The sequence below is a fragment of the Phycodurus eques genome, chromosome 16 (genome assembly GCF_024500275.1).
Source record: "Phycodurus eques isolate BA_2022a chromosome 16, UOR_Pequ_1.1, whole genome shotgun sequence".
Lineage (NCBI taxonomy): Eukaryota > Metazoa > Chordata > Actinopteri > Syngnathiformes > Syngnathidae > Phycodurus > Phycodurus eques.
The window spans coordinates 10,564,227-10,627,601 of record NC_084540.1 but is presented as its reverse complement, the minus strand read 5'-3'; the positions used below and the strand labels follow the sequence as shown (position 1 = coordinate 10,627,601).

General features: G+C 42.3%; 4 protein-coding genes across 9 annotated transcripts; 2 read left to right on the top strand and 2 right to left on the bottom strand.

Moving 5' to 3' along the window:
• Nucleotides 1–2,979: 2,979 nt before the first annotated feature.
• On the bottom strand, nt 2,980–20,299 carry gga1 (golgi-associated, gamma adaptin ear containing, ARF binding protein 1). The gene is made up of 17 exons (XM_061700661.1): nt 20,217–20,299; nt 15,485–15,569; nt 15,179–15,254; nt 13,423–13,521; nt 13,200–13,323; nt 12,759–12,859; nt 12,566–12,646; nt 12,301–12,438; nt 12,138–12,219; nt 6,124–6,237; nt 5,896–6,048; nt 5,731–5,795; nt 5,450–5,637; nt 4,699–4,922; nt 4,456–4,625; nt 4,264–4,374; nt 2,980–4,052 (listed from the first exon to the last, which is right to left on the bottom strand). The coding sequence occupies exons 1-17, from the start codon at nt 20,257–20,259 to the stop codon at nt 3,942–3,944; spliced, it is 1,965 nt and encodes a 654-aa protein (XP_061556645.1). The 5' UTR covers nt 20,260–20,299; the 3' UTR covers nt 2,980–3,941.
• A 1,587-nt stretch (nt 20,300–21,886) lies between these two features.
• On the top strand, nt 21,887–36,698 carry LOC133414865 (MICAL-like protein 1). Of its 4 annotated transcripts, XM_061700547.1 has the most exons (16): nt 22,303–22,387; nt 22,507–22,595; nt 22,748–22,796; nt 24,737–24,878; nt 25,793–25,839; nt 25,916–26,058; nt 26,181–26,710; nt 29,173–29,233; nt 29,442–29,871; nt 30,036–30,158; nt 30,273–30,399; nt 30,493–30,583; nt 30,696–30,769; nt 30,895–31,009; nt 31,091–31,137; nt 31,271–36,698. In XM_061700547.1, exons 2-16 carry the CDS (start codon nt 22,516–22,518, stop codon nt 31,375–31,377), a joined length of 2,166 nt encoding a protein of 721 aa, XP_061556531.1. In that variant the 5' UTR covers nt 22,303–22,387; nt 22,507–22,515; the 3' UTR covers nt 31,378–36,698. The 4 variants fall into 4 exon arrangements, with proteins under 4 accessions (XP_061556529.1, XP_061556528.1, XP_061556530.1 ...); XM_061700545.1 differs by lacking the exon at nt 22,507–22,595 and having other exon boundaries at nt 21,887–22,387; nt 29,445–29,871; XM_061700544.1 differs by lacking the exon at nt 22,507–22,595 and having other exon boundaries at nt 21,887–22,387.
• A 3,379-nt stretch (nt 36,699–40,077) lies between these two features.
• polr2f (RNA polymerase II, I and III subunit F) lies at nt 40,078–44,603 on the top strand. The gene is made up of 5 exons (XM_061701354.1): nt 40,078–40,243; nt 40,405–40,474; nt 40,572–40,702; nt 43,050–43,121; nt 44,249–44,603. Exons 1-5 carry the CDS (start codon nt 40,224–40,226, stop codon nt 44,337–44,339), a joined length of 384 nt encoding a protein of 127 aa, XP_061557338.1. The 5' UTR covers nt 40,078–40,223; the 3' UTR covers nt 44,340–44,603.
• Nucleotides 44,604–49,894: 5,291 nt separating this feature from the next.
• Nucleotides 49,895–57,508, bottom strand: LOC133414331 (transcription factor SOX-10-like). Of its 3 annotated transcripts, XM_061699603.1 has the most exons (5): nt 57,400–57,508; nt 53,772–54,569; nt 52,566–52,855; nt 52,278–52,463; nt 49,895–52,190 (listed from the first exon to the last, which is right to left on the bottom strand). In XM_061699603.1, the coding sequence occupies exons 2-5, from the start codon at nt 54,200–54,202 to the stop codon at nt 51,682–51,684; spliced, it is 1,416 nt and encodes a 471-aa protein (XP_061555587.1). In that variant the 5' UTR covers nt 54,203–54,569; nt 57,400–57,508; the 3' UTR covers nt 49,895–51,681. The 3 variants fall into 3 exon arrangements, with proteins under 3 accessions (XP_061555587.1, XP_061555586.1, XP_061555588.1); XM_061699602.1 differs by having other exon boundaries at nt 49,895–52,463; XM_061699604.1 differs by having other exon boundaries at nt 49,895–52,463; nt 52,707–52,855.
• Nucleotides 57,509–63,375: the final 5,867 nt, after the last annotated feature.

The following is a 63,375-nucleotide window of genomic DNA, read 5'->3' as shown; positions in this document are numbered from 1 at the left end:
GGCTCATCAACTTTATTCCTCCAGAGTTCCCACAACTCTGCACATCACCCTTGTTCTTAAAAATGGGCACCAGCACACTTTTCCTCCATTCCTCAGGCATCTTCTCACGCGCTAGAATTCTATTGAACAAGCTGGTCAAAAATTCCACAGCCACCTCTCCTAGATGCTTCCATACCTCCACAGGAATGTCATCAGGACCGACTGCCTTTCCATTTGTCATCCTCTTTAATGCCTTTCTTGCCTCACCCTTACTAATCATTGCCACTTCCTGGTCCACCACACTTGACTCTTCGATTCTCCCATATCTCTCATTTTCCTCATTCATCAACTCCTCAAAGTATTCTTTCCATCTATCTAGCACACTAATGGCACCAGTCAACATATTTCCATCTCTATCCTTAATCACCCTAACCTGCTGCACATCCTTCCCATCTCTATCCCTCTGTCTGGCCAGCCTGTATCGATCCTTTTCTCCTTCTTTAGTGTCCAACCTGCCATACATGTCATCATATGCCTCGTTTGGCCTTTGCCACCTCTACCTTTGCCCTGTGTCGCATCTCAATGTCTTCCTTTCGCCTCTCCTCAGTCCTCTCAGTGTCCCACTTCTTAGCTAACCTTTTTCCTTGTATGATTTCCTGTACTGTGAGGTTCCACCACCAAGTCTCCTCTTCTCCTTTCTTGCCAGAAGATACACCAAGTACTCTCCCGCCTTCCTCTCTGATCACCTTGGCTGCAGTGGTCCAGTCTTCTGGAAGCTCCTCCCGTCCACCGAGAGCCTGTCTCACCTCTTCCCGAAAAGTCATTTTACACACCACCATCCTATGCTGTCTAGCCACACTCTCCCCTACCACTACCTTACAGTCGGTAACCTCCTTCAGATTACATCGTCTGCACAAAATGTAATCCACCTGCGTGCTTCTACCTCCACTCTTGTAGGTCACCCTATGTTCCTGCCTCTTCTGGAAAAAAGTGTTCACTACAGCCATTTGCATCCTTTTTGCAAAGTCTACCACCATCTGTCCCTCCCAAGTTCCTTTCCTGGATACCGTACTTACCAATCACTTCATCACCCCTATTTCCTTCGCCACTAATCACATTATACATAACACCCTCAATTTCAGGTTTCAGCCTCATCACTCAATCTGATACTCTTTTCACCTCCAAGACATTCTTAGCCAAATCTTCTTTTAAAATAACCCCGACTCCATTTCTCTTCCCATCTACACCATGGTCAAATAATTTAAACCCTGCCCCTAAACTTCTAGCCTTACTGCCTTTCCACCTGGTCTCCTGGACACACAATATATCAACCTTTCTCCTAATCATCATGTCAACCAACTCCCGAGATTTTCCTGTCATAGTCCCAACATTCAAAGTCCCCACATTCAGTTCTAGGCTCAGTTCTTTCCTCTTCTCTTTCTGCCAAAGAACCCGCTTTCCACCAGGGAGAGTAGAAGAGGCAAGTGTGGTGGACCAGGAAGTGGCAATGATTAGAAAGGGGGAAGTTAGGCATTAAAGAGGATGAAAAATGGAAAGGCAGTTGGTCCTGATGACATTCCTGTGGAGAAAAGTGTGCTAGTGCCCATTTTTAAGAACAAGGGTGATGTGCAGAGTTGTGGGAACTCTGGAGGAATAAAGTTGATGAGCCACACAATGAAGTTATGGGAAAGAGTAGTGGAGGCTGCCAGGCAAGAGAGCTAGAGGAATATTCAATGTCTTAGAACATTTCTACAGGAGGTATTTATTTTCACAGAAATGTAGTGTGAACATGGCACACCAATTTGTATTAGTGTGCTCCTGAAACTTGGCAGCGTTTGGCCTTCACAAGTGCATCAATGTCATTTAAGTGTTGTCAGTGCACCCTCCGGTGGACAAAATTAGCAACAAAATGTACTTTATTGAAAAATAGCAGTGAATGTGGTTCATCCCGAGCCGGATTGGACCACCTGATGGGCCGGTTCTGGGCCGCAGGCCATATGTTAGACACCAGCGAAAAAGTCTCATGGGTCAACAGCAGGTATTTTGGATGATTGTAGTGATATCTATTATATTTATTTATTTATATATATGTGTATTGAACGTCATAAAAAACAACAAGCCGTTTCAAAGCACATACGATGTCGTGGAATGAGCAGCAAGTCGAATATGCCTCGATATGCCGAGATGAGCAGGAGCGGTGAGACAGCGGGTGAGGCACTCTGAGCCAGCGTGAGACAGAAGTGACGTGTCTTATGCCGCGAGGAACCGAGACCTTATGCCAGACCCACAAAATGAGCTAGAACTTGCTGCACTTCACGAAAACTAAGCAGGTAGAATATTTACCTTATTTAACTTTGTATTTGATGTCACTCCAGCGACCCAACTATTTGTATACAATTAAAATATACAATTTTCCCAATTGTCACCATTAAATGAGGGTGAAAAGGTCCAGCCTGTTATTTGTATACAATTAAAATATACAATTTTCCCAATTGTCACCATTAAATGAGAGGTGAAAAGGTCCAGCCTGTTAATTATATAGTACATGATTTAACTAAAAGGCAGCAGGATGGCTCACAGTTCTGAAGGCCCGGATTCAAATCCAGCCTCCCCGTGCCTGCATGGGTTTTCTCCGGGTACTCCGGTTTCCTACACATCCCCAAACCTTGCATGGTAGGTTAAGTTAAGATTCTAAATTGCCCGTCGGTGTGAATGTGAGTGCGAACGATTGTATGTATGGTTGTCTGTTTCTATGTGCCCTGCAATAGGCTGGCGACCAGTTCTGGGTGTACCCCGCCTCTCGCCCAGTAAGCGGAGATAGCTATCCAGCACGCCCCCGACCCCAGTGAGGATAAGCAGTACGGAAAATGAATGGTGGATGATTTAACTAATGTAAAGCGGTTATAAAGTAACTTAAGTTGTAATAAACTAAACGTACAAGAGCAAACACAACCAATGACCCAATATTAACTTACTAGTCACTTAGAACTTGCAATAATAAAATAAAAAACAGTAAATGGCTGGTATCATGTCATACATAACAACAGAGTGAAGAGCACAAACTTAGGACTACTATCTTTAAATTAGTCCCCACCTCCACCAAAACTTTTATTACCCCTTCATTCATATCTTAGCACTGTTTATGCTTTTGCAAGGTCAAATGTACATTGGTATTTACAAATCAGTTGCACTAGAAGGGAGCAGAGAACGTAGAGCTCAAATGAAGATGTTTGAGCTGGACACCAAGCTCCAAATTCACAATTTGATTAGCAAACCATTTCATGCATTATCAATTTAACTTTGCTCATGTAATGGTGAAATATCAAGAGCTATGGTTTGTCACAATTGAACTGAGATCCTACTAAAACCCCATGAATGTATATTAAAATATAATGATACACTGCACTTTCTGAACTAAATGATGTATTACAGAACAAAAAGCTAAAAGCTAAACAGAACTGAGAAAGAGGCACATATGGCAGAAAATACACAACAATGTCACAGTACTTTTTTTTTCATTACACAAAAAAAGGAAAGTCTCTATTAACATGAGACAATGATTCGGCAGTTTTGGTTTGACAAACTATGAAGAGGTAACGTTATGTCCTTTCTGTGTTGGCGTGTCATGATGGCAGAGCATGCAGAGGTGAAGGACAAATCTACAGTCAAACATTGTGCTCAAGGCCAACGACCTGAAGCACATACGCACATGCAATCGTGGATGTCAGTTCTTCATTTGTAGCACAGTCTTTAAAAGAACGAGAAAAAGACAGGCGGTGTTTAGAAGCAGTCAGCAAAAGCAAAGCACACACACACACACACACACACGCGCGCACGCACACATGCGGAGCATGAGCAGGAGGCAAAGGTGGAAAAAAAAAAATGTACAAAAATCAGAGCAGGTATAGAGTGTTACTGCAGAGAGTTTGGTGGACAAGAGTCTGTCAGGTTGGATTTCGACGCTATAGGTTCCCCCACGTGTCTGGAGCAGGCCAGTTTTCAAGAGTGCCACTCTCACTGTGCTCCTGCTCACCCAAGGTGAAGCTCAATCTGTACTGCAGCTCAACCTTCTCCTAGAACACACACAAACACAAGAAGGTGTTAAGGACGGTCCAGACTCAAGAGTCCACTTAAGACACAAAGCTTAGACTCAAGAGGTCCCTAATAGGCAGAGAAGTCACACTGCAGCGGGTCCTCGTTTTATGACGAAGCTCTGTTCCTATGGCGACCTTTCTGGTAGCTTTCCTGGTCAATTTTGTAATAATGACACACCAAGAGGCCTACCTTGCCTGGGTTCGCCAGCAGCATGATCTGTGTGATAGCAGCGGTGGGAAGGATGGGATTGAACGCTGGGAGATCTGTTCCAGATGGCGGCTGCAACTTTACCGCCATTGACTGCAGGCGATATGTCGAAAGAATGCGTCATCAACTCATCACCCAAAAAATTTTTTTAAATAAAAACATATTCTTGCTGACCTTATGAGCAGAGATGTGCAAGTTCATGTTTGTGACGGGCACGGGAGCAGAGGACAGCATGGAGATGATCACCACCCGCACGTCAGGGCGTAATGGAGGCGGGTCGCGAGCGAAGTGGCAGAGAACCCGCAGGCTGTGTCCGTCAAAGACAGTCACTGGTAACAGACTGCCTGGAAGGCGAATCAATGTTATGACAGCGGGAGAGGAGCTTGAATGAATGTTACGAAATTAAAGTCTACTTACTGGGTTTAATGGATTCTAGAGGTACAAAAACATCAGCCAGTGAGTCCTCAACAGACGCAGTCTGTGTGTGCGCCGGATCAAATTTAGGGCCAAGGCTGGGGGCCCTTGAGTGGAGGTGTAGTGCGGGGCGCTCCGAGGTGAAGACCGGGATGGGGTTCGGGGTAATATTAGACCCCGACTTGTTCTGTAGATCTCTCAGAGTTGGTTTGACCTGCTGTTTGTCCCTACATGCAGACACAAAGACTGATTGACATTTGTAATGGACTCGGTAATATTAGTCATTTTTTCAGAGACGAAAAAGAATACGCCCACAAGTATAATTTTATTATCTGTGTACATGTGTTGCTCTACCGGTTGCAGCTCATTTTCCAATTTCGCATGGATGAGTTGAGCCTAAAATGTAATTCTGAAAAATCTCTTCATTTTTTTTTGCTTTTATGTTGGAATAAATAACTGTGTTTAGTGACTTTCCCGACCGATCTAGCGACCAGTTTAAAACAATCCGTGCCATGTACACATCATGTTGAGTGTTTCATTGGTCCAAATCAAGGTCGGGAGGAGTAATTGGTTTAGTATGTTTGTTCGAGTTATTGGCGTGCCAGTCCTAATATGTAGCTACAGACTTTTTCTCAATGATACATGACAACTAATCATTTATTGTAAATTATTCTACGGACCCACAAGCTACGGCTCACAGACCCCAGCTTGAGAACCACTATTTTAAAGCAAAGAACCTCCAGAAGACCTGTACCATTTGACGTGTTGGCCTTCGGGAGGGAGCGACTGCTGCAGCAGCGTCTTTCCCAGTAAGTCGAGTTCATCCAGGACCGAACCTCTGGGATCAGAGGCGGGAGCAACGGGGTGCGATTGGGAGGGAGGTTCCGGACTCAGGAGGAGACTGGGTGCTGCTTGGATGTCTGCATCGATGCTGTCAGACGACTTGAAGGAGAAATTGAGATGATACAACTATTTACAAGAAAATCATACAAATGCATCAATCACAGGATTGTTCCATGAACCCCAGGCACACACCTGGAAGGAGTCCCAGGCCGTGGAGTCCCCGGCAGGGTTAGAGGTGTGTGTTCCTTCACTTAAACCTGTGTGGGACAATACCGCAAAATGACTACTTCATCTCAACGCCCTGAAGTATTTTATGTTTAAAATCGACACCCTAAGCATCATCAGGGCTACGGTTACCAAGCGACATGAGCTCATCATCGAGTAGCGATATGCCAGTCTCCTGCGAGGTTGCATTGAGGCTGTCGGTGGGAGTAGGGAGTTCCGGGAAGGAGGGGGGCGACTGGGGTGATGTGTCCAACCCAGACAGATCCAGCAGTGCTGTCCCCACTCCTGGGTTAAAATGTCACTTTAGAATAACACGTGAAATGAATGTGTTCACTGATCACGTAGCGAGGCTTCACCAACCTGTCTGTTTTTGTGCGTTTAATGCATTGTTGCTGTTCACTATCTCCCCTTTCACCTGCTGTTTGTACAAATTGATGACATGGGTCAGGCTGTCATTGGCCTGCAGGATCTCCGCTGTGGAAAGCAAAAGAGAAGATGCTCTTTATTGTCATCACTGTGCTGATAACTGACAGTAACGGCTTTGTGGCTGATGTTGTTAGGTCCAGAATAGGCGCTGTCCTGCGGCGTTTCTTTAGACCAATTTCTCCAAGTTCCTGGTAGTCGTTTCTAGCATCACATCAATGACAAAACCTTTACAGACAACTTCTGTTTATGAAGTCCTACTCTGTAGCTCCTGTTCAACTATATGTTTGTGCAAAATACAGCATATCATGTGATCAACTAATCACAGGAAAGCAACTTGAGACAGTTAGACATGCAGATGACAATCAACACAATTTGCTGATATTGTTGATATCCACGCTTATCCAGGAATTACTGATCCATTTAGCTGTAGTTACGAGGGGCAGTCAAACAGTAATGTGCCCAATTTAATTTAGCCTACTAATAATTGTTTTTCTTTCCCTGAAATTTTCATGGTTTGTACTTTACTTTTTTGAAGGGTTTTTTTTTTAAAGTTATGTTTAAGACTTATCTTCCTGTCAGCCATTTTGGAAATTGGGTCATTGTTGGATGATCGTCAGAAGCAGAGAGCTGTGATTGCCTTTCTTGCTTTGTAAGTGGAACCACCACTATACATTTTCAAAAGGTTGCAAAATGTGTCTAGGAAAGCTGCAATAGGCTACATACAGCAGATAGTCAAAAAGTGGGTGCCCAACAATATGCAAAACAATGAAGGCATTTCCAAAATGGCTGACATAAAGAGGACAGACTTAAAACTTTTTTTCTTCGAAATAAACCTTCAAACCTTCGACCAGTTCAGGGTGTACCCCGCCTCTCGCCCGAAGATGGCTGGGATAGGCTCCAGTATGCCCGCGACCCTTGTGAGGATAAAGCGGTACAGAAGATGGATGGATGGATGGACCCTGAAAATTTCCCAACATTTTTTTATTAGTAGGTTAAATTAAATTGGGCTCATTACTTTTAGACTGCCCCTCGTATTTTATTTTTACACAAAATCATTGGACGTTTTCAGAAAGAACTAGACTGATTCATGCCTAAAAACTGAAAAGACAAGTTGAACCTTGAAAAGGTAGCAGAAGATTCCTCTGTACTACGTTTATTCTTACAATTTACACAGAAAACCAAATAACAAAAGCAGACATTAGAATACTGGAAAAATGTTGCCTGTTCTGATGAGTCTTAATCCTATTTGGTTTTGAGGGTAGAGTCAAATTGGCACCAGATCTTTTAAATCCTTTCATCCCATTAGCAACTATTTCATTGCAGACAGAGTTCCCCGCTATAAAATGGCATCCCACAGTTGAGGTAAAAAATAAATATAAGCAGACAATTATCAAAACACGCACTTATACAGTGGCACTATAATTCAGCTCATCACAATCAAAGCTTTTTAAGCGATTGGTGTTTTTTTTTTTTTTTTTTTTTTTTTTTAAATAGTATACAGGCCAGTCCGACAGTTGCCCGCCTTCAGTGTAGCACCTTGTTGTGCCGGGCAGCACTGAGGTCTGAGAACAGCTTAATTGCACACCCGCGACCCTAGGGAGGATAAGCGGAACGGAAGATGAATGAATGAATGAATGAATGAAAGGACAACACCTTCAGTGTAATACAGTAGCATGTTTAGCTGTTTTAATATTGATTGTTCCCACGCCACAAAGAGAATACATGCCTGTTAGTATTGTTGTATGCTGTTAGTATGTGCTGGTGCTACGTGTGTGTGTGTGTGTGTGTGTATATATATAAAGTAACAGGTGAATATAATTACTGTAACATCTACGCTAATTTCCGTTAGCCCATCAATAGCTTTTCGCATTATCGGCATTATTTGCATTATTTGCATTATGTTAGGATTAATCTAGCCTTTTATTAGACTAAAACAATAGTTGGTTGAACATTTTGGTGTTTAAATATAAAATGTTTAATTCTCTTTTGCTTTATGTCAGCTTTACAGTAAACTGGGAGTGACAGCTTGAAGAAAGTACACATTGCCTCTTACTTGGGAGAACTGTGCGACCAAGAAATCATGAATACTTTAAAAAGTATGTTTTAATAAGTTTAAATGTGTTTAAAAGTGTCTTTTACCAAGTTTAAATGTATCTAGCAGCAGTTCTCCCTGGAATTTACTGGGAGCAAAGCCAAAAGATATGAGACAACATCTAAAAGGGAGGACACAACACCAGCAGATTACCGAGGAATCCGGCTGACCTGCGTTGCGGGCTGCTTCAACCCTGAGTGAGCGGCCGTGGACGGGGTCGCTACAGCGAAGGGCAAGAAAAAAGGACGCGAGTCAATGCAAAACATTGACATCAGACTTACAAATAGATTTGAGCCACTTTTACAAGACCCTGGCCAAGAATGCTCATCCCATACATACAAGAAAAAAAATGGCACCCCAAACATTAATAGTTGGTGATGGAGCTGTCAAGGATGTGAAACGTTTTTGCGGTGAGAAGATCACCAAAGTCCTGGAGATCACTAATCAGCACCCAACTGTGAAATATGTCTTTATACACCTGGATGTTCTCAAGCAGAAATCAGAGGTACTGAAGCGAGATTTCGTTGATTTCCTAACAAAAGTGCAATGTTTGGATGCTGAGGTTTTATATTAGTGGATCTCTCCCACTTGTACGATTTGGAGATGAACGTTTCTCTAGGCTCAGTCAATTAAATAAGTGGCTCAAAGAAGTATGTACGGCACTATCCGTGAGTTTCAGTGACAATTTCTGCATTTCTTGGGAGTGCAGACATCTTTACAAGTCAGACGGTTTCTGTCTAAACAGACAAGGCGTTAGGTTATTGGCTGCCAACGTTTTTTTACGGTGTACATCATTCAGCGGCCCAAAAAGAAAATATTGGCCTTGGTCACACGGCCAAAGGACAAGGACAAAAAGATGCAGTTGTTCCCAAACAATCGGAGGAACAGGAGATAAGGCGACACGAGGCGCAGACGGATACATCAGCGTCATCCAAACAATCGGAGGAGCGAATGACATGAGATGAGCCAACACGTTAATCTCCCACACCCCTCCCTGCCCCATTGGAGCAAAGCCCAACGCAAAGTTCACTCTCTACTAGCCTAAATTCTCTGCTAGGTGTGACGGACACGATGAAACGATTGTCAATATTGGAATCCAACGCACGCCAAGCCAAGATCATCCTCCCATCCCCTCTCGCCTGAAACCACCGTCCACTAAGATGCGAAGGGCCCCTCCTCCACCCATGAAGAACCTTATCTGCAAATCTGACTGATATCTGCGGGGTCTTTTCCAGAATAAGTCAGACCCCTATGGAGATCAAGCATTTTTGATCCCTGTAATAACAAGGGACAGAAAGTTGGTCAAATAAATATGGCACAAAAAAGATAGAACTACGAACTTAGTGAGGATAAAATGTGACTCTATCAAACCATTGTCTCCAGTTATCTCTGCGAGACGAGCTCTTTTCAATATCAGGTCACTGGGTAATAAATCAATGTTGATTAATGACATGATTACAACCTATGATCTGGACATTTTGTTACTAAATGAAACATGGTTAACAGAAAGTAGCTGTAATTCCATTTTAAATGAGGCAACACCAGCAAATTTTAATTTTATGAACAAGTGTCAAATAGGGGAAAAAGGCAGTGGTATTGCTGTTATTTTTAAGTCATTATTTCAGTGTAAAGAAATTATACTGGGTGATTTTAGCTCTTTTGAATATCTTTGTTTTTTTAGTTAAAGGTGACCCAAAGGTTATTGTTTTAATAATTTATAGGCCTCCAAGATACAATAGAAAATGTATGGAGGAACTGCTGTCAGTTATTTCTACTGACTACAACTATTTTGTCATAATGGGAGACTTTAACATTCAAGTTGACAATAAAAATCTAAAGAAAGAACTCTCTGCTATACTAGACACATTTGATCTCTCTCAACATATTAAGAGTCCAACCCACACTCAAGGTCACATCTTAGACCTGGTCATCTCTAAGGATGTTGAAATTCTATCAATTGACATTAAGGATATGGCTATTTCTGACCATTTTTTTGAACTTCCAAAAGTTCAGAAAACCTCTGTCTATTAAGAAATTATACATAAATGAGAGTACCACCACTAAGTTGATGGAGATCATTGCTGTGCCACAAACTGTGAATGCTGAGACAGTTGACGAACATTTGGATAATTTCCCCTGTAAAAATCTCAAATGCCATGAATGCTGTTGCTCCTATTAAAACTATGACAATCTTGCGTTGACCTAGAACACCATGGAGGAGCACGATGGTAAAGACCTCTAAATCAAAGTGTAGGAAAGCAGAACATAAGTGGAGAAAAACTACAATCCAAATTGACTATGACCTCTAAAGACAAAGTCTTTGTAATTTTAACCAAGAGTTAGTCAGGGCTAGACAGCAACACCTTTCTGAAATCATCAGTAAGAACTTCAACAATACTTGCACATTTTGGTCTTGTTGGACCTCAGTGCAGCTTTTGCTACGGTAGATCATAATATACTGCTGCACAGGTTGTAAACGTGGGTAGGACTAAGTGGAACAGTCCTTAAATGGTTCAGGTCCTACCTGGAGGAAAGGAGTTATTTTGTAACCATTGGAAGTGTTCAATCTCATCGAATGGGAATGACCTATGGGGTCCCTCAAGGGTCAGTTCTTGGACCCCTCCTGTTCAGCCTGTATATGCTACCCTTGGGTAATATTTTTCAGAACTTTAATTTTGACTATCATAGCTATGCAGATGACACACAGTTATATCTAACAGTGTCTCCAGATGACTACAGTTCAATTGAGGTCTTGTGTCACTGTCTAAAACAGATAAATATCCGGATGAGCCAAAAAAAATTTCAATTAAACCACACTAAAACTGAGATAATTGGTTTTGGCAATAAAGAGGACTGCTGTTAGTAAATACCTGGATTCACGCTCTTTAAAAACCAAGACAAAGTCCGAAACCTCGGTGTTCTGATAAGATTCCGATTTGACTTTCAACAGTTATATCAAATCAATTACGAAAACTGCCTTCTAGCATCTGAAGAACATATCCAGAGTGAAGGCTTGCATGTGTCAAGCAGACCAGGAGGAGCTCATCCATTCTTTTATCTCAAGCAGACTTGACTATTGGAATGGTCTTCTGACTGGATTCCCTAAAAAGAGCATTAAACAGCTGCAGCTCGGGTTCTGACCAGAACAAAGAGGTCAGACCATATTACTCCGACTCTAAAGTGTTTACATTGGCTTCAAGTCAGCTTGAGAATAGATTTTAGTTCTGCTACTGGTCTATAAATCACTAAACGGTTTAGGTCCTGAATACATGATTGAAATGGTAATATAATATAAACCCAGTTGGGCTATGAGATCGACAGACACAGGTCCAATAGTGGAGCACAGAGTCCAAAGCAAACATGGTGAAGCAGCATTTAGCTATTATGCTGCACACAAATGGAATAAGTTGCCAACAGAAATGACGTCAGCCCCAAGTGCGCATGTTTTTAAGTCCAGATTAAAAACTCTTCTTTTTTTCCCATGCTTTTTAGAGCATTTCCACTTTTAAATTATATTTCTTGCACTGTACGCTGTTTTAATTGTATTTTTATTTTCGCTTTGTTTTAAATCATTATAGGCTGTTTTTTTTCTTAGTTTTAAAATGATTTTAATCATGTAAAGCACACTGAGTTACCTTGTGTATAAAATGGGCTATATAAATACATTTGCTTGGCTTTAAAGCGTGTGTGTGTGTGTGTGGGGGGGGGGGGGGGGGGGAGGTTAAAACTATTAAAAAGGTTTTTTAAAAAATATATGGTCTCTCTATATATTGCAGATTTTCACCTTTTGTGAGTGGGTCTGGAACGTATCCTCGGATAAACGCGGGTTTTACTCTATAGGAACATCAAAGCTCACCTAAAGCCTCGTCATTATCCTCCGTATCGCTTGCCAATCTGAACAGTGTGGGTCTCATTTTTTCGCAGCGCTGGTAAAGGTCCTGTTAACACATGTATGCTTACGATCAAAATTACATTTCAGCTGACATTAAGAGATTAAAGGCGACGCTCTTTGCACTCACCTGTATGAGCTCTGAGTTGCTCTGAGTTGTGGTGTTAGCGTCGTAGTCCTGCAGGAGCTGAGTCAGCAGACAGATGCTCTCCTTTACCTCCTGGATGGCACCCTCGCGCTTGGACACCTTCTCTGCTCGCTTCTGATCCTACAACAATTTAAAAGTGACTTCACAGTGCAATGCACAGTGTGACTATCTTTGTGTGCACAATTTATTTTTCATTAAAAAACAAGGGATCATTCTGCGGTTTTTGTTTTGAGGGAGGGAGGGTTACCTCTTGGACCATTTCCTTGATGAGTTTGTTGGCGGCCTTCAAGTCTTCAGGATGCGAGCTGTTCAGCAGGCGAGACAACATCTGTCAAAGCCAAGAGGAGCTTTAAAACGAGGTGAGAGCAGTCATGGCAGGGTCTGACAGACGTTATTGTCACGTGGAAAAGCTATATTATGTCCAGTTTCAGGGTTCTTACTTTGGACTTTTCTTCATCTTCAAAAATGGCATTTTTAGGTCGAGGTGGAGGAAGATTGGGTAGTTTATCAGGTGGAAGTTCTGGGTCTTGTTTGATAATACCTGCAAAACAAAAGAAAAAAATCTTCATAACAGTAATTTAATTTTCCAGCCATAATTATAGGGCTGTTGAATTTTTATAGTTTGCCTTCAACTGTAAACATTGAACTATTTGTCCAACAAGGATGTCTACTAGTGTGCAGAAGTGTCAAACAGTCATGGAAGGCAATAGTGGGGAAAAAGAAAAACATTACTAGTGAGAAAGTCATTCTACTAGTGCGCCCTCGTCATTGTACGAGTGTGCTGCAATTGTGTTACTCGTGAAGATAAAGAGTGTACTAGTATATGAATCTTAAGATGGATATCAAATAAAATGACTAATGGCTTTCCATTCACCTCCTACCTTGTTTCTTTAGCATCTGATAGGCATCTACAATTTTGGCCTCATCGGGCAACCCTAACGTCCAGCCATAGATTAACTCCAAGACCTTCTTCTTCACTGGCTCTGGTGAGCGTGAACCCAGGTACTGTGTGAGGACAACACATATACATCACATGTACTGTATGGGGAAAAGCTATGCAGAAATGTTCACAAGCGAGACCCTCACGACAAGAAGATATCTTACCTTTGGTGAAACTACTTTGATAAGCTCATTAAGGAAGCGGAACTTGCCCACTTCATTGTGAAAGCGTTTCCCACAGTTTTTCATACACGACTCCAGAACCTGGTGGAGAAGCATGCGCATTAATTAATGTCCAAAGGATAAAAACATATACAGTAGGTACACCCGCCCTCCACATGTGCAAAGACACTGGCACACACTTATGAGCAAAAAAACTAAAATGTATCTTAACATTGGATTTTATTAGAACATGCAGTTGTACTTTATTATGGCTGGTGAGTGCATTTACCGCTAGCCCCTTTTACAGCATATGCTCAAGTCAGGATTTATGGAACTTTTTTCCAGTAACAGAGTTGGGAGCTGTGCTGACATATATGCAAGTATAAATATAAATGCCAGAGTCTGACATTAACTGGATGGGTTATCAAATAAAGGGTGGCCACTCGCAGCATACTGGTAATGATGAGTGTATTGTAAGGTGAAGGTAGTAGTCCTGGTTTTGAATTTAAAAATTGGATATATAAATCACTGCCATTTGTGGGGATTGGCCGCGAATAGCGAAAATCTGCTCATAAATGATGCTCTCCCAAGAAAAAAGAGGTTTATAATTTCCTATGGATGCCACAAGATGGCAAAGCACTATTTTTGTTTAAATGAAACGCCTCAACACACCTCAACAGTTCCTTGACACCAAGATGCCATGAGATGGTGGCAAAGCATTATATTTGTCTCAATGAAACACCTAAACTAACTTCAACATAGTTCTTTGACACAAAGATGCTACAAGATGGCGCCAAAGTAATACTTGTATTGCCTTGGCCTGTGCACAAAAACAGTGAATGAGTGAGTTTTTCAGTTAATGAGGAAAGGTTTTCCAAAAATATGCCAATATGTGAATTTGTGAATACAGAAATGAGAATATGTGAGGGTTCACTGCACATTAGGGCTGCATCTAATGATTATTTAAATAATCGATTAATATGTAGATTTTTCTTTTTTATTAATTGGGGAATCAGATAAAACCAATTAATTAATTTACATCCCTTTATTCAAAAACAGGACATTAGAAAATGCACAAATTTATTATGATTCAGTTACTGGTTTGGTCCATGACATTTCTGAGAAAAGAAATTAAAAAAATAAAATGTTGATCATTGTTTTCTAAAGTAAAAGCTGATTTTTGCAAATTTCTTGTTTTAATTAAACACAAAGATAATCAGTGTGCTTTCACGAAGGACTACAAAAATCTGAGAATACTTACTGTTGAGAGGCTAAAATTTGGACAATTTAGATTTAAATGATTAAACGATTATCAAAATTGTTGATTTTGTGGATTAATCGATTCATTGTTGCACCTCTACTACACGTGCATTACATAAAATCAGATTTGGGCATTTGAACCTGCAGTGTAAATTCAGCCTAGAAAGATGATACGCAGACTCAGCCGGTAAAACAAGCATGTCAAGGTGCCACATCACGAACGGGGAGCTAGATAAACCGGATCCAGCCTATCGGAAACACCGGGATGCCAGGGAACAGGTGTGAGGCCTAACACCCAATACTGTCTTTTCCCTTCCTGTTGTGCTGAAAAGATATTGTTGCTGTCTGGCATGTACTTAATACACAAAAGCATAATACAGGATGTTCTGTTACAGCTAAGCTATGTTGCAGAATGTCTTTGTAAAAGAGCCTGCTGTAAACCAGGAGCATTGATATCGCGTAAGATAATTTCGACAATCTGTTTGAGATCGGATTTTACCACAAGAGCCTGCATGGCTTCCCACTCCTGCGGAGATTGGATCTTGTGAGCCAGCAGCCTGGTGGCCAGCTGAGGTCTGCAACACAACACGAAATCCAAGACTTGAACAACAATTGCATCACATTAGCCAGCTGTGTGGGCTGACAGAAGTACCATTTGACTTTAACCATTGTAATCACAGGTTTTTGAAGGCTCTTTTCAGACGGCGACTGAATTGATTGTTAAAAGTTAGCTCATTTGAGTGTCCTTTGTAGTGGATAAATAACTTGTTCTGATGCAACAACATGTCTTGTCCCCTCCTCTTACCCCTCCAAATCATTGTTGAGCTGTTCACAGAACGCATTGATGCTGCTCCAGTCGGTTTCCCTATTCAGTGGGTTGGTTGCTCTGTCTGTAATATCAAACAATCAGAAAACAGAGGTTGTGAATGAAATGGTTAATTTACTACATAATAAGTAGACCGCTATAAAGTTACAAAAGATGTCAACGCAGTACAATAGTCGCAATGCTATGCACCACTTCGTCTGAAGATAAAATCAGGAATCCTTTGTCTAGCCATCAGGCCCGACATACAAGGTGTCGAACTTACAAATGGTGAGCAATACAATAGTCAGCCGAACGGCCCAAAGAATACGTCACCGAGCAGCACAAACACGGTTTTTAATTTACCGTTTTATTTTAGGGTGTTGAAGTTATTTTTCATACAAATATTTACTGTAATCATTACTTAACTACTGCATTGGCATAGGTTAGTGAAAGGCTAAGGCACGGCTTAAGAATACCTGGTTTTCATGCAGTAAAAGACAGCTATATTTATTATTTTACTACTATATTACTTAATTATTTTATGTTCAGGGCCTATTAGTGTTTTTCCTACAAATATTTCCTTGAGTTACAACATTTCTAGGTTCGAAATGGCTCGCAATGAACGGGTTTGTGCAGACGTAAGAATATGCTGTCAGGCACTACAAGAGGGCATGCTCAAAGAGCGCCGTACTAACGGTTTTTCATTAGATTTTTTTTTATTTATGGGCTAGAAGTGTTTTCCATACAAATATTACCTCTATTTGTGACTCAACTACTGCATAAGCATAGGTCATTGACAGACCTTGGCGCAAATTCGGGAAGGAATGCAACCCCGTTGTAAACAGAAGGCCCCTTGTACAACTACAGTAGACACCGACTACGTTCAAACAACACTAAAACAGTGGTTCTCAGACCTTTTTCATCAAGTACGACCTCAAAAAATACATAGCTTTCCAAGTACTATCATAGTGACCAACATTAAAATATAAGTGTAGTAGTTTTTATCAAAATCCAAAACAGTTTTTCCCCTAAAAAGTGAAATTAATATTGTTGTAAGCCACTGTAACATTATGTTGTTTGAACATTAACACTGTGCTTTAATGCAGGAAATTAAAGACTGTACCTAAATAATGATTCAATTAAAACATTCCATGTAAAATTTCAAATAAAATTGTACCTAAATAAATTTAAAAAACAAATAAAATTTCTAAACAATGCAAATGTGTTGTGCTTAAAAGTTAAACCTGTACTTAACATACTGTGCTAGATTTTCAACAAGATTAAAAATGTGAATGTTTTCATTACAGCCAGTAAATACATAAGTGTCAAAACTGGATCATTTAAGCCAGATTCCCAACCGCTGGTGCATGATAGATCACCAGCTATGCTGCGAGAAATTATCCAATTGCACTTAATTGGTAAGATATTGACTCACTACAAAATGTACCTTTGTTCTATGACCAATGCCACGAGACGTATTGTGGCATGGGAGATTATCTGATATCGAGATTCCACTCGATAGCAGAAGGCATATAATTTAAAATCCCACAAATCTCAGATCGAGCGCCTGGGTGTGTTTTAAAGCTGTAGTACGTAACATTTGTGGGCCCCTCGGCTGGAATTCTGCATTACGACAACAGAGCTTCGCTATGACAGAGGCTATGCCAAAGCCCCCACCTCCCCACCCTCAGCCACTGTGTGATTAGACAACATTTTTATTCTGTTTTGAAGGACAGCGGGCTGGGGAAAAAAAGATGCTTCTTCGGAGGAGGTCATTGTTGTAAATTCCCTATTATTACTGCGTTTTGTGCCAGCATTGTTCGGACGGTGCTGAATTTTGTGTATTTGACTTCAGGCACCATGTTGGGCAGTTAAAGGGTCCTCAGGAAGTTGTTAGTTTGTTCACGGCAGTTACTGTTTTCTTGTCACAACAAAGCCTGTCGGCGTTTGTGATCAAGACATCAAACAGAAATAAACCAGGCAATGCAATGCAGACAGTCAGTCAGTCCCTATCATTGCTGCATTTACGCATGCATTGTTCGATGTGGAACGTTGTGTATTTTACGCCAGGCACCTTGCTTGGCAGCTAAGAGGTCCTCGGAAAGACGTGTTGAGTTCATTTGTGGCAATTATTGTTTTCGTTTACAAAGTAATTAGCACATTTTTTATTTATTTTTTTTCCACAGAAACACAAAATAATGCATTTTGTTGGCTTTTTACAAATGGGAAACAAGGGCCCGTGCTCCCCCATTTCTAAGTAAAATGTGTAATTTCCTGTTTGTCACATCTGATCCATGATTTTTGTTGCCAGCAAGCGTGGAGTGTGAGAATGTCGCTGGTCAACAGTCAACAAAAAATATAAAAGATCAAACACTGAAAAATACAGCAAGATGTTAGAGGAGCTGATAGGTTTCATCAGTATTTTGTCATTTCCTCTAGTAGTGGTTCTGGTGAAAATAACTTTTTTTTTGTTTTTTTACATACTGCAGCTTAGTGCCATCTGTGCCAACTGAGGCCAGTAAGAGAAGCCTTTTGTACTTTGGCATTATATCCTGGAATGCCATTCAGCGTCAACTCAAACTGGCCTCATTTGTCTCTTTGTATAGTTTGAAACTAAAAATGGTTCAATTTCGTGATACCAGTTCCTCTTACTGTGGCATTTAGAGTTTTTCTTTGCACATTGACTTTGAAAATTTTCCTCATGGTGTTGTGAATATGATAGACTGCTGTTGTTTTCTTCTTGCATTATATACATTCAGTCAGTATTTATTGCTCTTCATTCTGGGTTGATGGTAGTCTTCTGTTTGTAATTGTACTGTTTTTTTAATGTACTTTTTGTGAACTGTGTTCTTATTAGACTTTACGCCGATTTTATTGGCCTTATCGGTATCGGCCGATAATTAGCATTTTATGCTGATTGGCTTTAATGTCATAATTCGCCGATCTGACGACATCATTGATTTATTCCACGTCGCCATCATGCACAGTATATTTGAATCCAAAAGCTAGTTTATTTTTAGCCTTGTTGCGTGTCTTTTGTCGTAGTCCTGTAAATACCTGACGGCCAATACAGTTATTTATATTTATAAAAAAAAAAAACATGTCGGCGTTGTGGAACAGACATGTCTGAGACAGACAACACGTAATGCCCGGGATCAGACTACAAGACAAATTTGCTCTTTCACGCTTGCACTATGTCAGACTACTGCAATAAAATCTTGTATTCCGATACCACCCCATCCCATTTTTTACAATCAGTGGGCCTTATCTTGTCAACTAAAATTCGACCGGATACACTTGTTACCGTGGCGACGACAACAAGAGTGGAGCGCACCGACTGTATTATAAAAACAAAATGGGGAAAAACGTGTGTTGCCCAGGACAGGAGAGGACGTTCGTTTAAGGCTTGCTTGGGGTATGTTCTCGTACATTAAATGCGATACGGCTCGCAAGCAGGCAACAAAACGTTATGCAGCCTAGCAAACTACTGCTAAGCGAACGGTTGGCCGAATCATGCTCTAAAGTTTCGGTGTGGGTGAAGTAATTTAATTAAAAATAAAGTAATTTAATTACAGTAAGTTAGCACGCATTATTTCTGTCATGTTGTAATGTTGGTTTGACCTAACTGATTAGAATACACGATATGACTAGAGCAGTGATTTCCAACCTAATGGAGCCAAGGAACATATTTTATAATTGAAAAATCTCACGGCACACGAACAAACAAAAATGTCACAAAAGGTGGATACATTTATTACTGTATTTACTTCCTGCCATCAGGAGACGATTCATTTGTTGTTTGTCACTATGCCTGACTGGCATAAAATAGAGGAACAAAGATACATTATTTATTGTAAATATAATTTCTTGAGCAATTAGGTACACAAGTATATACAGTAAATAAACAGGTCATTTAAATAGACTGTCGTGTGATCGGATCGGTGATTGGTTATCGTTTTTTTAAACTCGCAGAGCGGCCACAAAAATCCTGATCGTGTAAAGCCTAGTTCTTATATGTATGCTTTGTCGTGTTATGACATGAACTGTGTCGGATCAACCGTGAAAACGCGACCAAAGTGGCTTTTATTTTCTGGTTAAATATAGGTTTGGATTGATTGATAGCAGCAGACAGAAATAATTAAATGCTCTTCCACTAGATGGCAGAAGATACATAACCTGTGTATCCACTTTTTGTGACGTTTTTCTTTCGTGTTGTGCAGTGAGATTGTTTTCTAATGTAAAATATATAGGCTTGGCCAAATAACAACAAAAAAAAAAATAATAATTTAGAAAATTTTATTTATGTATGAGCTTCTCACAAGCAAGCAGCCACCTTTCGTACAGTGGCGTTAGCTTTGGTGATGTGTACTCGACGGTGTTTCGGGCAAATCCAGAACTTTCATACGGGTCAACAGCTTTAATACACTCAAAGTAAGCCGCGTTAATGGAACCGGGAGTCCCCAACGTCCTGTCACGTAGCATAGTGCTAATAAATCAAGCCATGAAGCTAAAAACAAAAACAAAAAAACGCCAGTCTATGCTGTGTTGACAGCTACCAGGTACAGGTAGCCAGGGAGCTAGGTTAGCATCCTGTGTGTCACGGAACCGCCTGCAGCATTCGCTGGCCGCTTAAGCGACACTGACAGCTCACACATAGCATGCGGATATTATATTATGTATGTTCCGGGACCATTTGCGAATAAAACACGTTAATTTTAGCACAAATACTCACTAATGCGAGACTCCAAACTCTCCGTATCGGGAGGAGCAGCCATCACAGCGAGATTTATGTCGTTACGTTCGTGCGTCAGCCTTGTGACGAGCTACGTAACGGCAAGTAAAGTACGTAAAGGCAAGTCGAGGCGGATGAAGTGTAGAAGTATCAGATAGACTCGACTTGAGTCGTGACATATTTAATTATTGAGATTTTGACTAAAGAATTCTCATAAATATACTGTTAAAAGCCTAAATACCTTATAATATATGTATATATGAACTGAAATATAGCTTAGTTTGGTTCTTGACCGTACCAATGGTCGTAATTCTATGTTCTGTGAAAACTACGTCACTGTACCGGAAGTTTGACACATTTCTAATTAAAAGCTACAGTGAATTGCTATCAAAATCGGAACATTGCATTTGATACCTTTACCACTTTTTGTTTTAATCGAATGTTGTGGCTGCGAGTGTATCAAGCTTTTACTTTACTGTTTGACTGATCCACCAATTAAATTGAATTTGCAAACTTTCCCCACAAAAAGAATGCTCTTATCTTGTGGAATTGTTTTATTATTATTATTATTATTATTATGAGTATTATTTCTTGGGAGGAGAGAAGTTGTTATAATTTAACACCCCCCCCCCCCCCAAAAAAAAAAGAAGCTCATCGGTGACAGGACATGGGAATGTTGTAGAAGTGATCTTTTGAAAATGTAAATACTTGCAGAGATTTATTTAAATAAAGTCTTATCCACATTTGTTTCCTACCTTGTAAAATTATTAAGAATTATTGCGAGAGAACAAACGTGACCAGTCTCTTCATATATATTAATATAATTAATTTTTAATAATAGCAAATATAATTAAAGATAATTTAAGCACATTTGTTATTTCAGTGTGTGTGAAACTGGTAGTCTTTTGCATTAATAAGTACCCTAGAAGTAGTTCTGTTTCAAAAAGGTTGGTGACCCCTGGTACTGTATAAGGAAATTCTTTATTCTTAACTTTAAAAGGTCATTGGAATAGGGAAAGTTAAAAGTATATTATGCATAGCTAAATATTAATATATAAATATGGTTACTGTGCCAATTTTTCTATAGCACATTGGTATATGTGTGTAACATTATATTTTATATATTGATAATGAAGTATAAATTGGAGTTAAGAACAGATTTATGGGAAGAGTTTATTTTCTTCCTACTCCTTTTCGAACATGTAAATGATCAAGTATGTGTAAACGGTTCATTTATTAGTCATGTTTGTGTTGACTATTTCGATTCTGTCTTCAATTGTTTTTAAAAACGTTATCTTAACTTTGCCAAAGTCACTTTATTATATTTTATTAGTAATTGTTTATATTTGAGTGGTCGTATACCTGTTCGAAATAAACACGGAAAATAATAAAATTACAGGCAAAAGCACGCTGAAGACCTAACGAGTGACAACTGGCTCAAAGAATTGCCGGAGACAAATCACGTGTGTGTTTTTTGGACATACTTGGCAAATAAAGATGATTCAGATTCTGATTCTGATTCTGAACCAGGCGAACCATGGAAAATTCTAGCGACAGCGTTTTGTCTCCCCTTAGTGGCAGCTATTATGTGCTTTGCCGAGTGTGGAGCACAGCAAGATGGATGGACAGCCACTGAGGTTTTTTTTTTTTTTTTTTTTTTTTTTGTAATTACTTGCGGACCTCTGCTAGCAGATGAACCTGGGTGCGCACTACATTTGGACGTTTTCCTGTGGTTTGTGTTAAAAAGTGACTGCTGTGACTGGATCCTGACCAGCCAAGTTGCATTAATTCGGGATAACGCTAAAAATCGACTTTTGTAAACTTCCTCGTATGGCATTTTTCTCGAGATAATCAGTGCTAACGTGACTACCTGCACCGTTGTTTCCTAACGTCGGTGTACAATTGACAGGGCGTGTGCTAAATGTAGCCCTCGAGCTGGTTTCCGTTTCCCCTCCACGTTGTTGTGTTGATGTATTGTCACGCTGACCCACCCCTCATGTCATGAGGTTCAGTGGCACACATGACACGATGGCATCGAGAGAGGTTTTGCTCAAATGGTGCAGCCAAACATGCGCCACGTACCCACAAGTGGAAATCACCAACTTGTCCACCTCATTCCGAGATGGACTTGCCTTTTGTGCCATCATCCACAAACACCGCCCGGATCTGATGTGAGTAGTCAATGTTTGTGTATTTGTGGAGGAAGGAGCTGAAGTAGATCTGTCGGTGGGTGAGGTCCCCCCCAAAAACTCAATTTGTTCTAGCATGCTTTTTAATCTGGTTTTGACAGTGACTGCGAATGGGACTAATCTCTTCACTACTCCATAATCTCGCTCCTCGACATCTTCTCTTCCCTTTACAGTCAATAGGATTAGTGAGGTTTGCTTTTTTTGTGGTTACAATGAAATGGAGTGAACTAATTTGCTGTGTAATCTTTATAAGTATTTTCTTGTGCTGCATTTTTTGTGTGTTCCTTAACTGGCTCGCTTAATCTTTTTATTGACTTTATTGTTTCATTCACCTTGATCCAGAGATTTCAGATCTCTCTCCAGAGACAATGTTTATGAAAACAACCAACTGGTGAGTCATTTGCACACATTGGAAGCATGTGTCCCATTGAACAAACATGTAATACTGCACAGCAGTGATTCCCAAGCAGTGTATGTGTACGTATGGTGACAGACAAAACAATGACATGTTTTTCCATTAGATAGCAGAAGGCACATTATCAACCTGTGTATCCACTTTTTGTGAAGTTTATGTTTGGTGGTTTGCTATTAGATATTTTCTAATGTAAAATTACTAAAGTATGTACCTTGGTATGGGAAACACTGCTTTACAATACAGTGAGTACGGAAAGTATACAGAGACCCCCTTAAAATTTTCACTCTTTGTTGCTAAAATCATTGTTCTTTATTTTCCCTCATTACTGCACACACAGCACCCCATGTTGACAGAGAAAAACGGAATTGTTGAATTTTTTGCAGCTTTATTAAAAAAGAAAAACTAAAATATCACACAGCCATAAGTATTCAGACCCTTTGCTGTGACACTCATATTTTTATCTCTGGTGCTGTCCATTTCTTCTAATCATCCTTGAGATGGTTCGACACCTTCATTGGAGTCCAGCTGTGTTTGATTATACTGATTGGACTTGATTAGGAAAGCCACACACCTGTCTATATAAGACCTTACAGCTCACAGTACATGTCAGAGCAAATGAGAATCACAAGGTCAAAGGAACTGCCTGAAGAGCTCAGAGACAGAATTGTGGCAAGGAACAGATCTGGCCAAGGTTACAAAAAAAGTCTGCTTCACTTAAGGTTCCTAAGTGCACAGTGTCCTCCATAATCCTTAAATGGAAGACGTTTGGGACGACCAGAACCCTTCCTAGAGCTGGCCATCCGGCCAAACTGAGCAATCAGGGGAGAAGAGCCTTTGTGAGAGCGGTAAAGAAGAACCCAAAGATCACTCTGGCTGAGCTCCAGAGATGCAGTCGGGAGATGGAAGAAAGTTCTAGAAAGTCAACCATCACTGCAACCCTCCACCAGTCGGGGCTTTATGGCAGAGTGGCCCGACGAAAGCCTCTCCTGAGTGCAAGACACATGAAAGCCCGCATGGAGTTTACCCAAAAACACCTGAAGGACTCCAAGATGGTGAGAAATTAGATTCTCTGGTCTGATGAGACCAAGATAGAACGTTTTGGCCTTAATTCTAAGCGGTATGTGTGGAGAAAAGCAGGCACTGCTCATCACCTGTCTAATACAGTCCCAAAAGTGAAGCATGGTGGTGGCAGTATCATGCTGTGGGGATGTTTTTCAGCTGCAGGGACAGGATGACTGGTTGCAATCAAAGGAAAGATGTAAGCGGCCAAGGCCAGGGATATCCTGGACGAAAACCTTCCCCAGAGTGCTCCAGACCTCAGACTGGGCCGAAGGTTCACCTTCCAACAAGACAATGACCCTAAGGACATAGCTAAAATACCGAAGGAGTGGCTTCAGAACAACTCCGTGACTGTTCTTGAATGGCCCAGCCAGAGCCCTGACTTAAACCCAATTGAGCATCTCTGGAGGGACCTCAAAATGGCTGTCCACCAACGTTCACCATCCAACCTGACAGAACTGGAGAGGATCTGGAAGGAGGAATGGCAAAGGATTCCCAAATCCAGGTGTGAAAATCTTGTTGCATCATTCCCAAAACGACTCATGGCTTTATTAGCTCAAAAGGGTGCTTCTACTAAATCCTGAGCAAAGGGTCTGAATACTTATGGCCGTGTGATATTTCAGTTTTTCTTTTTTAATAAATTTGCAAAAATTTCAACAATTCCGTTTTTTTTCTGTCAATATGGGGTGCTGTGTGTACATTAATGAGGGGAAAAAATAAACTTAAATGATTTTGGCAAATGGCTGCAATATAACAAAGAGTGAAAACGTTAAGGAGGTCTGAATACGTTCCGTACCCACTGTATATGAATGCACAGCTCCCTTAACAGTCTTGCTCCATAAACTCTCTGCTTTTAGGCCTTTGAGGTTGCAGAGACAAAGCTCGGCATCCCCGTGTTCCTGGTCCCTAACGAAATGCTTGCCACCGAGGTGCCTGACTATTTGAGTGTCATCACCTACCTCTCCCAGTATTACCACTACTTCAGTGGGTTATCCAATGGTGTGTGAGGAAGCATCTTTCTCTCTATTTGTCTCTATCTCTGTTTATATTTGAAGTCTTCATCAGATTGATTATGCTGGCAGTGAAAGAATAAGCACAAGGTACCGTGGATGTAAAGTCTAAACACCCCTGTTCAAATGCTAGGTTTTTCTGTGATATTAAAAAAAAGAAACGAGACCAAGATAAATTTTTTCTAAACATTTTCCTCTAAGGAAAAGCACACTTGACGAGGTGAACTTTATTTGGGGTAAATCAGTGGCACTTAAAATGGTGTCAGGTGTGTCCTGACTCCCATTTTACATGAGTATAAATGTGATTGGCTAATTCTGAACACAGCCACATCCCCAGTTATAAGAGCGTGTGCACAATTGTGCACCTACATGATCTCATTTGTTTATTTTTACTTACCCTTTGGAAAATATGTCTTTTTTCAAGTGAGTTGTACATGGTATAGGTCACATTAAGGGTGGAAAAAGTTTGAAATGATTTATCTTGGTCGAATTTTTTTATTTCACAAAAAACAGGGATTTTAACAAGGGTGTGTAGACTTATACCTACCATATCTGTCAAGCTGAGAGACACTTCCTTATAATTATGTATTTATTTAAAAACAAAATAAACAGCTGTGGGACATAGCTATAAGGGCGTGAACTCAAGTTCTGTACTTGAGTATACGTTTTAGGTACTGTGTGACAGTTATATTTCTACATAACCACAATGGAATATATTGTATTTTTTCATTACTTTATCTTCATTACTTTTATCATTACTTTTTCTTTCATCAGCTTCAAAATCCATATTTTGCATACAAATTGCCATTGTCACTTCCTGCTAACCTGCGGTCGAGCCGTGCTCAAACTAAGACATGTTGTGATCTTTATTCATCATTTACATTTCCTCTCTTGACTTTGCAGCTGGTACTTCCAGTTTGAGGTCATCACACATCAATTCATCAAACAAGGTTATAAAAGTGTAATTCTTGATTCACTCATTTTATCTGCATTTTCAAGTTCTCATGTTCATTTCTTTTTGTTCAGCGTTCGGCTTCTCTGCCTGCCAGCGAAAATAATCATTGTTCTGATAGAAGTCTACACAATGTCTGTCACTTTTGTATCGAAACTGTTCATCTTATTCAGAGACATGTAATCCACGGAGAGATCTGGCATCGCAGTTGTTTCAGGTAAGTGCACTCATGTAATGCTAACGTTTCCTGTCATTTTTGCATTTCTACGGGTTATTTTATAAAGGCATCGGGCTATTACTGAGTGAACACATTGAGACATAACAACCTTTGTCTTTCAGATGCAATGTGTGCCACTGCACCCTTGCAGCAGGCTTTTACACTCCAGGAAAGGATGCTGGCTGTTTCATTTGCTCTGACCACATAACAGATGGTGCAAAGAATCAAGCTGATGATGAGAAGTTTGAGTTTTGCGAAGATTGCATGTCTTTTGATGGATTGAATCTCATCAGTGTCCCTCAATACTCTGAGAAAACAAAGTCACGTGATAGACTGGTTTATGAACCACTGGAGATAGAGCAAACCGCACAGAATGAGTCATCTCACACACAGAGAAGCATGTCAAAGCCACCATCTCCTCAACCTGTCCCAGTAAGCGCTGAAGAGACAAGTGATGGCAAAGATGAATTGCCATCGGTTGTGGCAGGAAACTGCGAGCAGAAGGAAGAAGCAAATATTGAAGAGTCCTCGGAGTCCTCATCACCTTATGTACCAGTAACTGGAGGAAGTAAGCAGCTGGAACCCGAACAGATGTCAGTTTCCATCTCTGCACCCAGGAATCAACCTTCCCGCACAATGAGCAGCACCTCAGGTAAGGAATGGCAGATTTATTAGACGGCTGTCTTTTCATATTTTATGCATATTTAATGGAAATTTATTAGCGCTAATAAACATAAGATTGCCTTTTTCAGTATAACAAAGATCGATACTGTGTATAGATCAATAGGTAGAAATTATTAATAATTGACAGACATTGATTTTTCGCTGCTTGTATTAAATATAAAACCCTCATTAATGTACCATTATTGCTGTTATTGGGCCTTTTCTTGAAATGACTTTCTTTAAACTTCTGATTGGGTATTTATATTTAGATGTAGTCTGCCCCTCCTTGAGCTGTCACCTTATCGTGGTGTAGGGGTTTGAGTGTACCAATGATCCTCGGAGCCAAGTGGTCTGGAGCTTTATGCCCCTGGCAGGGTCACCCATGGCAAACAGGTCCTAGGTGAGGGACCAGACAAAGCACAGCTCCAAAACCCCCTATGATGACAAACAATTCAGGAAAACGTTTTCCCTTGCCCGGACGCGGATCACCGGGGGCCCCCCTCTGGAGCCAGGCCTGGAGGTGGGGCTCGAAAGCGAGCGCCTGGTGGCCGGGCCTGCAACCATGGGGCCTGGCAGGGCACATCCCGAAAGGGTAACGTAGGTCCCCCATCCCATGGGCTCACCACCTGTTGGAGGGGCCATAGGGGTTGGGTGCAATGTAAGCTGGGTGGTGGCTGGAGGCAGGGACCTTGGCGATCCGATCCCCGGCTACAGAAACTGGCTCTAGGGATGTGGAATGTCACCTCTCTGGCAGGGAAGGAGCCCGAGCTGGTGTGTGAGGTCGAGAAGGGATGACATGATGGGGCGCTGCTGACCTCAACTCGGGACGTTATGAGTCGGTGGGGAGAATACTTCGAAGACCTCCTCAACTCCACCGACACGCCTTCCCATGAGGAAGCAGAGTCTGGGTTCTCTGAGGCGGGCTGTCCTATCTCTGGGGTTGAGGTCACCGAGGTGGTTAAAAAGCTCCTTGGTGGCAAGGCCCCGGGGGTGGATGAGATTCCCCCAGAGTTCCTAAAGGCTCTGGATGTTGTGGGGCTGTCCTGGTTGACACACCTCTGCAACATCGCGAGGACATCGGGGACAGTGCCTCTGGATTGGCAGACTGGGGTGGTGGTCCCCCTTTTTAAGAAGGGTGACCGGAGGGTGTTTTCCAACTGTAGGGAAATCACACTCCTCAGCCTCCCTGGTGAGGTCTATTCAGTGGTGCTGGAGAGGAGGGTCCATCGGGAAGTCGAATCTCAGATTCAGGAGGAGCAGTGTGGTTTTCGTCCTGGCCATGGAACAGTGGACCAGGTCTACACCCTCGGCAGGGTCCTGGAGGGTGCATGGTAGTTCGCCCAACCACTCTACATGTGTTTTGTGGACTTGGAGAAGGCGTTCGACCGTGTCCCTCGGGGAGTTCTGTCGGGGGTGTTTCGGGAGTATGGGGTACAGAATCCCCTGATACGGGCCTGTACGACTGGTGTCGGAGCTTGGTCCGCATTGCCGGCCGTAAGTTGGACTCGTTTCCGGTGAGGGTTGGACTCCGCCAAGACTGCCCTTTGTCAACGATTCTGTTCATAACTTTTATGGACAGAATTGCATCTCTGCTTTTTCAGATGTGGTTCTGTTCGCTTCATCAAGCCGTGATCTCCAATTCTCACTGGAGTGGTTCGCAGCCGAGTGTGAAGTGGCTGGGATGAGAATCAGCACCTCCAAATCTGAGACGATGGTCCTCAGTCGGAAAAGGGTGGCGTGCCCTCTCCGTGTCGGGGATGAGATCCTGCCCCAAGTCGAGGAGTTCAAGTATCTTGGGGTCTTGTTCACGAGTGAGGGAAGAATGGAACGGAAGATCGACAGGCAGATTGGTGCAGCGTCTGCAGTCTTTCTATCGGTCCGTTGTGGTAAAGAAGGCGCTAAGCCGAAAGGCAAAGCTCTCGATTTACTGGCCGATCTATGTTCCTACCTTCACCTATGGTCACAAGCTGTGGGTTGTGCGCGAAAGAACAAGATCACGGATACAAGCGGCCGAAATGAGTTTCCTCCACAGGGTGTCCAGGATCTCCCTTAGAGATAGGTTGAGAAGCTCGGTCATCCGGGAGGATTTCAGAGTAGAGCCGCTGCGCCTCCACATCGAGAGGAGCCAGATGAGGTGGCTGGGCCATCTGATTTGGATGCTTCCCGGACGCCTCCCTGGTGAGGTGTTCTGGACACGTCCCACAGGGAGGAGCCCCCGGGGACGACCCAGGACACGCTGGAGAGACTGTCTCTTGGCTGGCCTGGGAACGCCTCGGGATCCCCTTGGAAGAGCTGGAGGAAGTGGCTGGGGAGAGGGAAGTCTGGGCGTCCCTGCTAAAGCTACTGCCCCCTCGACGCGACCTCGGATAAGTGGTAGAAAATGGATGGACGAATGTTGTAGTCTGCTCGAAGTGAAGCTAATTTTGCGTCATTGTTTATTTGCTTGTGCAGGCAGTTCCACCGTTCAAAGTCAGTCTTCCACTTTTTCATCCTCCACTTCTTCATCTCGCATGTAAGTGAACTGATTTTATGTTCTTTGCATTGTACTTAACACTTCCAACGTTGACTCTATGTCATGTATTGCAATGTCTACTTATGGCCTGTCTGCAGTAAGAATGCCCCCAATTGCAGGCCCTTGATGACAATTGTCTATGAAAACCTCTGATCTTTTTTTTTTTTTTTTTTTTTTTATTGTGTCAACACAATCTTTGTTGTTCTAGAAGGAGCGTTAAAAGTACTGTGAAAAGCAACCATCCATGGCTAGGAATCATCCATCCCGGACCTTGGACACAACTGCCTCCTGTTCAATCCCCTGGACCCCCCATGCATTCTAAACGTGGTCCAAATGGCCAGGTTTATTGGTACAGACCAAGGGTCCCACCTCCCAATCCTTTTAGTGGGGACCTGGACGAGGAGGATGTGGTCGAAACAGAGCCACATCTCAAAGACACTCACATTGGTGTTACCAGTCAACATGGTTGCTCAGATTTGGAGAGAGACATATCCCTGCCAACGACCTCCAATGTCCCACAAATAGTAAACAGTAGTCCCATTTTGCCAAGAAGTCTTTCTGTACCGGCTGTCAAATCTGCAAACCTACCTTTTGACATGACAGAGGATAATAAATCGCTCTCCGCATTACAAATAAAGGTATGACAGGAGATTCAGCTTCAAATTTAACCTTACACTTACTTTGCGTAAGTTATAGGTTATTAAATGGGTTGTCTAGGTAAAGGATGTTTTATGAAAATGAACATTACAGTATACATATTGTAAGTGTATATACAGTATCATATAGTAGTTCTTCATAACAGGTTTGCAAAGAGAAGGACCATTTTGATGCAAAAACGGAAATGCCCAAATCAAATACATGCCAGGCCCTCAGATCTGGACGGGCTCCTGCTCCTGGACATGGCTTCCCACTCATTAAAAGGAAGGTGCGATGCTGATTTGATCCTTGAATGTTTTCTCACAAAACAAGAAAGAATCATTAAGTTTGCTCACATGGGTCAGTAATTTGGATTACACGTTACATATTTGTTGTTTGACAGGTGCAGGCAGACCAGTATGCTTCTGCAGCTAATCTACAGGTGGAGACAAGACAAGTGAAAAAACAGCTTGAGACACTGGAAGAAAGAGGCGTAGACTTGGAGATAAATCTAAGACAGTGCAAGAATGGTTCATTGTGCATTCTGTTTTCAGTCAAATGTGTATCGTACACACTATGTAAAACACTGAGAGGACAATACTTATATTTCTTTTTAATTTTAGACAAAGAGGAAGAACGTCTGGTGACCGAATGGCTTGCTCTTACCCATGAGAGACAATTCCTGATGCGACGAGATACCGAGCTAGTTTATCTGTAAGTAGCTTTTGGGACTCTGGGAAAGTATGTTGTCAATGTGGACAGGCAAGTAAGAAACTTGCCTGTTAAGAAACATGTTAATGTTCAAATTGAACTGATTGTGTGGCAGGACTAAGCAGCAAAGATTGGAGGAGAAACAGGCAGATGTGGAGTATGAGCTTCGACGCCTCCTCAATAAACCAGGTGAGTTTAAATTCCCATGCGTGTCGAGTATTATGCAGTATGTACTGTATACAGCATGAGGCGAGACATTCTACCTTAACTTTGAGCTTTTTCTATGTTACACGCCATGGTCTTTATACATTCAGAGAGCGTCTGGAGTCAAGAAGATCGAGGTCGAGAGCAAAGTCTGATGGCCGAGCTGCTTGTCATCATCGAGCAGAGGAACCAGATAGTCAGCATTTTAGATCAAGACAGGAAGAGGTGCACTGAGAATAAACAATACCAGCATAGATTTCTACATTATGTTGAAAAAGTAGTCATGCAGCTTCATTTCCCAATTAGGGAGCGAGAAGAGGATGCAATTTCGGGAGAGATGATCAAGAACCAAGGTGAGAATATTATCATTTAATGACTTTAAAAAATACTTTAGGATATTGTCATATCATCAAGATTGATGCAAATGATTGCATTAATGTATGTGTGGATTTTTTGTTTTTTATTTTTTTCTGGATCACTCCTCAGAGATCCAGAAAGAAGGACTGAAAGAGCTCAAGAAGTCAAAAGGAAAGTTCAAGCCTTCAAAGGTCTTTAAGAAGCTGAACCAGAAAGACTCCGTGGACAAGAGCTGAAGATCTGTCGAGACTCCACAAGAATCAAAGCAAAGAAAAATTCCAAGACCACAAATTAAGTTTATCTTGTACAGTGGGTACGGAAAGTATTCAGACCCCCTTAAATTGTTCACTCTTTGTTTATATTGCAGCCATTTGCTAAAATAATTTAAGTTAAATTTTTTCCTCATTAATGTACACACAGCATCCCATATTAACAGAACAAAAACGGAATATTGAAATTTTTGCAGAATTATTAAAAAGGAAAAACTGAAATATCACACAGCCGTAAGTATTCAGACCCTTTGCTCTGTATTTAGTAGAAGTACCCTTTTGAGCGAATACAGCCATGAGTCTTTTTGGGAATGATGCAACAAGTTTTTCACACCTGGATTTGGGGATCCTTTGCCATTCCTCCTTGCAGATCCTCTCCAATTCTGTCAGGTTGAGTTGTTCTGAAGCCACTCCATCATTATTTTAGCTGTGTGCTTAGGGTCATTGTCTTGTTGGAAGGTGAACCTTCGACCAGTCTGAGGTCCTGAGCACTCTGGAGAAGGTTTTTGTCGAGGATATCCCTGCCCTTGGCCGCTTACATCTTTCCTTCGATTGCAACCAGTCGTCCTGTCCCTGCAGCTGAAAAACACCCCCATAGCATGATGCTGCCACCACCATGCTTCACTGTTGGGACCTAATTGGACAGGTGAGGTGCAGTGCCTGTTTTTCTCCACACACCGCTTAGAATTAAGGCCAAAAAGTTATATCTTGGTCTCATCAGACCAGAGAATCTTATTTCTCATCATCTTGGAGTCCTTCATGTGTTTCCTATTCAGCAAAGTCCATGCAGGCTTTCAGGTGTCTTGCACTGAGGAGAGGCTTCCATCGGGCCACTCTGCCATAAAGCCCCGACTGGTGGAGGGCTGCCGCAATGCTTGACTTTCTAGAACTTTCTCCCATCTCCCGACTGCATCTCTGGAGCTCAGCCACAGTGATCTTTGGGGACTTCATTTCCTCCCTCACCAAGGCTCTTTTCCCACGATAGTTCAGTTTGGCCGGACGGCCAGCTCGAGGAAGGGTTCTGGTCGTCCCAAACGTCTTCCATTTAAGGATTATGGAGGCCACTGTGCTCTTAGGAACCTTAAGTGCAGCAGAAATTATTTTTGTAACCTTGTCCAGATCTGTTCCTTGCCACAATTCTGTCTCTGAGCTGTTCAGGCAGTTCCTTTGACCTCATGATTCTCATTTGCTCTGACATGCACTGTGAGCTGTAAGGTCTTATGTACACGTTATGTCTTTCCTAATCAAATCCAACCAGTATAATAAAACACAGCTGGACTCCAATGAAGGTGTAGAACCATCTCAAGGATGATCAGAAGAAATGGACAGCACCCAAGTGCTGAATAAGTGTCACAGCAAAAGGTCTGAATACTTATGGCTGTGTGATTTTTCAGTTTTTCTTGAATAAATCTGCAAAAATTTCAAAAATGACGTTTTTCTTTCTGTCAATATGGGGTGCTGTGTGTACATTAATGAGGAAATAAATGAACTTAAATTATTTTGGCAAATGGCTGCAATATAACAAGTGAGTGAAAAATTTAAGGGGCTCTGAATACTTTCCGTACCCACTGTATGTACTGTATATTTTTGAAATGCTATCAGTATGCAAGTTTCATTACAGATATAGGTGCATCTCATTAAATTACATTATCGTGAAAAACACAATTTCAGTAGTTCAATTCAAAGACGGAAACTCATTACAGACAGAGTGATACCATTATTTTATTCATTAAAACCTGTAAAATAGTGTAAAGCTAACACAAATGTCACCTCTTCTTTTCCTTTGGGCTTGGCCCTTTAGGGGTCACCACAGGGCGTCATCCTTTTCCTCCTGCATCCTCATCTCGAACACCAACTGCCCTCATGTCTTCCCTCACAACATCCATCAACCTTCTCTTTGGTCTTCCTCTCGCTCTCTTGCCTGGCAGCTCCATCCTCATCATCCTTCGACCAATATACTCACTATTTCTCCTCTGGACATGTCCAAACCATCGAAGTCTGCTCTCTCTAACTTTGTCTCCAAAACATCGAACCTCGGCTGTCCCTCTGATGAGCTCATTTCTAATTTTATACAACTTGGGCACTCCGAGAGCGAACCTCAACATCTTCATTTCCGCCACCTCCAGCTCTGCTTCCTGTTGTCCCTTCAGTGCCACTGTCTCTAATCCGTACATCATAGCTGGCCTCACCACTGTTTTATAAACTTTGCCCTTCATCCTAGGAGAGACTCTTCTGTCGCATAACACACCTGACACCTTCCTCCACCCGTTCTAACCTGCTTGGACCCGTTTCTTCACTTCCTGACCACACCCACCATTGCTCTGGACGGTTGACCCCAAGTATTTAAAGTCCTCCACCGTTGCTATCTCTTCTCCCCGTAGCCTCACTCTTCCCCCACCACCCGTCTCATTCATGCACATATATTCTGTCTTACTTCGGCAAATCTTCATTCCTCTGCTTTCCAGTGCATGCCTCCATCTTTCTAACTGTTCCTCCACCTGCTCACTGGTTTCACTGCAGATCACAATGTCATCTGTAAACATCATGGTCCACGGGGATTCCAGTCTAACCTCATCTGTCAGCCCATCCATCACCACTGCAAACAGGAAGGGGGTCAGGGCTGATCCCTGATGCAGTCCCACCTCCACCTTAAATTCGTCTGTCACACCTACAGGACACCTCACCACTGTTCTGCTGCCCTCGTACATGTCCTGTATTATTCTAACATACTTCTCTGCCACTCCATACTTCCGCATACAGTACCACAGTTCCTTTCTGGGTACTCTGTCATAGGCTTTCTCTAGATCTACAAAGACACAATGTAGCTCCTTCTGACCTTCTCTGTACTTTTCCATCAACATCCTCAAGGCAAATAATGCATCTGTGGTACTCTTTCTAGGCATGAAACCATACTGTTGCTAGCAAATACTCACTTCTGTTCTGAGTCTAGCCTCCACTACTCTTTCCCATAACTTCATTGTGTGGCTCATCAACTTCACATCACCCTTGTTCTTAAAAATGGTCACCGGCACACTTTTCCTCCATTCCTCAGGCATCTTCTCACGCGCTAGAATTCTATTGAACAAATTGTCAAAAACTCCACAGCCACCTCTCCTAGATGCTTCCATACCTCCACAGGAATGTCATCAGGACCGACTGCCTTTCCATTTTTCATCCTCTTTAATGCCTTTCTAACTTCCCCCTTACTCATCATTGCCATTTCCTGGTCCACCACACTCGCCTCTTCTACTCTCCCTTCTCTCTCATTTTCCTCATTCATCAACTCCTCGGAGTATACTTTCCATCTAGCTAGCACACTGCTGGCACCAGTCAACATATACCCATCTCTATCCTTAATCACCCTAACCTGCTGCACATCCTTCCCATCTCTATCCCTCTGTCTGGCCAGCCTGTATAGATAATTTTCTCCTTCTTTAGTGTCCAACCTGCCATATATGTCATCATATGCCTCTTGTTTGGCCTTTGCCTCCTCAACCTTTGCCCTGTGTCGCATCTCAATGTCTTCCTTTCGCCTCTCCTCTGTCCTCTCAGTGTCCCACTTCTTCGTAGCTAACCTTTTTCCTTGAATGTTATCCTGTACTATGAGGTTCCACCACCAAGTCTCCTTCTCTCCTTTCCTGCCAGACGATACACCAAGTACTCTCCCGCCTTCCTCTCTGATCACCTTGGCTGCAGTGGTCCAGTCTTCTGGAAGCTCCTCCCGTCCACCGAGAGCCTGTCTCACCTCTTCCCGAAAAGTCATTTTACACACCACCATCCTATGCTGTCTAGCCACACTCTCCCCTACCACTACCTTACAGTCGGTAACCTCCTTCAGATTACATTGTCTGCACAAGATGTAATCCACCTGCATGCTTCTACCTCCGCTCTTGTAGGTCACCCTATGTTCCTGCCTCTTCTGGAAAAAAGTGTTCACTACAGCCATTTGCATCCTTTTTGCAAAGTCTACCACCATCTGTCCCTCCAAGTTCCTTTCCTGGATGCCGTACTTACCCATCAATTCTTCATCACCCCTATTTCCTTCACCAGCATGTCCATTACAATCTGCACCAATCACGACTCTCTCTCTGTCTGGGATGCTCAGAACTACTTCGTCTAGCTCCTTCCAGAATTTCTCTTTCACCTCTACATCACATCCTACCTGTGGGGCATAGCCACTAATCACAATATGCATAACACCCTCAATTTCAAGTTTCATCCTAATCACTCGATCTGATACTCTTTTCACATCCAAGACATTCTTAGCCAACTCTTCTTTTAAAATAACCCCTACTCCATTTCTCTTCCCATTTTCACTATGGTAAAATAATTTAAACCCTGCCCCTAAACTTCTAGCCTTACTGCCTTTCCACCTGGTCTCCTGGACACACAATACATCAACCTTTCTCCTAATCATCATGTCAACCAACTCCCGAGATTTTCCTGTCATCGTCCTAACATTCAAAGTCCCCACATTCAGTTCTAAGCTCTGTGCTTTCCTCTTCCCTTTCTGCAGAAGAACCCGCTTTCCACCTCTTCTTCTTCGACTTCAACCCACAGTAGCTTAATTTCCAACGGCGCTCTGCAGGTTGACGGCGCCGGTGGCGGACGTTGTTAACCCGGGCCACGACCGGTCTGGTATGGAATTCTTTGGATGAACGCTCATATTTGTTTGGCAACATTTTAAGCCGGACGCCCTTCCTGACGCAACCCTCTCCATTTATCCGGGCTTGGGACCGGCCTACAGTTTGCACTGGCTTGTGCCCCCCATAGGGCTGCATTGCTAACACAAATGTCACCATCTCAGGGAATTTGAGTATTGCATTACAGTCTCCATGATTTTTAATATACGCATTAGATAAGAGCTGACGTTCTGAAAAGTATGTTCCGATGTGTTTAATTAATCTGTATAATATGAGTTTCACTTTTTTGTCAGTAGAGTAGGCTTAATGTACTTTTCTACGATATTCATTTCTTTAGAGGCACTTGTATGTGAGAAAAGAAAATAATAAATATGTACATAAAAGTTCTCTGAAGTTCCATTTATTTGAATAAAAATTTCTAATTTCAGACAACCCCTCCTGGAAGCTGTCACCTTATCGTGGTGGAGGGGTTTGTGTGTCCCAATGATCCGAGGAGCTAAGTTGTCGGGGGCTTCACGCCCCTAGTAGGGTCACCCATGGCAAACAGGTCCTAGGTGAAGGACCAGACAAAGCACGGCTAAAAGACCCCTATGATGAAAACTATAAATGGATTTAGGTTTCCCTTGCCCGGACGCGGGTCACCAGGGCCCCCCACTGGAGCCAGGCCTGGAGGTAGGGCTCGAAGGCGAGCGCCTGGTGGTTGGGCCTGCACCCATGGGGCCCGGCCGGGCACAGCCCGAAAGGGTAACGTGGGTCCCCCTTCCCATGGGCTCACCACCTGTGGGAGGGGCCATAGGGGTCGGGTGCAGTGCGAGCTGGGCGGTGGCCGAAGGCAGGGACCCTTGGCGATCCAGTCCCCGGCTACAGAAACTGGCTCTAGGGACGTGGAATGTCACCTCTCTGGCAGGGAAGGAGGCCAAGCTGGTGTGTGAGGTCGAGAAGTTCAGACGAGGTATAGTCGGACTCGCCTCCACACACAGCTTGGGCTCTGGTACCAGTCCTCTCGAGAGAGGACTCTCTTCCACTCTGGAGTTGCCCACGGTGAGGGGCGCCGAGCAGGTGTGGGTAAGTTTATTGCCCCCCGTCTTGGCGCCTGTACGTTGGGTTTCACCCTGGTGGAGGAGAGGGTAGCCTCCCTCCGCCTTCGGGTGGGGGGATGGGTCCTGACTGTTGTTTGTGCCTATGCACCAAACAGCAGTTCAGAGTACCCACCCTTTTTGGAGTCCTTGGAGGGGCAGCTGGAGAGCGTTCCCGCTGGGGACTCCATCGTTCTGCTGGGGACTTCAATGCTCACGTGGGCAATGACAGTGAGACCTGGAAGGGCGTGAATGGGAGGAACAGAACCCCATCCGATCAGAACCAGAGCGGTGTTCTGTTATTGGACTTTTGTGCTCATCACGGGTTGTCCATAACGAACACCATGTTCAAACATAAGGGTGTCCACACGTGCACTCGGCACCAGGACACCTTAGGTCGCAGTTCGATTATCGACTTTGTGGTCGTGTCATCGGACTTGCGCCCGCATGTCTTGGACACTCGGGTGAAGAGAGGGGCGGAGCTGTCAATTGATCACCGCCTGGTGGTGAGTTGGCTCCGATGGTGAGGGAAGATGCCGGTCTGACGTGGCAGGCCCAAACGTATTGTGAGGGTCTGCTGGGATTGTCTGGCAGAATCCCCTGTCAGATGGAGTTTCAACTGCCACCTCCGACAGAACTTTACTCATGTTCCGGGGAAGGCGGGGGACATTGGGTCCGAGTGGACCGTGTTCCGCGCCTCCATTGCTGAGGCGGCCGACCGCAGCTGTGGCCGTAAGGTGGTCGGTACTTGTCGTGGCGGAAATCCCCGAACCTGTTGGTGGACACCAACGGTGAGGGATGCCGTCAAGCTGAAGAAGGAGTCCTATCGGGCCTTTTCTGCCTGTGGAAAAAGAAAAACCTGATGGGTACCTGATGGGTACCGGCTGGCCAAGCGGAATGCAGCTTTGGTGGTTGCTGAAGCAAAAACTCGGGCATGGGAGGAGTTCGGTGAGGCCATGGAGAAAGACTTCCAGACGGCTTTGAGGAAATTCTGGTTCACCATCTGGCATCTCAGGAGGGGGAAGCAGTGCACCATCAACACTGTGTATAGTGGGGATGGGGTGCTGCTGACCTCGACTCGGGATGTTATGAGCCGGTGGGGGGAATACTTAGATCTCCTTAATTCCACCGACACGCCTTCCCATGAGGAAGCAGAGTCTGGGTTCTCTGAGGCGGGCTCTCCTATCTCTGGGGTTGAGGTCACCGAGGTGGTTAAAAAGCTCCTCGGTGGCAAGGCCCCGGGGCTGGATGAGATTCACCCAGAGTTTCTAAAGGCTCTGGATGTTGTGGGGCTGTTCTGGTTGACACACCTCTGCAACATCGCATGGACATCGGGGACAGTGCCTCTGGATTGGCAGACTGGGTTGGTGGTCCCCTTTATGAAGGGGGACCGGAGGGTGTGTTCCAACTACAGGGGGATCACACTCATCAGCCACCCTGGTAAGGTCTATTCAGGGATGGTTTTCGTCCTGACCGTGGAACAGTGGACCAGCTCGTCACCCTCGGCAGGGTCCTCGAGGGTGCATGGGAGTTTGCCCAACCAGTCTACATGTGTTTTGTGGACTTGGAGAAGGTGTTCGACCGTGTCCCTCGGGGGGTGCTTCGGGAGTATGGGGTACCGAACCCCCTGATACGGGCTGTTCGGTCCCTGTACGACCAGAGTCAGAGTTTGGTCCGCATATCCGTCAGTAAGTCGGACTTGTTTCCGGTGCGGGTTGGACTCCGCCAAGGCTGCCCTTTGTCACAGATTCTGTTCATAACTTTTATGGACAGAATTTCTAGGCGCAGCCGAGGTGTAGAGGGAGTCCGGTTTGGTGGCCTCAGTATTGCATCTCTGCTTTTTGCAGATGATGTGGTTCTGTTGGCTTAATCAAGCCGTTATCTCCAACTCTCACTGGAGCAGTTCGCAGCTGAGTGTGAAGCGGCTGGGATGAGAATCAGCACCTCCAAATCTGAGACCATGGTCCTCAGTCGAAAAAGGGTGGTGTTCCCTCTCCAGGTCGGGGATGGGATCCTGCCCCAAGTGGAGGAGTTCAAGTATCTTGGGGTCTTGTTCACGAGTGAGGGAAGAATGGAACGGGAGATAGACAGGCGGATCGGTGCAGCGTCTGCAGTGATGTGGACTTTGTATCGATCCGTTGTGGTAAAGAATGAGCTAAGTCGAAAGGCAAGCTCTCGATTTATCGGTCGCTCCACGTTCCTACCCTCACCTATGGTCACGTGCTGTGGGTCGTGACCAAAAGAACAAGATCCCGGATACAAGCGGCCGAAATGAGTTTCCTCCGCAGGGTGTCAGAGATCTCCCTTAGAGATAGGGTGAGAAGCTCAGGTCAACAGGGAGGATCTCATAGTAGAGCCGCTGCTCCTCCACATTGAGAGGAGCCAGATGAGGTAGCTGGGTCATCTGATTAGGATGCCCTCCGGACGCCTCCCAGGGGAGGTGTTCCGGGCACGTCCCACTGGGAGGAGACCCCGGGGACGACCCAGGACACGCTGGAGAGACTACGTTCTTCGGCTGGCCCGGGAACGCCTCGGGATCCCCCCGGAAGAGATGGATGAAGTGGCTGGGGAGAGGGAAGTCTGGGCGTCCCTGCTAAAGCTACTGCCCCCGCAATCCGACTTCGGATAAGCGGTAGAAAATGGATGCATGGATGGAATTTCAGACAAACGCGAGCAGGAAATGTGATTATTCACATGTGACATATAAGAAAATCCGCTTGGTGACGCTAGTGTTTACGAAATAAATAATTGTGTTTATTGTGGAACTCTATTATCATTTCGGTTTACATTTCATTTTTTAAATATATTTCCCCTTAGCTGTAGCATACACGGAGTGTTATTGATCAGCAAAAACTTTGTTTTATTCTTAATAATGGCTTCTTTCTGCTGGTATCCTGCCCTCAAGGAAAGTAAACTTAACAGGCGGACCGATAGTATTAGTTTGTGTGGCTCCGGATTTATTGTTCGGTGCACATGACACAGGAACCGGAATTGAAGAGCTCATTGTACTCGTGGGTGTTCGTGTTTACAACTAAATAGTGGATTAAATCATTTAAACAATTCACTTGGAATATTTGCGACTCCACAGCGAGGTATGTCGGACAACGAAGATAAGTAAGTAATTTAAAGTTTCCTTTCTGTGTGTTTATGCTGTTGTTGAACGGATATCTGAAGGAAATGTGTGCGTATCGTCCAGCAAGTGTTGGTGTGACTGCTCTAGTCATTTCTTCCTCTTTATCTGTTGTTTTGATTGATGACCTCTGTAATTTTTGTAGCTTTGACGATGGAGATTTTGATGATGCCGAAGAGGATGACGGATTAGATGATTTGGAAAACGCGGAAGATGTGAGTCAATCAAAGATTGATTCGACCGTCTGTGATGACAACTTTTTAATTATATTTAATAAATGTGAAACTGTCTGTGGTTGCCTCTTTTGCACAGGACGATCAGGCGAATGTACAGATCCTCCCGGCAGGCGAGGGCCAGCAGGCCAACCAGAAGAGGATAACAACATCATACATGACAAAATATGAGCGAGCAAGAGTTTTGGGAACTAGAGCTCTCCAGATAGCGTAAGTGTTATGTTGTGTTTGAATGACCACATTACACATCTTGTGTTTTATATGAGAATGCTTTCAAATGTAACTAATGTACTCTTGTGTGAACTTACATACGTCATACTTTAAGGTTTCAATAATCAAAGTATTCACTAACGTTCATAAGTTAGAATCTATCCAGACAATTTCATGTTTCCCATGAAAACACCATCATGTATTTATATACTTTAACAGTTTGGAAGGAATGTCCTTATTTTTTTAAAAGAAAAGCTTTTTTCCCCCGTTTTACCAGATTAACAATCTGTGGAGTGCGTTCCTGATTACTGTATTTTCACGACCATAAAGTGCACCGTATTAAAAGGCGCCGTCTCAGTTACGGGGTGTATTTCTGTATTTAACACAAATTATTGTGCGCAAGCATGGTGAAACATACGCTAGTTCTGAGTTCGGTTGTACTTTATTGAAGTATTTAACAATGTACTCATGTTATTTTTTGATCAATCCTCATCCACAAATCCATCAAAGTCCTCATCTTCTGTATCCGAAATGAACAGCTGGGCAAGTTCTCCATCAAACACGCCAGGTTCCCTCTCGTCATTGTCGGAGTCAGTGTCGTTGCCGGGGGGCTGTTCAGCAATGATGCCGACTTTCGCGAAAGCTCGGACAATAGTCAAAGCAGATACTAGCCCAGGCATCCACAATCCATTCACATATGGTGGCGTAACTCGCCCGGTGCTTCGTCTTCTTGACTTGGCTCGTTTTCCTGCTTCCTCCAATTGCGAACCATGACCCTGATCAAAAGTTTACATACCCTTGAGATTTTGGCCTGATAACATGCACACAAGTGGACACAAATGGGTTTGAATGGCTACTAAAGGTAACCATCCACACCTGTGATCTGTCTGCTTGTAATCATAGTGTGTCTAAAGGTTCAGTGAGTTTCTGGGCTCCTTGACAGACCCTTGCACTGACATCTCTGGATTCTGAGTCATGGGGAAAGCAAAAGAATCGTCAAAAGATCTGCGGGAAATGGTAATTGAGCTATATAAAACAGGAAAGGAATATAAGAACATATCCAAGGAACTGAGAATGCCAATCAGCAGTGTTCAAATTCTAATTAATAAGTGGAAAATGAGAGATTCTGTTGAAACCGAACCACGATCAGGTCAACCAGCAAAAATTTCTGCCACAACGGCCAGGAAAATAGTTCGATATGCAAAGAAAAACCTACAGATGACTTCAGCTGAAATACAGGACTGTCTGGAAAAAAAGTGGTGTGGATGTTTCAAGATGCACAATAAGGAGGCACTTGAAGAAAAATGGGCTGCACGGTCGAGTCGCCAGAAGAAACGCCATTACTACGCCAATGCCACAAAAAAGTCACGCTTACAATATGCCAAACAGCACAGAGACAAACCTCAAAACGTCTAGAACAAAATCATTTGGCATGATGATCCCAAAATTTAACTTTTCGGCCACAACCATAAACTTGGATACGAGTCAGCAAAGCCTATGATGAAAGGTACACCATTCCTACTGTGAAACATGGAGGTGGATCGCTGACGTTTTGGGGATGTGTAAGCTACAAAGGCATGGAAAACTTGGTCAAAATTGATGGCAAGATGAATGCAGCATGTTATCAAAAAATACTAGAGGAAAAATTTGCACTCGTCAGCCCGGAAGCTGCGCATGGGACATACTTGGATATTCCAGCATGATAATGATCCAAAATACAAAGCCAAGTCGACCTGTCATTGGCTACAGCAAGAATAAAGTGAAGGTTCTGGAGTGGCCATCTCTGTCACAAGGTCTGACCTCAATATCATTGAACCACTCTGGGGAGATCTCAAGCTTGCAGTTCATACAAGACAGCCCAAGAATTGTCAGGAACTGGAGGCCTTTTGCCAAGAAGATTGGGCAGCTTTACCATCAGAGAAAATAAAGAGCCTCATCCAGAACTACCACAAAGGACTTCAAGCTGTCATCGATGTTAAAGCGGGAAATACACGGTATTAAAAACTGGGGTATGTAAATTTTTGATCAGGGTCACTTGTGTAGTTTCTGTTGTCATTATGATTTAAAAAGAGTAAACACATTTGTTTGATGTTAAATGGCTTCATCCAAGCACTAACCATGGCTGAAAGAAAAGTTTTTGTGTTGTCATTCATACTCTCTGAAAAATGGCCAAGAAATCATATGTGGCCTGCAATTGGCTGGCAACCATTCCAGGATGTACCCTGCCTCTCACTGGAAGTCAATTGGGATATATACTCAATTTACCCACAACCCCGCTATAGAAAATTGATGGATAACTATTTTGAATGCATTTGTTTTGAATGTAACATAACTGTATTCCCAACAGGATGTGCGCGCCAGTCATGGTGGAGCTGGAAGGTGAAACTGACCCTTTACAAATTGCTATGAAGGAGCTCAAGTAAGTGACACGTGACTCTGTGTTCCCTTGCCTTATCCAAATCTTAAAAAATAAAAATAAAAAAGCAGAACAACTTTCCAGGCCTGAAAGTCGCCCTTGTGTTTATGACTTCACTTGAATTTTTGGACTCAAGCAAATAAATCACTGATAGTGGGCAGTATCCAATTTCTAATGTTATATAATAATAATATTTTTAAAAAATAATTTTATATATATATATGTGTGTGTGTGTGTGTGTGTATGTATGTATGTATATGTATATATATATATATATTAAATACCTTTAAATTATTGAACAGACAGTTTTTCAGTGGACAGTTTTGTTATTGTGAGCATATATTATTGCTGGAGCAATAATACTGGTTTGGTAGTGAATGTCAACATTGAATGGACGGGGATAGAAGTGCACGGTAATATATAATTTGAAGCTGTCTTTTAAAAAAAAAAAAAAAAAAACCTGGTGGAAAACGAACAGAAATGACTAAAACCTATTGAGAAGGACTCAGTAAGAGTCAAGAATAAGAGCAAGAAAAAGAGATTTTTCAGTTCTCCTAAATTCGCCTCTTTGCCCCACCTGTACCGTGAACCTTCTTGCAATACCGCGCCGATATCGAGCTTTACCCCGATATCGCATGATCGTACCGTGAGAATAATATTGTGATAAAACAGAGCCGTCAGATATAGAGATCATTACATGACTGTTCACTACACGCAGAGTAACATATGTCATGATTTAAAAAGAAAAAACATGGATGGTTATAGTTACAGCTAGCAACAATCCAAAAATCATCAAGAAAATGTAGTATGATATAAACTATCGAAATTATGTTTAATATAGAAATTAGGTAGAAATTGTCTTTTTATGTTTTGTTGAATTGAAGTATGGAAATAAATGAACTTTTCTACAATGTCATTAATTGATTGATATGCATTTGTAATTAAAAAATAAATTCGACTTGGTGAGCTATGCGTTTTCCTATTGCCAAATACGGATCACAGGAAGACACCATCCGGCCATTAACAGAATCTAGTTTGCTCAAAAGTGGACCAAGAACCCGTTTGGACCACACTTATTATTATTATTACTTATTGTCTTGACCAGCTTGCTTCCTTGTCGCAACCACTAGGTGTGGAAAGATCCCTATAATCATCCGCCGCTACCTTCCAGATGGAAGTTATGAAGACTGGGGCTGCGACGAGCTCATCATTAGTGATTAAGTCACTTCTGCGGTCTGAAAGCCACTCTTCTATTGGCAGATGCACACTGGAGATGCTGTTGGACTGTCTAGACTATAAAATGACAATGTATCAAACAGCATCCTCTTCACTTATGTTGAGTCGAACCCTTTGTATCGCCTGTTTATACCACATTATGAGGGAAATTACAATGAATGTTTGTTTTAGAAAATTAAATCTGTCATTTTGGTGGAGATTTGACTGTAAGAAACTTTTATTGTTTTGAATAAACTTGTAATACTTCCACTTTCTGTACTGTACTAACAACACTGGGGCTGTTAGAAAGGTTTCTACGAAACTGGTGTTTCTTCGTCGTTCTCATATGTATGTAAAATGAATTCGACCACACTCCGTTACAAAAGAAAGATGTTCACATTACAAGAAAATAACGGTTGACTGTGATTCGTGTTTGGACAATTCCATTTTTTGTTGGCCAAATATCCCTGGAGCTGTTGACATAGTCATGAGGTGGAGATGTGGAGCTTTTGCAAGCCCTTCTTCACTAGTTATCTTGTCATCTGAAAATGCCAAATGGGAAATGTTCACATTCCATGGTCCCTTACATGTTCTGTATTAGTTTTAATGCCAACTTTTAAAATGCTCACATTTGAAGATTTACATTTAGTGCAGTCGTCGCCCATTGTGGGCTCCAGTGTTTAAAGCGATGTACAGTAGCCGATTTACTCATTTAGCCGAATGAGTGCTGTAAGCTGTATGATGCTTTCTGCCTCAGAACTTTCCCGTGGAAACACATGCACAAGCACAAAGCAGACAATCTCTGCATTGTTTGGGGGAAGACAGGTTGGGGGCAGGAACTAGGTCAGCGTATGTTGTAATACAGGGGTTTGACTGCGTTGTCGACGTATAAAAATCCATAATGATAGGTACATAGGATGTAAAGAATCTTCTCACCCCTGTTCAAATACCAGGTTTTCAAATATAAAAAATGAGTAAGAAATGATTTTAAAATTTTTCCACCATTTATCAAATGCATAACCTGTACAACTCCATTGAAATCTCTGGTGAAATTTGTTATGGCCCGATAAAATTAAAATGTATGTTTGGTGGAAAGACAAAACCACCTTTCCTTAAAAGAGCAACTTACCTGCAATGAAGCATTGTGGCACATAATTCTTGGGGCTTTTTAAATGTTTTTGAATATAGCTGCAACTGTGGCCTTAGACACAGTGGAGGGTATTATGAACAGTTAGAAACAGCAGTTAGTGTTTAGCACAAAACCCCCAGGGTTCTGTTTGGCAGCACAAAACAAAGTCAGGAACAGCCTTCTAGTACATCTAAAATGTATCTGTTAATCAAGGACACTTCAAATTGTGACAGGTGTGTGCTGACTCGGATTTAACACGGGTTTGTGATTAGTTAATTCTAAAGGCAGCCACATTCCAGAGGGTGTGCACACTTGTCCAACCACTTTTCAGTCGTTTCATTTTACTTCCCCTCTTGAAAAGATTTAAAAAATTTCAATAGAATTGTACAGCTTAGAGGTCACATTAACGGAAGCAACGCTTTAAAAGGGTTTATCTAGGTCTAATTTGTTTATAAAAACCTGGCACTTGAATAGGGGTGTTTAGACTTTATATTCTCTGTAATTACTGGTGTGTGTGTGCGCGTGTACATAAGGTGCGTGTCAATACAGTTCTAAAGAAGAGTAACAAACAACCAGGAGCTTTGTGGTGATCTTATTTGGAATGATTTCACAATAAACAACAGTTTATGCCGGTTGTGATGATTTCATCTGTAAGTCTTTTGATAAGAGGAGGCGACGGTGCCTCAGGGGGCCTGTGGTCTGCTTTCATGGCCATGTGACAATCAGCTGCGCCAACCACAGTGAGGACACCATCAGCTCGCCCGAAGCTGAGGATCCTGCTAATATCTTTTATCTCTACACTGCATGCCATTAGGTTACTGCCGAGCCACATTTGTCTTCAATCATATTTCCATTTGGTCATTCAGTCACATGTTTTTTTTTTTTTTTTTTTTTTTTCTTCTCTCTCTCTCTCTCTCTGTGGGACAGTGATCTTAGAACACCAATAGCACTGTGCTTTTCCGTTTGATCTCTTGTTGTAATTTTCGTCTTCAAATCCCATCACAAGTTTTCAGTTTTTCTTTTTATATATTCTAAATTTCATGTTGAACAACACTAATATTTTTGTGTTTAACATTTCAAAATATGAATTAATGCAGTGGTACGGCGACCAAGTAGTTGGCACATCTACCTCACGGTTCGAGTCCTTTCCTATGGAGTACACTGGTTTCCTCCAGCATTCCCAAACCATGCAAATTAGCTTCATTGCCAAGCCAAGCCAATCGTTACACAGCGGAACATCCAGAGTTGAACACAATCCATTATGTGATGCTGGTTGTATTCCAAGTTGTTCTAATTGTTGTCATTTCAAAACAAATTTTCCCATAGAAAATAATTTGTGAATTTATTTGTTCCAGGCTCACTCTGTTGTTCTCATAAAACCTTAATTAACTGTAAATGTTTAAAGTGACATTTCCTCATTCGCTTCCACACAAATATGAAAAGAAGTTCACACTGTGTTATAAAACTAAAAGGGAGTAATACTAGCCATTTAAAGACACCTGACGGGCAAACGCAGTGCCGCAAAAAAGTATTTACCCCATTCTCAAATTTGTATTTTTTATTTATTTTATTTTTTTTCATAGTTTCTCTACTTTGTTTTAATATAAACAAACAAATGTAAATATCAGACAAAAATAATCCAAGTGATTTTATTTATTAAGGGAGAAAAAAACTACCTGGCCCTGTGTGAAGAGGTCATTGCCCCCTAAAGCTAATAACTTGTTGGACCACCCTCAGCAGCAACTCTACTCAGGCGTTTTCTATCACTGGCAGTAAGTCTTTCACATCTCTGTGGAGATATTTTGGCCCACACTTCCTTGTAGAATTGTTTTAGTTTGATGAGCTTAAACAAAATGGGGAAATTTTCCACAGAACTGTACGTAATGGAGATGAAACATAAAGATGTTTGATACTATACTGTTGAGAGTAATAAATGTTGTAAAAACGGATTTGTGTAGTTGTTATCTAATTATGTTGTTTTAATTATGCTCGATGATGGTCTGTTTGACTTTTGAGGCATACTGTATTTTCTGTAACACTCCAAACTATACAACTGTTAGTGTGTTTGACTTCACTATGTAATAAGCATAAGTACCAATGTAACTGTCTCTATTATTGTTGTTGTCTCATCATGTAGTGTGCAGCAAAGTTTGTACAAGTATCACACAAGAAATCTTGGCAAATAACCGCGTGCACCAACATCATGTGGTGTCCCTGAAAATTATATATACTGTAGCTAAAGTGGGTCAAGAGGAGCCTGTCTGCTTATTGCCAGCAAGTACCATCAAAATGAAACAAATGCATTCATCCATTTTCTATATTGCTTGTCCTCATTAGTGTTGTGGCAAGCTGGGGCCTATCCCAGCTGACTTTGAGTGAGAGGTAGGGTGGAAGCTGACCTGGTCGCAGGTCATTTGCAGGACACAAATCAACCAATCACACCTTTTTACAATTTAGACTTCGATTACCCGACCATGGCTATTTTTGGAATTGGGGAGGAAACCGGAGTAGCCCGAGAAACCCCACGCAAGAACGGGGAGAACGATAAAACATTATTTTAAAGTAAAATCACGATGTTGTTGCTTTAACCAATGCAGACCCATTTTTCAGTGGACGTTTACTAGGTATCTCACTCAACAAAGTTGCATACAAAAGACGTATTGAAGCCTTTCATGCCTTCTTTATTTTTATGTGGGGGACGAATACACAAACACAACACTTCGAATCGATGAGGTGTGTCACAAAATATATCTGTCAAGTCTCCTCAAATGAACCCCCCTGGACTCTAACACACTTTCCCAGACTTCTCTGTACTTGATCTTGGGGAAAAACGAAAATCACATGGAGCCAAGTCAGGTTAGGGGGGTTGCACGGCGATGTTCTTGTCGGCCAGGAACTGTCGGATTCTCGGGACGTGCGCTGGCACGTTGGTGAAGCGGCCACAAGTTGTCCTGCCACAACACATCTGGCCCACATTGAAGGAGAAAACTTGTAGTTTGTGATTTGGATTTGAAATGTATCTTTTATGACAATAGTCCTGTTACCTTTCTGACACACGTCGTATTCCTCATCCTGTGTTGTGGCCGGGCGCATGACTGGGTGCGGTTTTTGCGTTGTACTGTTCCACACCCGATTGTCATATTGCCACTTAAGCCTCAATTACCCGCGTTTATGTCCTTTCCTGTAAACACTCTTAATATGGGAATGTTTTAAATCCCATTTTGTGTTTCTTTAATAGAGGGCGCAAATGCGGCAGATGATGAAGGCACAAGGAGGGTCGAGCAAGAGGGGTATATGGTCTATGCCGGGGGAGTATGAGAGTTTCTTTGTATCCTGGTGAAGCTACAGGCCAGACAGCAATGGGTAAGGTTCCCCTCATTGCCCTGGTTCCCCCCAGATCCCCTTCAATGGCCCGCTTTGTCTTTACCCGGCCGATTAAATAGAAGGAATTAGGAGTCAACCTTAACCCACCACTTAGACAAAAATTCACACATACACCCATTAAAACATAGAACAAATATGCTAAATCTCCCAAACCTCCACCTGATACTGGATCAGGTCTGTCATCAATATCCACTTCCAATAAAGTCATGACTAATTATCTCGAGACAGGTCGGTGATAGGTTCCTGTTGCTGTGTGTTGTGTAATCAGCCTGATAAAGTGATTTATCCATTCACAGATCATCATATGTCTTCATATCCTCAGATTGGCCTCTACTTCGATAGAGGCTGCGTCTCAATTAGGCGCCGGGTGGATGGTCCCCTGCCAATGTATCATCACCTTAATTTAATAAGTACTTACGATAACAACATTCAAAACGACTAAAATCTGTAGCCTAATACTTCATGTGCAAGTTTGAAGAACTGCATATATTTCACACTACGCTTTCTTAATGTACTCATGCAGGGGTGGAAAACTAATTTTCGTCACAGGCCTTTAGTGTACTTTCCATCAGAGGGCCGTTATCACTGTGAATACCGTAATACTGTAAATGTCACCTTGTGATATTATTAGATATACAGAATTGCCCCTGCATTTGTTATGTATATTTTTAACAATAATAATAATTTGACATCAAAAGTCATGGAAAACAGTTTAACACAATTATTTGAGGATACAATTTATGTTAAGAATGGATTTATGGAGTGTCCCAATTTATGTTAAGAATGGATTTATGGAATATAAATGCTTGTAAAACGGGATAAAGTGAAGAAAAAAAAAAAGTAAATCCGGTGCAGATTTTCTGCCCAAATAAAAGAAACAAATCCAGTTAGCATGACACATTGAGAAGACACACTATTTACTTAAGTGGGCCACATAAAATCATGTGGTGCGCCGGCTCTGGTCCCTGGAATTTGAGTTTGATTCCTGTGCATACGAATGTGTTTCACCGGGGGGGAAAGAACAAGAACAAAAGGCTTTGACTTCTAGTAAAGCAAAGTTTTATTCCAAATGAGTGCAAATAATCATCCTTACATGGTTAAACCTCTGCTTCTGCTGTAGTTTCAAAGTTGTGTTGCTTTGCAAGTAACCATCACACACAACTGGAACATATCAACCATCAAATTACAATGACAGTAAAAGGTACAGAAAAAGATTACAGCATTTCCATAAAAAGTGTGAATAGACAAGAGTATAGTTTGACACAAAGGGAAGGTGATGTACGCAGAATTTTAAAGGACTAAAAGAGCAAGGCAGCATGCAATGGGATAAAAGAAAAGTGTATTTAGAGTGCTATATTGTGATATATATGTGGAACAAAGCCATTCCATAAGTTTTACTGCTTTTTAAATGTAGAACAAGTGAAAATAAAGGTACAGGATAATGAGGGCTATTAAAGAAAAATGTGGCTGAATACAGAATACAATGTGTTACTTTTGAATGTAATGTGTAAAAAGCAAAAATGAAGGATAAGGCACAATGACTCTTAAATGTTTAGCTCGGTGAAAATGCATCTTTGTGAAAGCCATTCTATCGCTGGATGTGGTAATGTTTGGTCAAAATTGGCATCTGTCGGAACTCGTGCACAAGCTTGTCACATTTCACAGTGGAACAGACTTCCAGCGGAGATAAAAATGGCAGAACAGTATTAAAACACAAAATGACGAAAACAACTGAGCAATCTATTTCATGAAGTATTGAGAAAGTATAAATAATTGGGTGTCATTTTTTTTTTGCCATGAAAGCTCTTCATGACTCCGTCAAATACTAACTAAAATCATTCATCAGTGTTTGTGTAAAATAAAAATCTTTTTTTGACATCATTACATTTTAAGTATCAAACTTGCAATAACCTATTCTACGTTATTTAGGTAATACGTCAGGTAGCTTGGAATGTCACATTGGGAGAAACTGTTATTATGGCAGTTTCTTTGTTACATATTTATACAGTTTTGGTATTAATACTTTGGTGATTTTACAAATATATCATATGTAATGAACAACAAATAAGAGTTTTGCTTCTCAATTCAAACTGACAAAAAACTTAATGGCAACTAACTCTCCTCACACATGCATGTTCATTATTAAAATAAACCACACAAAATGCAAAGAAACATGAACAGAGAACAGGAACAAATGTGCCCAAAATACCATCAGTGTTAGCATATTGACTTGCTGAACAAAAGTGAACATTAACTAATATATATCTCTTTGATATAAGGTTAATTCTGCCTGAGATATGAACGCGCCAGCAAAAGACAGCTCTCCTCCATGAAATGAAAAATTACACTGAATGATTGGTCAAGGTTTAATACCTATTAATTCTTTGTAGATTTAGAATTTGTGAATTATTAGCGTGAACCATGATAACCTGATCCTACCTCCTCACATCCACGCAGCGAGTCATCATCCTGACAGGGACATAATCCTTGATCTAAATGTGTTGTTTGGAGCGGCAGACATTTAGCTGCTGCAAATCTAATCTGGAACTTAAGTGTACTGCCAATACAATAATCTTTCACTACTAGACTGCATGCACCAAATAATCAACAAATGCTTCAAAAGCCCCACGCTCCAAACTCAGCCTTCACCTGCGACAGCATTTCTGCATCTGGGTGAGAACAGTGCAGGGTTTCTTCCCTCCTGTCTCCCCATCCGACTCCCCCGGTGCCAGCCCACTCCCCTCGGCCCAGACCGCTTTCCCCAAAACCACTGCTGCTTCTTAGGGCGCGCATGGGGGCTGGACCAGCACCAGCGCTCTCTGGTCTCGTTATCTGTCATGGTCGCGACAGTGTAGTGTAGACAGGCTGCTCCCAGTGTGTGGGGCTGTGTGACTGTGGTACACCGGATGGGTCAGTGATTGCGGTGTACAGGGGCCTCTGGGTGGGCCCCATGTAGGAGAAGGCAGAGTATAAGCCTGTTGCCTGGCTAGAGTGAGTGTAGTAGGACCCTGAGGCCTGCTGGTCGGCATACTCTGCAAACTGAGCCCTGGCTGCCAGTGAGGGGAAGGCAGCGCTATATTGAGGGAGGCTTAGAGGGGTGTAGGTGACGTGGGAACCGGCCGTGGCTGCCTCTGAAAAGTGACCGCCCGGACCTCCGGCCTCGCTCTTGATCTGGGTCTTGGACAGATCTGAGCTCAGAGGGGAGCCGTGATGTTGTTGCGGCTGCTGCTTGGAGAGCCAGGCTGCGGAGTGTCCACTGGCCGCTGCCATAGCTGAGGAGATGCCGTAGGTATATTGAGATGTTATGGGCGTCGCTGCTCTTGAGCCGGCACTCTGCCCGATCCCTGGATGGCCATTAGGGGGAAGGTACTGGTCAAACTCATTGACATCAAAAGGCTCCATCGTGGCCATCACGTCGTTGCTTATCTCACCGATGTCCACATTTCCAAAGTCGATGTGAGGCTTTCCAGACCCTGCGGCACCTGAACAGCCCTCTGCTCCCATTGGGCCACGGGAGACCCCCTTCCCCAAAGCCTCCCTCTTTCCATCCCCTGCCCTCCCAGACTGAAGTTCTGTCTTGGGTGTGGTTGGGGGTGTAGGAGGACTGTGGCTGTGACCTGAAGACACAGAAGATACTATGTTAATGCTCTTTTTTTGAGTAACAAAGTCGGTTTGTGATATAATATGAATCTAAACCACTAATAATGTCAAGATCATACTCGTGAGGTGGGCCGAGGGAGCCGGCAGCCCACTTGCAGCGGGGGGGTGATGCCCATCTGCCAGAGGGGACCCAGCTCCCCCAGTGCGGACCACATCCAGATGGAGGCCCTTGTAGATGGATTGTCTATGCCTGATCTCACCCTCCAAATGGCCGTCTGCGTCACTTCCAGTCTTTCCGTTCTTGCGGCGTCGAGGCTGGTATTTGTAGTCAGGGTAGTCTTTCTTGTGTTGCTTTCTCAACCTCTCTGCCTCCTCGATGAAGGGTCGCTTATCACTCTCATTAAGAAGCCTTGGATACAGAAGCAAATGTTTTGGATGTTGTTTGTACTAATTATTTCAGGTCATCTCTATGCTAATGGGGAAATAGATTATGTTCAATAAATTGTGTCAGCAGTCAAAGATCAGAGCTTCATCTGTCATATTGCCTGTGGTTTTTGGCTACTGAAGCCTGAGAAATTGATACAACCACTCCTTGGAACTACTTCTGCAGGAAATAGCATGAGAAACCCCTGACCTTTCACTGCATCTGCCCTGTTAACCAATCAAGCTAGAACACAAGGTCTGGCCTTCATCTAATTATGTTCCATATGGTTTGAGAAATAAAAACCTTGAGTGGTCAACCTTTCAGGATTGAAGAGCTTTATGTGAGGGTAATATATTTAATCAGACAGAAACCATTAATACATACTCTAGGTTGGAGGCCCTTACCAACGTAAAGATTATTCATCAAGAAAGCAGTGTTAACTCAGTCAAAATAATGGAATCCTTGTGGCATAGAGCCAATAACTAATCAGTCTAACCGAGAGATGTGTCCCTGGAACACTACTGAATACCACGGCATCTTCTCTGGTGACAAATTATGGGCAGTAAGTCACCCTTAAAAGTATTCTCTCTTATTAATGTCAATTCAAATTAAACAGCACTGTATGTCTTGGGCTGACTGACTGGGCTCAGCTCAGTGAATCATTATGGGTACTGTATGCTCCCAAACTGTCAAAAGTAAAGTGACGCTCTGAAACTGTGGAGGACAATCTGCAAATGTACACTGACATTTCCATCCTAACAATCCAGCATATATACTATTATATAAATGTATGCTTCATTCTCATTAATTCTTGGACCTCCCAAGATGCCAAAATGAACTTTTCCAGTCCTTTTAATAAAAAAGACCATTCAAGATCTAAACAGCGTTGACTAGATCTCACCTCCAAAGCTTGCCCAGGGTCTTGCTGAGCTCGGCGTTGTGCAGGTGCGGGTGTTGGTCTGCCAGTTTCCTGCGCGCCGCCTGGGCCCACACCATGAAGGCGTTCATCGGTCTCTTGACGTGCGGCTTGCTCTTGGTCCCGCTGTTCACACGCACGGGCATGGGCACGAGGGTCCAGTCGTAGCAGTTGAGCACCTGACTGACCGCCTTACGGATACCCGCTGGGAAGCGCTCATCCTCATCGTCAGATTTACCGGAGGGATGGCCCCTCGCCCCGTTGTCTAGAACTGCCAACAGTTGCTGCCTGTGGAGGGGTGACTCATCCCCACCGGCACCAGAGGAATGATCAGGCGATCGGGAGCGACTGTCGTCCGACATGCTGGGACTGAGCTCGACGTCTGACAAGCTCTGCTCCTCTCTGGACATCTTCATGAGGATGCCTGACCTTTTCCCTAAAACTCTACCTTTTGGCTGCCTGCTGTTTGTCGCGACTCTGATGCAATAAGGGGCAAACTGCTATCGGTGTGTGTGTGATCTTCACCTCTGACCTCTGTTGAATTATAATATAAACTGCCAATCTGTCTCTACTCTCAGCCTCCGTTGTAAAACTCTGTGAGGGTTGAACATCAAAGTTCTTTCCATCCGTGTGGTTGGTATCATAGGCGGCTCAGTGCGCACCTTAGACCCCAGTTTACCTGCTAAAGCACCGCTGTCTGCACCAAACTCGCCCACCTATCTAATGACGTCCCCGTGGCACTTTCCTCTGTGGCTCTTGCGATGGAAATTCAACAGGTTGGACCTGAAACAGCAGAACTTCAGAATGTTATTTTTTGTTGAGGAGAAAATGTCGATGTAAAGGGTTTCAAACAACAACAACAACAACAACAATGTAGAAGTCAAGTTTCTAGAAGCTTCTACAAGACACACTTTATGATAATTGAATGCAAAAAATTAAAGGTATTTAAACAACAGAAAGTCACCCAAGTGAGTGGTTAACTTTATGGAAATTCACAAGTGCTTTATTGTAACCATTTTGAAATCTGGGCTACCTGTCTTGTTGCAGCAAATTAATCCTTTTATTTAACCAAGGAACAAACCTCAACCCAAAGTATATCATCTTCTTTCCTGTTTTATAGCCATTTCACACCTTATTGATGTTACTGAGACTAAACTGTGACTCCTGCACTCTAACATTGCACTAAAGCTACGGTACGGAGCAACAACTGCACTCATTATCAGTACTTGCGCCAAATTACTTTATATTTCTATTCCAGATACCCCAGTATGATGTGTCTAAAATCCTTATAGTAGTATTGGTTTGCCTCTTTAATTACAGTTGGAGAGCTTTTGTTTTGTTTAAGACTACTATTGAAATTTCTTTTGCAAAGAGAAAGAAAGAGTTGAATTTACACCATATTAGCACCATAAAGACTCTCTTAATTGTGTTTGTCAGAATTGTGAAATTAAATTAAGGCATAAATCAAACGTTAAAGTCAGCTGGGATACGCACCAGGCTGCTCACCTTTGACCCTAATGATTGACAAGCCTGATTGAAAATAGATGGACAACTCTTATTTGGGGTGCCATGAGAGCACCGGCTGCCTCACGCCCCACTCCTCTCTCTTCTACAGCTACAGCATGTAGTCTCCATGATCTGGACTGTGGTCTTTTTTTGCCCGGACTGACATTTGCATTACTGTATGTGTATATGTTAACGAACACAGTGTTGCACAATGGCACGAACATGATGTGGCTTGGTTATAGACATACTTAAGTTGCTCTGGGCGATGGTAACCCTCGCTATGCCACTGATCTGTTGTGAGGTTTTTATACCCAGTTCTTTGTTTCCCTTTGGAAGAGAAATTGCAATTCAAAACTCACATCAGACAATGAAAGTGAGTGGTGTAGATTTCCAGATACCACATGTAGCTTGCTTAAATGGTTGGTGCCCCACCATTTAACCAACAATTAGTCCTGTAGCTTATGTTATTAAAAGGCTTTTAGTTGCAAGTAATACAACGATTTGGTACACGGTAGTGTCTGTATGCAAGTGCGACCGTCACCCACCCCACCCCACAAAAATAAGCTACTGCTGTTAAAGATTTGGCAGTTATTCTAAGCTCCCGGGAGAGAAAGTGTTGGAATGATGCGAGGCCGCAATAGCACAGACCTCAGATTTACATTGCACTTCTTGGATAAACACAGCCTGGCTGTGGAAATATAAACCTCACAGTGCATGGTGTGATTTGACACAGTGCTCTTGTTGCACAGGGCCACGTCTATTAGAGGCAGCAAAATGTGTCCTTGTTTTGTCCGTTAAGTCAACACCTTGTCCCAACTTTACACTCACATCAGCTAATGTGCCGCACATCAACAACATACTGCTCAATGGTTTGCTTGCTACCTTGTCAGGGTAAATTGTGGCAGAATTTGAGCCTAGGGCCCAGTGACATTATAAAAGAGGCTGCCAATTTAACTGTCTTTTTAAAAATTTATTTAATTTCTTTTTTTTTTTAATGGTTCAGCTGGGAGTTTCAACGATGCCCCCACCCTATGGTACACAATTCCCCCAACTTTACATTGCAAGGGTATCAAAATATATAATTTTACTTTTTCTAATACAGTATGCTCTTTTAAAGACATTTTGGTACCTGTGATTCTTGTGCATGATATATTTAAAATTTAAGTAAGGCAGCTTGCGGATATCAGAGCCATGCAAAGTTTCAACATCTGTCACAAGTCCATCTATGCACACCTCGTCTGCAATTCCGCTTAACCCGCTGTTACCTGGTCTGTGGAAAAAACATTGTTCCCCTGTTCTAAACAACTTGTTGCATTTGTCCCCAACTGAAATCTGAACATATATTTAACAATAAATGACTGAGTGGTTATAATTTTCTCCTCCTTGCCGAAACCACATTTGTGGTATAATTATACAACATGACAATCTATCAACAATCAGTTTAAAAAGCACTCCTGTAGTTTATTTACATTTTGTTTTCAATGCACGCTGTGAATTTCATTAATATGAACTCATTAATTTCACTTGGTTTACCAATAATATGCCCTTAATTTACTCCTCTTTTGCCCAATTACAATAGCTGACATTTAATTGGACATTACTCCCATCCCTGACTACCTGAAAATAATTAAAAACAAATTCAAAATACGAAGAGGGGAGAAAACATTTTAAACACTAAAACATCTCATTTATTTTGATACAAAACCAGTAACTTGTATAACTACTGTTTTCCTAAAAGTGTTCTCTTTATTTTCCATTTATTTTTTTAACTTCACCAAATTTCGGACTTCAGCAGGCTTCACATAAAAAAATAAAATAAAATAACCCAAATATAACTTCCACAATCTTGACACAAGGGCATACAGGTAATCACTCATTTAAAAGAATAGGTGAATTTGCTAAATGATCTGTAATTGACAGGCATACATTGTTACATTACAGTTGATATATGACAGTTGCCTAAAAAGTAATTTAGTAGCAATCAAGTGCTAATATAAGTGTCAGCCAGTGCCATGTTAAATTCAGAGTGAGGACTTCTCCTTATATTGGCAAAATAAGAAATGACAGATTGAGAGCAGGCATAGAGAGGAAATGCTAAGTGTCTTACTTCAGTACTGAGGAAAAGTTGGAGGTGGCTTGAGCAGGAGAATCTTTCAGTTCCTTTCCACAGTGACACTGCAGGCTTCCCCAGCCCCCTCGGTCGCTGTGCCAGGCTATGAATGCAAGCTCTGTGTGACTGCGACGGGGCCTTAAAGGGCTCCTTGTATGAGGCCCAGAGAGGAAAAAAAATGCGAGGGAGGAAAAGTCTTAAAGGAACAGCAACTTGCGCAGATAAAATCTGGAAAATGATTGGCTTAAAGACAGTCTCTCTCCCTCTCCCCCTTCATTTTCGATAAAGTTTATGAAACACATCAGACTCGTGAGTAAAATGGACAATGCACTTTACGCATTGTGCCGCCCACTGATTTACACCCACTCGCAGGTGTTTATTGTTTACATGCAAATACACTGTTAAACATTTGTTGAATTACAGTAACTGACTGGCAACACGGTTACTGTGAAAACAAATTGTGAGGAGAGTAGTCCGAATTGGATTCTGTAGTCATGTGCCACTTACTCATCCTCATCCACCAGCTGCAAATTTTTATTGAGCTGTATTTGCTGTTGATTAGCTTACCTAAATGAGGTGACACTCTTGCAAAGGCAGCAATTGCCTCCCGTCTCTTGACCACCACAATGAGCTTCCTCCCATAAAAACATACTGTGACTACCACACTATATGTATAGAAAAGAAGCACATACAACAATGCTTTACTGCGCATTGGTGGTGTTCCGTATTTCTCCACAATAGATTTTATATAATCATTCGTCCTTGTAGAATCATATTTTCTCGCATGTGTCTCTTTTTATATCCGTGTGTCTTGTTATTTACACCAAAATGGTTAAACACTGTTTAGCCTTGAATATTACAACGCATGCTGGGAATTTTGGGCATATATTAAATTCTACAGTTCTTTACCACATACCATACAGTAAAATACTGTAAAGTAAATGTACTTCAATTAAATATAGTTTCCACTGCATCATGGGATTTTGGTTGATGCCACACACTATAAACAAAGAGTTCATTTGGCTTGCAGAAGTAGGCTAACTCGAGCAATCACAAGGAAGTACGCGCTTATATCTAATGCAGTTGATAAGTCACCATGTAACACTTACCTTTGCTTTGTTTAGCATACAGCAGAACTGACTGGGATCTCACTCTATCGAACACTAAATTCAATGAAATAAGACACACATTCAACAAACTACGGGTAACATAAACACAGGATTCATGTTATGTTAATCCTTATCGTTCATGAACAAGGATTAACGTGTTTGTTACGGCAACAGTTCAACATTTCATGGCGCAATGCAAGGTGGCAGATCTGCTGCTTTCAAAATTTGGCGCCTAATTTATTGTTTTATAATCATCTACTACAAATTTTTATGTGTGAAATAACACAGTAAACTGATTTCACAATGAAATTATTGATATAGCACTTTACGGAGTTTGTCCAAGTCTGCATTAAATCCTGCTTGAGTGACATTTCAGATTGATATACAGTATGTAACTATATTTTTGCGCCAACATTTTTAGTTTTACATTAGCATCAATTTAATAAAATACAGTGACTCTCCGTGTGACGTCAACCAAAATCCCATGATGCAGTGGAAACTATAGTTAATTACTGTATAATCACGTTAAAGTATTTTACTGTATGGTATGTGGTAAATACCTGTAGAATTTACAGGACTGTCTAACAGTGTATATATGTTTTAGGTATGGCCTAAAACATGGCTTCATGCGGGTATATATTCGTGGTTCACATGTAGGCAGAGGTGGATAATAACGCGTTACATTTACATTTACTCAAGTAACATTTTGGAAAAATAGTACTTCTCAGAGTAGTTTTAATGAAGCAAACTTTTTACTTCGGCTGAAGTATTTTTGTTAAGAAGAAATGATACTTTTACTCCGTTACAAGAATCTACATGCCAATCGCTACTTTCATTGATCAATAATTGTGTGTGCGATCTATTTTTAGACTTTCGTTTTCGACTTCCACATCAGGTGCCGTTGCTCCAATCCCCCGTGATTACCACAGTGATGTTTCACTCAAGTTCACCAATAAAACGACACAAGAAAGTCACGTCCTCACACAAAGACTTCTATTGGGCTTCGCGGGCCAAACAAAGTGAGTCGTGACAGCCGTGCGCGACTCGTGTTTACATTTCAGACTACGCAAAACAACAGCTTTTTTTGTCACTGCCCAAATTTGGATTTTTCAGCCCACTTCTAACTTGAGAAAACAAGTTAGAAGTGGGCCTTGCGGTAAATTCCAGATCTTTTTGCTGTTGTTTTGGCTGTGCATATGGCAACATTAGTCCTATTTTATGGTCACAAGTAACTGTAAAACATGCATCTCGGGTATGTTCTGTTCTTTCTCTCTCTCTCTCTCTCTCTCTCTCTCTATCGCACTCTCTCTCTCCCGCTCTCTTGCTCTCTCTCTCACTCTCTTACACTCTCTCTCTCTCTCTCACACACACACACACACACACACACACCACACCCACACGCACACACACACAAACACACACAATCAATAAGTCTGGTCAGCAAACAGCTTCTTCAGTCATTTTAGTGGATAAAGCAAATAATGTTTCTATAAGCACTATTCATGTTTTGTTGTTGTTTTTTTCCCCTTCAAAACTGAAATGGTGGCAGGTGTGTGTGGACTCCCATTGACAATGAATTTGAAGGTAAATGGTTACACACCCACATGCCAGTTATAAGAGGGAGTGCATCCTTGTGCAACCAGATTTATTCTTACTTTATTAAAATTTTATTTACTAGGTAAAAGACCAGATAAAACATAACATCGCTTTTGCGATGGTGACCTGGCCAAGAAGGCAGCAAGTTAAACATCAAGTCCAAGTCAATCACATTCAAGTTTATTTCAGTTGTTTATATTCACCTCCCCTCTCAAAAAGATATACCTGTAAAGATAAATCAGTCGAGGTCACATTAATGGTGGAAAAGGTTTGAAAATTATTCATCCTGGTCAAAATTATTTAACAACACAAAAACCTGGCATTTGAACAGGGGTGTCTAGACGTTTTATACCCATTGCAGCCTTGTTCCTGTTTTTGTAATCTGCCTGGTTAGCCTACGGTATTGTGCTGTTTAACAAGAAGAAACAATATGTATAAGACCATGTCTTGGAGCTGAATTTGCCTTTTATTTTATTAAAATGTATTTATTGTTTTAGATTAAGTGATATTGTTCAGCAATATCTGAATTTGCACATTCCTATTTTATTTGGTTATTTTTTATTTTATTGGATATTCATACTCTGATTTAAAAAATAAATCAGAAGTTGCTCACTAGTTATTCAGTACTTGAGTGCTTCCTTACTCTTACTCAAGTAATCATTTGAAGGACTACTTTTTACTTTTACTTGAGTCATATTATTCTAAACAGTAACAGTACTCTTACTTGAGGACAAAATTCCGCTATTGTACCCACGTTACCTGGTTAGCACGTCTGCCTCACAATTCTGGGGACCGGGGTTCAAATCCCAGCCCCGCCTGTGTGAAGTTTGCATGTTCTCCCCGTGCCTGGGTGGGTTTTCTCCGGGCACTCCGGTTTCCTCCCACATCCCCAAAACATGCGTGGTAGGTTGATTGAGGACTCGAAATTTCCTGTGGGTGTGAATGTGAGTGCGAATGGTTATTTCTTTTCTATGTGCCCTGCGATTGGCTGGCGACCGGTTCAGGGTGTACCCCGGCTGTCGCCCGAAGATAGCCGGGATAGGCTCCAGCAGCCCGCAACCCTAGTGAGGATAAGCGGTAAAGAAAATGGATGGATGGATACCCGCGTCTGCATGTAGGGATGTGTCGGCATAAGTAAGTTGTGTTGTATTTGATGATCATTGCCAGTTAAGCCGGGCGTGGTTTCAGCACATTCAGCGGACATGCCCACAGCCTTTGAGAACGGGGAGAATGGCATCATTTGTCATGATTTTTTAAGGCTCATTTTTGTATACAGGCAATCACTCAAGCTTGGCAGGGTTGTTAACAACGCTATTTTCTGTGGCGTGTCAAATTTACAATTACAAGACAATTGTTTTCACTTTACAAGGACATTAACAGGTCGATCAAAGACTCGAATACGTCCATTGGTGTGAATGCGAGTGTAAATGGTTGGTTGTCTATATGTGCCCTGTGATTGGCTGGGCATCAGTCTGGGGTTTACCCTGCCTTTCGCCTAAAGGGATAGGCTCCAGCTCACCCACAAAAGAGGATAAGATGTGCTGAAAATGAATGGCTGGATATTCTGTGTGCCAGTGACTGCCAGTGGCTAACACTAATATACTACCGAAGATCATCAGAGGTGGGAAATTACCCAGCTTTACTTAATTTGTCTGAAAATAATTATTTATAAATTACAAATGTATCTTTGTCCATCAAGCTATGCCACTGTCATATAGTGGCAAGAAGAACAATTAAGGAAGTACGTTTGTGAGTAAATTGAGGCGAGATCATCACTATTTCAGGATATATACTTTTTGTAAAACGTTTGGTGGTGTGCTATGAAATGTTCCTAATCGTGATCGTTTAAAAATGTTAACGCAGAGATTTCCAGAAATAGTGTTGCATATTGAGATTTACCATGTGTATTTCCATCCATCCATCCATTTTCATTACCGCTTCTCCTCACTCGGGTCGCGGCTTGCTGGATCCTATCCCAGCTATCTTCGGGCGAGAGGCGGGGTACATCCTGAACCGATTGCGGGCCAATCGCAGGGCACATAGAAACAAACAACCAGTCACACTCACATTCACACCTACGGGCAATTTAGAGTCTTCAATCAACCTACTGTGTAGTTCCTACCTTATTAAATTATTGTTAATAATTATTATGAGTAACCATCAAATCATGACATAAAGATTCTATTTCTGATTCTAACATGATCATCGTCTTCACAGTAAGTACAGTAGTTTCTCACACACAGACACACACACGCAAATTATGCAGAGATGACATATTGTGCATTTAAACACATGCAATGGCACCTTCACATGACGTTGTGTTCCTTTATAATGAGGAGCATGTACAAGGACATACAATATGCCTCCAGAGTTTTTCTTTGTGCGTGTCTTTTCGACGGGGAGCTGCACAGCACGCGTTTTAAGTAAACAGTCTCGGTCCAAGTGGAGAAAGAAGGAAGGAGAGGTTGGGGACTTTTGGACACAATCACAGGCGCTGTTCTTTGCCAACAAAGACCCCCTGTCCCCTCCATGCGACGACGCTCTGTTCCCCAAACTAAAGAAAAGTCACACTTTTTTTGTCTTGGTTTGGTGAATGTTTACTGTGATACTGGAGTCCAAACCTTGACTCTGTCCCTGTCAGCCTCTCCTCTGCCTTCTCCTGTCTTTGGTTTTCGTATTATATCACAGGTGAAATCGAATCTGGATCAGAAAGCAGCCCCTCAAATCCAACAATGGGTAATGGGCAACTCAATGCACGTGAAAAGGGAACAGACAAGATGCCGCTTGGCCATTTGACATCAAGCCAAAAGATGCTTCCAGCGAAGAGGGCCAGGGTCTGGCCCACGGTAGCTGAGTCTGCCTGCCTCCGGCTCTTTCAAGTAGGGACGCTCAGAGAAACGCTCCATTGGTGTGTCTTCCGCCCGAATGCTGAGACGTGAGTGTCGCTTCTTGACTTTGTGATGGAGGTGGAGAAATATCGTAAACAAACAGCCAGGCCAAGTGAAATGAATAATGATGTGTTTATGTCACAATATTTTGACAATGTCTTTATGTCTGTTGTCGTACTAGAGCGACTCCAATTACCGGAGACAAATTCCTCGTGTGTTTTTTGGACATATTTGGCAAATAAAGATGATTCTGATCAAAAATGATCTCTGGGTGCCAAATTAGTTTGTATGACTGCGACAAACTACTGTAGTATAGTTTGCTAATTTTTATGTCTAAAATAGTGAACATGTTTTGTTGTTTTTGTGTTGTTTGAAGTGTA

What these genes read in the sequence shown, in the direction of transcription:
- gga1 (XM_061700661.1), bottom strand. Translation starts at nt 20,259, where the DNA reads ATGGCTGCTCCTCCCGATACGGAGAGTTTGGAGTCTCGCATTA. An exon ending in GCAACTCAGAGCTCATACAG is followed by an intron (nt 12,220 to 12,300) that starts GTGAGTGCAAAG and finishes ATGTGTTAACAG; the next exon opens with GACCTTTACCAGCGCTGCGA. An exon ending in TGCACATCTCTGCTCATAAG is followed by an intron (nt 4,375 to 4,455) that starts GTCAGCAAGAAT and finishes TATCGCCTGCAG; the next exon opens with TCAATGGCGGTAAAGTTGCA.
- LOC133414865 (XM_061700544.1), top strand. Translation starts at nt 22,218, where the DNA reads ATGAGGTTCAGTGGCACACATGACACGATGGCATCGAGAGAGGTTTTG. An exon ending in TTAGATCAAGACAGGAAGAG is followed by an intron (nt 31,010 to 31,090) that starts GTGCACTGAGAA and finishes TTTCCCAATTAG; the next exon opens with GGAGCGAGAAGAGGATGCAA. An exon ending in AGAGATGATCAAGAACCAAG is followed by an intron (nt 31,138 to 31,270) that starts GTGAGAATATTA and finishes ATCACTCCTCAG; the next exon opens with AGATCCAGAAAGAAGGACTG.
- polr2f (XM_061701354.1), top strand. Translation starts at nt 40,224, where the DNA reads ATGTCGGACAACGAAGATAA. An exon ending in ACTAGAGCTCTCCAGATAGC is followed by an intron (nt 40,703 to 43,049) that starts GTAAGTGTTATG and finishes TATTCCCAACAG; the next exon opens with GATGTGCGCGCCAGTCATGG. An exon ending in ATTGCTATGAAGGAGCTCAA is followed by an intron (nt 43,122 to 44,248) that starts GTAAGTGACACG and finishes CGCAACCACTAG; the next exon opens with GTGTGGAAAGATCCCTATAA.
- LOC133414331 (XM_061699602.1), bottom strand. Translation starts at nt 54,202, where the DNA reads ATGAAGATGTCCAGAGAGGAGCAGAGCTTGTCAGACGTCGAGCTCAGT. An exon ending in ACCCTGGGCAAGCTTTGGAG is followed by an intron (nt 52,856 to 53,771) that starts GTGAGATCTAGT and finishes TCTGTATCCAAG; the next exon opens with GCTTCTTAATGAGAGTGATA. An exon ending in TCCCTCGGCCCACCTCACGA is followed by an intron (nt 52,464 to 52,565) that starts GTATGATCTTGA and finishes CTGTGTCTTCAG; the next exon opens with GTCACAGCCACAGTCCTCCT.